This window comes from Cupressus sempervirens, chromosome 3, assembly GCF_028749045.1.
Source record: "Cupressus sempervirens isolate cs-2001-9-10 chromosome 3, ASM2874904v1, whole genome shotgun sequence".
NCBI classification, from domain to species: domain Eukaryota; kingdom Viridiplantae; phylum Streptophyta; class Pinopsida; order Cupressales; family Cupressaceae; genus Cupressus; species Cupressus sempervirens.
In genome coordinates this window covers 177,134,726-177,206,814 of record NC_143120.1, presented here as the reverse complement: position 1 = coordinate 177,206,814, position 72,089 = coordinate 177,134,726, and the positions used below count along the sequence as shown (strand labels likewise).

General features: G+C 35.4%; 2 protein-coding genes across 2 annotated transcripts; both read right to left on the bottom strand.

Moving 5' to 3' along the window:
- Window positions 1-17,556: 17,556 nt before the first annotated feature.
- On the bottom strand, window positions 17,557-43,883 carry HEB2 (condensin-2 complex subunit H2-like protein). Its single transcript, XM_089818875.1, has 11 exons — window positions 43,357-43,883; window positions 41,458-41,557; window positions 25,188-25,291; window positions 24,959-25,101; window positions 24,352-24,847; window positions 24,065-24,240; window positions 23,782-23,979; window positions 23,601-23,696; window positions 18,706-18,801; window positions 18,363-18,521; window positions 17,557-18,173 (listed from the first exon to the last, which is right to left on the bottom strand). Exons 1-11 carry the CDS (start codon window positions 43,583-43,585, stop codon window positions 17,706-17,708), a joined length of 2,265 nt encoding a protein of 754 aa, XP_089675001.1. The 5' UTR covers window positions 43,586-43,883; the 3' UTR covers window positions 17,557-17,705.
- A 22,622-nt stretch (window positions 43,884-66,505) lies between these two features.
- On the bottom strand, window positions 66,506-68,197 carry LOC149565353 (uncharacterized). The gene is made up of 4 exons (XM_089816304.1): window positions 67,922-68,197; window positions 67,568-67,813; window positions 66,788-67,335; window positions 66,506-66,611 (listed from the first exon to the last, which is right to left on the bottom strand). Exons 1-4 carry the CDS (start codon window positions 68,195-68,197, stop codon window positions 66,506-66,508), a joined length of 1,176 nt encoding a protein of 391 aa, XP_089672430.1.
- Window positions 68,198-72,089: the final 3,892 nt, after the last annotated feature.

Sequence of the window (72,089 nt, the reverse complement as noted above, 5' to 3'; positions counted from 1 at the left end):
TTTGCTTATGTTCTCATCTAGTCCTTATGTTATGATCTTTGTGATGGTGGTGCGCCACACATGAGTACGTGTGCATAAATTTTTGGGTGACTTACGAGGCCCAATCTCCCATTTGTAATTCGATGGAGTTATGATCATCAAGGGTTGGGTTGGGAATATGAATGCCTACAGGCACTCATCATTGGATGAGCATGGGTAGGGTAGGGTAGCACCATGGAGGGGACTTCTATATCGTAGCTTGGTGACCATTGCCCAATAGGTTGGCAGAGGAAGTTTTAAATAAGTGATAATTATATAAAATAGTAGGTGATAATACAACTTAAGATAATAAATGTGTGAACACCTGAATAAGTTTGAGGACATAGTGTGAGACCCTTCCTTTGGAGAGTTGAGTTGCACGATTTGAGCTTGGGCTTTCTGATGCCAAGCGACTCTCCATGATGTCATTCCCTACATAGTTACCCATTGAGTGTCTGACCAGGACCTATAGTACTTGCATTATCTCATGGTCTTTGTTTCAATCATCATTATTGTCTGGCGTGAGTGTTTGTCATGGATGTTTGCTTTATGTTTGTTTGTGGTTGGATCTTTATCTTCATCAGCATAGAGGGAGCGGACCTATAGGTTTCATGTGGTTGGGTGGCGTAGCTACCTTCGCCAATGTTGGGGACTAGTGTATAGAGATGGTCTATTATCCTAGTGTGACCGTTGTTGGATGTTTTCACTTGGTACTTTAAGTTTCGGAGTATGCTTTCTTCTGATTTATGCTTTCATTGGAATGCTTGTATATCATGTTTAAATGATGTTAGTTTATTGACACATTCCATTATTATGGTGTTTAGCATATGATTAGATGATGTTATCTTCTTAGTTGGAGTATCTATTGCTTTTGGTTTAGCATGTTTTTGATTAAGGATAATAAGTTTTGAAGGGTTCCTGAAACCCTTTACAGATCTTCTAATTTTAAATGAAGCTCAAACTTAGAAACAAAAACCCTTAGATGAAACAGGTTGCCTGACTAAACTAGGTGACCAAGGTGGCCTCACAGATAAGACAGTGCACTACTACCACCTAAATAGGTTTTAAATGGGATCCTGAAACCCCATGGTTACAAAAGAAGACATTTAAACCCTAACCATGTCAAGCTACAAAACAATAGAACAAAGAGACCAAGATAACCAAAATAAAAAGGGACAGCCACAAAAAAGACCAGGCGAGCAACTGGATAAGAAATTTGAGCCTCAAGATTTACTTTTAGATCCCATCTTTTAAGAACGTAGAGACATATCAAATGATGGAAAAGAGGCCTTGACCTGTTTCCCTTTTACTTTTGTCCATCCATCCTCCACCATCCCAACAGCCTTGTGCCAAGAAAAGTCATCCAAACCGCAAGAATTCCCAAAATTCCTTCTAGCCAAGGCAGAAGAACCACCACCAAATGAAAGAGGGGCTACAGCTCCCCTCGGAACCAAGGCCACATGAGGAGCATCAGCCAAATTAGAAATAGTAGCATTCAAAGGAGGGACAATAGAATTGACCACCACTGTAGGGGAAACACCACAAGAATCCCCCAAATCCCTACCAGCGAGGGTAGAAGAACCACCACCACATGAAAGAGGGGCAACAACTCCCCCCAAAGCCAGGGCTACATGAGGAGCATCAGCCAAATTAGAAATAGTAGCATTCGAAGGAGGGACAACAGTATTGGCCACCACCATAGGGAAAACATTTAAATCATGCAGATCAGCAATAGAATCCACCTCCAAAGATTCTTGAGAAGATTCCCTATTCTTATGATGTTATTATGCCTTAGTAGTGACATCCTTATAAGAAAACTCTAACTATCTAGTTGGTAGTTTGGGATGTTACGTATGGGGGATGGCTAGGACCTTCGAGGTTTCATGATACTATTATGATTGGGAGGAACCATGCACTTAGCTTGTTATATCAGTACATTGTGATGTTGCTTTTAGTTCTTTTCCTTCATTGCTATGTTAGATGGTTAAATGTAGTTTCTTTCTTACAGTTGAGTGTTTGAGTGTCTTTACCTCGATATGTGAATCTAGTACTCCCCGATGTGGAGGTTCTATCTCTTCTTGTACCTTTCTAAATGCTCGTTGGAGCATTCTTACTTGTTCTTGGTGACCGTGCTCTAGCACTCGAAAACACTTATAAAGTGTTGCATGCCCAAGGAATAAATATCTTGTGATAATGGAAAGTATCACATGTCTTAAGGAGAAATGTCATGCGATACTGGAAAGTATCACACGCCCATTGAAGAAAGGTTGTAAGATACTTATGAAGTATCACACGGCTTCAAGAGAAGTTTCACCTAGACCTTGAAAGTATCGCACGCCATCTTTAGAAAGGTCATACAATATTGGAAAGCATCGCACAGTGCTAAACTAAAGTATTGCCTAGGTCTTGGAAAAACTTGTCTGGGTGGACAGTGAGCACTTTTTGATTTGACAAAAAAAATTTGGGGAGTGTTTTGGCTACCCTCTATGGTGTTCTTGAATACCTTGGAACTGCATTTTGATTTTGGGATGTTTCGGATTTGAAATTATTTGCGTCCTTCCATGGTTAGTTGTTTATGTTCAGTAGTGGCATTTGGAGATCCGTTGGTGTTTGGATGTTTGTACAGTCTTCTATTGCAATCTTTGTGATCCTCATATGTTGAGTGTCGTGTACATCCATACTTGTTATTAAAAAAAAACTTGGCTTATATTTATTCTTGTTGCAAGGATCTTCAGATGGGGCATTACAAACTTCTGAAGAACATTTTAATGTTTGATGACCAAGAGTTCTTGAAGGGCATCCAGCAGATGTTTGGAATGGAGTATTTGGAATCCTACTAGAGGAGACGCTCCAACTTGGATGTGGTTTCACTCTTTGTGGCGTTGGCGCTGCTAGTTGGTGAGACCAAGGAGGAAGTTTGTAGGATCGTGTCAGCATGTGTTGACTCACAATGGTTGCAGGGGATGGAGGAGATTAAGGACAGAGTTGTTCTATATGTCAAATTGGAGATGGGACAGGAGCCATGGAGGTTGATTGGGGGAGGCGGTTCTTCGATTCAACCCCTGATTGTATATTCATCAGCAAATCCACAAGGCGTACACATTTCATGAGCTGAGAAAGGGTGGAGGACGATTGTGGAATTCCTGCAGAAGAAGATATGGATGTCGAGTGAGGATAGGCGAGGGTTGATGATGGCGATGCCACGCCCCTGCGACACCAACTTGAAAGGAAAGCGCAAAAGGATGTTGGAGATTCCACGGTGCATGAAATGTGGCTTGATATCTCATTAACCGAAGCGGTGGGAACAAGTGAGGGAAATAAGCATCACCAAGGAACCAATCTCCTTGGCATGCCAAGGTCAGTTCAAGACGACCAGACCACTCCAAATTTCATGAGGGAGGAGGCAGTGTAGTGGTTTAAGGACTAAGCACAGGTGGTTGGCATAGGTGGATAGTGTCTTTGCCTTGGGCATATAAAATGTCTCTTTTTTGTGGATGGGGATGTTGTTGTGTTTTGGATAGGGTGTTAATGCCCTTTTTTTGTTGTTTATCATATATATATGTATGTGGGGTGGGAAAGATATATGGTTGTAATGCTTTTGGCCAACTTATGCATATGGCATATCCGATGTAATTCCTCCTTTTAATATGTTACCTATCAAAAATATATATCATCATGTCAATAAAGTTTCACTACAAGATCAAGTTTGGTTTTGAAGATATTGAAAATTTTCAATTTTGGCAAAGCTACAAAAAAATTGAATTCAGTTTTGAAGGCTTTGGAGACCCTAAAAAGGGATCAAACATTGGCAAGAGTAGCACTTTGCAGCTTCAGCCTGTAGAGCACTTTGTGTCATCTCTGAAATGGGATAATAATAACCAATCAAGTCAATGAGTGAAGAGTTATAGTCTGCAAAAGTTGCACTAGTCCTCAAAAACTCATTTGAGGAAAGTTATTAGGGTTGTATCCCAATGTAAGAAAAGATAACTAATAGAATTTTAGGGATGTAGAATTTCTAGAAAATTCTAGGGTAATTAGAATCCCCTTATATAAAGAAGGTTCATAGGGTTATCTAGGGTAGTTCTAATGGTGCATATAGTAGCTCTAGCTTGCACATCATTGTAATGACAATGATATGCCCATGTGGTTGTAGCATGTTATATTTTTTAATGTTCTAATGTCATTTCATTCTAGATAGTAGAAATAAAATTTGATGTTCTTGTAATTGTTCAGTTCTTGCAATTAGATGTGTATATCCATATTTTGTTGTCTGTGTTGTGTTGTTCCTTCATCAAATAAAGAAATTGTCAGCTATGTTGGGTCATCTCTCCAAGATACTTTGTAATGGAGAAAATTATGAACAACACTACCCATCTCTAGATAAAATTTATGTTTCATATTCATTTGATTTGTTGGTTTTACATGAGCATGTGTGCTAGAATGAGTTTTGGGTGCAAGCATTGAAGAAGATTCTTCCAATTGTGAAAGAAAGGTACAAGAAAAGTTTTCTTATGAAAAGTGTAATTTTAACATGATTTACTCATAATGTACTTATTTTCCCTTTGCCTTTGATGGAAAAAAGGGAAGAAAATAAAGAGAAGAAGGAATTGCTTGACAAAAGGGGGAGTTTTTGGAATTTTTGGAAAGTTGGAGTTATAGAGTTTTTATTGCCCTGTCATCAATTTTAAAGAGGCATATTATTGACAAGATATGGCATTATTGTCATTGATGTCAATTTCCTACAATTCAAAATGGTGTGCTTTGAATGGTGTATGACATTGATCTATCCTATACAATGTGCTTTCATTATGAGTAGTGAGGATTCTACCATTATTTCAAATATGGCAGAACTTTTTAGGACAATATTGGAAGATAGTTAGTGCAAGATTATGAAGATTAATCTTTGATATTGGTGTTTGTGTTCAAATCTTATTTCGGGTATCTTTTCTTTTTGAAAATTCATGCAATATGTTATAAGTTTTTTATATGTCACTTCCTTGTAGATATAATTAATTGTGTTCCTTCAATTGGAACTAAATTTATTAAATACCATGACTTGATCTTAGTTGTGGCATTCCTATTATCTTCGAAATATATCTTACATACTTCAAGTTTTTTTATCTATTGGTAACTATGCTATGTAATGAACTCATCTTATGTATGACCTATTTATGGGACTCATGGTGACGTATAAAGATCTTTATGTGTAACATATCCTAAGTCTAGTAATAGTGTGATGAGCCTTTATGAATATTTTAATATTATTCTTCAAGTCAATATATGTGTTAGGCCAACCTATTATGGATTTCCATTATTCTACAAGTATATAAATAGAACATCATATATGAAGGATGATAGAGCAATGTGATAAGAAATAAATAAATAAATAGAGAGCAAACAAAATGAGATGAAACTATGAAGTCAACGTGGACCCACTATAAGTTAAGAAATTTATAGAAAAGAAAAAACTAAGTTAGTCGTTGAGGGAAACAAAGTTGTCATCGATTTTGGGTTTTGCTGGAGGATGTGGAGAAGCGTTGGCTGCCAGCTGGGCTAGGGTTTTTCCCCTAGCCTGTTCTTGGTGTTTGATCTTTACTATTTTTCTGTTCTGTTTGGATTGCTAGCTACTGGACATAATTTGCATCGGTGTTTTTGGAGATCTTCTGCAGTCAATTTTGGATTGGGGTTTTATTGTTTCCATGGCAGGGCCTAGGATTTCTTCTTCGTTGGTGAGAACAGATGGTTCTTCTCCAACTATGCATTCAATGCGATCTGAATCATTTTATTCAGGGGAGAGCTCCAAGCTGAAAAAAGTTAATGGTTGTTTTTCGCGTAGCCATGATCGCCCTGTTCTGGTTATTCCTCCAACGGCTATAATGGAGGACATTGATTATTGGACCAAGCATGCTTTGATATGCAAATTTCTTGGAATCCGAATTTCCCTATCCACTCTTGAGGCATGGATCCGCCGCTCTTGGCAGGTGGAAGGCGATATGGAGATTATGTTGGCAGGGAATAGTTATTTTTTGTTGTATTCTCTTGCATGTCTGATCATGATCGTGTTTTTGAAGGAGGCCCTTATTTCTACAACCATGTGGGGTTATTTGTCAAACCTTGGCATTCAGGTTTTAATTCTGCTGAGGATCTCCCTTCAACAGTGCCAGTTTGGGTTCGCTTGCCTCGTCTTCCCTTGGAATTTTAGCGTGAAGACATCCTTCGACAAATTGCTGCTTTTTTGGGGAAGCCAGCTGCGATCGCACATCAATCCCTCGATAAAAAGGTTATTTCTTATGCTAGAATTTGTGTTGAAATTAATTTGAATAACCCATTACCAGATTCTTTGGAAATTTGTCTGGGGGATTCTTCTTGGGTACAACAGTTAGATTATGAATCCCTCCCTTTCTGTTGCCAGATTTTTCATGAGTATGGTCATTTACTGCGGCAGTGCCCCCGTAACTCGAGTTTCAAAGGAGTGGATCGTTCTACAGCTGGCAATGCTGGTGGTTTGGCAGATACTACAGGGAAAGGACAATCTCAAATGGTTAATACTACCAAGGGGATGAATCCACAAGATGCTACAGGTAAGGGTAAGGCTCAAATGTAGGATAAGGATAGATTTACCCCTGTTCACCCTCGAGCTAAGGGACGTGGTCAAAAGAGGCCTTTGAAAGAAAGATTATCTGATTCAGGTTTTAACCGCTTTGAGGTGCTGGATAGTATGGTTCTAGAGGAGGGTATTCCTCCTCCTATCTCTTTTGATCCAGTTTGCCCAGATGAGAGATCTGTTCCTAATGATGCTTGTGGGGTATCTCAAGTTGTAGTATATCAGAACTGTGAGGTTCCTGTAGCTCCTATGACAACGGCTCTGGTGACTCCTGCAGTGTTGGAAGATGATGATGTTGTTTTGGCTGACTTGGTTAAGGATGTGCTACCATCAGGTAAGGGCAAGGGATCTCCTCTCCCCTTGGGGTTGCTGCCTCGACCCTTTAAGCAGGCTTCTTCTACTCCCCCTCTAAGGAGTGGGCGCAAAACAGACCAAGAGAAGATTAAACTCACAGGAGATATATTGATTGAGTCTGGTTCAGTGAAACCTTTGGATTCTCATTTTCCCAATTCTACCCAATGATGATTATTCTCTCATGGAATGTAAGGGGGTTGAATAGCATCCCTAGACAAAAGGCTATTCATAACTTGGTGGTTGATCATAGTCCTGATGTTTTTTGTATCCAAGAGACTAAGCTCTCTGTGGAGTCTATGTTCCAACATGCCTCTAGTATTTGGTCTCGTGGCCAATGCCAATGTGTTGGGGCAACAGGCAGTGCTGGTGGTTTAGCTATATTTTGGAATCCTCAAAAAATTTCTCCTCTTGGCTGGATGTCTTCTCGCTCAGCTCTCTCTATGGTAGCTTCTGCTCTAGACTCAGGAGAGGTAATCATGGTTACTAATGTGTATGCACCTGTTGATCTTGTGGGAAAGGAGGAACTTTGGGAACATATTCAATATGTTAGAAATTGTCATCCTTGGGTGTTAGCAGGGGACTTCAATTCAGTTTTAAGTCTGGAAGAGAAGCATGGTGGTTTGGCTAGATTGGGGCCTTCTTCTGCTCTTCTTCGGCAACACATATCTCTTTTGCATCTCTCTGATGTTAAGCCTTCTAATGGCCTCTATACCTAGAATAATCGCACGACTGGTGTTGCTGCTATCTCAGAACGCCTGGATAGATTTCTTGTTTCTTGCTTCTAGTTTAGTGGCACCCTTACTATCTCTTCAGAAATCCTTGATTGGAGGGGTTCAGATCATTGGCCAATCAAATTTTCTGCTATAGGGGCTTATGTTCTGAAGCATCCTCCTTTTAAGTTCCAGTTGATGTGGCTTCGTGACTCCTCTCTTCATGATTTTGTTTTTTGTTGGTGGAAAGATGGTGCTCCTGCATATGGTACTGCAATGTTCTCATTTTCTAAAAGGCTTCAATATGTTAAAAGGCAGCTCAAGATATGGAATAGGGAATGCTTTGGGAATCTTCACTTTATGAAGAGGCTTGCTCAACAAAATCTTGATGTCATCACAAGGGAGATTAGAGATCGAGGTTTCTCAGAGGATCTTGGCCAGGCTGAATCCCTTGCTTCTAGAGCTCTAGAAGAATGAGAACTTCGAGAGGAAATTTTTTGGAAGCAAAAGACTCGAGTTGATTGGCTCCAGGAAGGTGATCGAAACACTTCCTTTTTCCATAAAACAGTGCAATCTCACCGGAATCAGAGCACTATCTCTTCTTTGGTTAATTCTCAAGGTATCCAACTGAATTCCTTGCCAGCTTTGTTCCAGGAGGCTATTTCGTACTTCTCTACCCTCTTCTCTGAGGACTCTCCTCCTGCTAATAATGAAGAAAATATTATTTTGTCCTGTATTCCTTCCCTTATCACTCAGGAAATGAATGATTATCTCATGCGTCCTATCTCTTTGGAAGAGCTAGAGGAGGTGGTCTTTGGCATGCCTAAGGGGAAGGCTCCTGGTCCTAATGGCTTTCCAGTTGAATTCTTTCAGGAATTTTGGGACATCATTAATCATGATTTGTTGGAGGTGGTTAAAGAATCCTATGCTAGCAAGCAAATGCTTCGAGCTTTGAACTCTACATTCTTGACTCTTATTCCTAAGAGAGAGGGTGCTAATCAATTGGAGTTTTTTAGACCAATTGCCTTATGTAATGTGGTTTACAAAGTTATTACTAAGCTAATTGCTGAGAGACTGAAAAGGTGGCTTCCCATTATTATCTCAGAAGAACAAGGTGGTTTTGTTGCTAGCAGACAAATTTTGGATGGGGTGGTTATTGCTACTAAGGCTATTCACTCTATGGCTACTTCAAGGGAGAGAGCCATGTTTGTTAAGCTGGATATGGCTAAGGCCTACGATAGAGTTAAATGGAGCTTCCTAAGGAGTATTCTTCTTTCTTTTGGATTTAGCTCTGACTGGGTGAGTTGGATTATGAGTTGTGTTACTTCTGCCTCTTTTTCTGTTCTTATTAATGGTCAACCTTCACAACTATTTGGTGCTTCTAGAGGCCTCCACCAGGGTGACCCTCTCTCCCCATATCTATTCATCATCATGGCTGAAGGCTTGGGCAGATTCATTAAGCATCAGGTGTCCCAGAATTCTATTCAAGGCTGGCAGTGGGGTAATGGCTTACCTTCTCTTTCCCATCTTCAATTTGTTGATGATTTTGCTCTTGCCGGTCTTGCTAGGATCAAGGAAGCTGAAGCCTTTCGACATGCTTTGGACGTTTATTTGGCAACTTCAGGCCAGAAAGTTAATGAGCACAAATCTTTCATTTACTTTTTTAACACTCCTGATTCTATTCAGCATAGGATTGTTGGTATCCTACAGTTTCAGATAGGTTCACTTCCTTTGACTTATCTTGGCATTCCTATTGCTGTTTCCAGGCAGCCACGTCTCTTCTGGCTAAATTTGACTACCAAGCTTCAGGATAAGGTAAATCATTGGACTCATAGATGGCTTTCTACTGTTGCCCGGGTTACTCTTCTTCAAGCTATTATCCAAGCTCTTCCTACTTATAGAAGCATGGTTCATGTTGCACCTATTTACTTTCTCAAGGAGTTTGATGCTCTTTCTCGACAATTCCTTTGGAGTGGTAATTTGTGTAGTACTAAATGGAGCTTGGTTAATTGGGCAACTGTTTGTAGGCCTAAAAAGGAGGGTGGTCTTGGTCTTCGATCTGCTCTATTGAGTAGTCAAGCTTTGGCTGCTAAACTTTATTGGCGATGGTGCTCTGGACAACATCAACTTTGGGCTCATATTATCACTCATAAATATTTTCATGGTGTTGATCCTTGCTCTGTTTTTGCACTTCCTCTCTAAGGTCGTGGCTTAATGGTTTGGCATACTTTGAAGATAGGTGCGATGTTGGTGAAGAGGGGTTTGTTCTGGATATGTAAAGGAGGTTCTCAGGCTTTGTTTTGGTCTGATGCTTGGGATGGATTCCCTTCCATTTTATCCATATACCCTCATCTTCAGCCTCTTTGTGACTCTTTTCTTGCTGCTGGATGGGATAAAGTGGCTCATTACAAGACTCCTTATCAATTGGGACCTGTTGTTGGTTACAGATGGAAGCATTCCTCTTATTGGCCTCCTAGAGGTACAGACGTGGATAGTCAGGAGCTTTCTCAAATTCTGGCCTCTAGAGAGTGTTCTTCTTTGCTTGGTCCAGATGTTTTAGCTTGGGGCGGTACCTTGTCTGATAAATATCATGTCTTTGCTGGGTATCAGGAGATAACTGGACAATTATTTGGGGATGCTGAGGTCCCTTGGTGGAAGCAAGTTTGGAATAAAGTTTCTTGGTCCAAGTGCAATTTTTTCATGTGGCTAGTGGCTCACAACCGTTGTTTTACCTGGGATAATCTTTGTAAACGTGGATTTCAGGGCCCCTCTTATTGTGTTTTGTGTGGTAATGGAGAGGAGTTTGTCTCCCATCTGTTCTTCCATTGCTCCTATTCTACTCAGATATGGCACCTTTGGTGGAGCGCTTGGGGTTGCTCTTGTCGGCATGCTTCCTCTTTGCCTGAGTTTTGGGCCCGCTTGGGTAGTGCTCCCTCCAAGTCTTTTTCTCTCCATGCTGCTTGGATTGTTGGCCCATCTTTCATGCTTTGGCATATCTGGTTGGAGAGGAATCATCGCATATTCCAAGATGTTCGGCTTGGTGTTTTGCATCTTTGGTGGAAAATATCACATTCTCTTCAGGAAACTATTCTTGTGAAGTGTGAGTTTGATGGGGGTATGGATCTGGTTGATCTTGCTATCTGTAATCGCCTCAATTTTCATCTGCAGGATGGGTTGCAGCTCATAGGCTTCCTTCTATGTCTAGGCAGCTTCACCATCAGAGGAAGGGTCGGGTTAACTGGGATGGGCACTGAACTCCTCCTCCCTGTGGAGTTCTGAAAATTAACACTGATGGTTCTTCCCGTAGGAATCCTAGTCCGGCTGGTATTGGCGGAGTGGCTCGTTGTAGTTCTGGGGATGTTAAATTTTTCTTCTCAGTTCATAAGGGTGATTATACTAACAATCTCATGGAAGCTCAGGCTATTTTATATGTTGTGGAACAGTGTTGCTTGCGGGGATGTAGTAAGATTATTTGTGAGTCTGATTCCCAGGTGGTGGTGAACATGCTTTCTTCGCAAGAGCTTGAGGATGTTAGTTGGCAGATGGCCACTGTTGTTAAGCAAATTCTTTTCTTCTCTTCCTCTTTTTAGTTCATTAGGTTCATGTATATTCCTCGTGAATGGAATAGAACTGCTGATTGTTTAGCCAAATGGGCTTCTAGTCATGATCCGAGTTGGAATATTAGGGATAGGGGGCAACTGTCCTTTGAGATGGTGCAAGAATTTGATAATCTTGTTGCTCAGGATCGAGCTCCTTGTTGAGCTCTCCTTGTTGTATTCCTTTCTGTCTTAATAAATTTTTACCCCTCTTTTTGCAAAAATGAGATGAAACTATGATCCAATAAACAATATTTTAGAGTTCATTTGAAGAGGTTGTTAGAGGTTTGCTCTATCAGTTCATGTTTTAATAGGGGGACGATTTTATCATCAATTGTTTTTTGTATTGGCTATGATAGTCAAGCAGTTTGCCTATTTGTAATGAGAAACTTGGCAGAGAACCTATTTGTAGTGAACCGCTTATGAGGGAGCCACCATTTGTTCACCTTAACCAATGTCATCTTAACTAGTGTCTCACACTCAAGAATTAACGTTCTTTGTAGTTTTCCCCACTTGATTTTTTGACATAAAATCTGGTGTTCATATTGTATAGTGTCCTTATGTGCTTTCATGTTCATATATATTTTATTTATCATATTGATTTATCATGTTGTGATGGTTAAGTTGTTGTGTTGATGTCCTTGCCATCAAGGTTCAAATCTCATGGGGATGAGGTCCCCTATTTGTGGCCTCACTGGTTCATAGCTCCAGGTCAAAGCGTTTACCCCTCTTTAAAAAAAAATTTAAAATTGCTCTAGATCATTCAAGATTAGCAAAATTGTTTTACAACAACTGATTCTCCTTAATTGATGTCTTACAATTCAAAAGGAACATTCTTGTGTGAAGTGTTCTTATGTACTTTAAAGTTCATATATGTTTTATTTATAAAATTGATTTAAAATTTGCTCACTTGCAGTTACATCAAAAATTGTTCCGTGAATGCAACCAATAAATTTATCAATAAAGAGAACTCCAAAAAAAAATACATCAAAAATATTATTATTGTAATCATTATACATTTTTAAACTCTAAATTTTCATTATACCAATTCTTAACAATACAATAAAATAAATTAATTGGTTAAATCAATTTACAATAGCATTTTGACTCATCTAATTTTGTATTGCTTAACACATTCACTATCATGGCATAATTTAAATGTCACTTCACTTCATTGGATTTAAACTCCAATATTTACCATGGATCTTTATCAAATAGCAAGCAATAGAAAGTACATTTCATCTAAGACTTTTATGATATTTCATATTTGCAACATAACAGCCGAACAATATATCTTCCTTAAGCAGCACATTAATGCTACCAATGGTAGGTCATATTTGTTGCAAGAGAATTATGGCCGAATGTGGACAAATTTAAAGTATCAACTAATTGCATGGAACTGTTATGGATGCTGTGAGGCATTGGATGATGATATGCCAAAAATAATTTCATCTGTTAAATGAGCTCAGAACATAATAACAATGACAACATTTTGAGGGTCAAAAATTTAGAGCATTAAATTTTGAGGAATGTGTACTTTTTTTTAATTTGGAACTTAAAGAATATTTTGGTTACTAAATGGCGAACCACTGGAGACGCACATGCTAGACAGCATAGTTTTGCACTTCAAAGCATATTAATGTTTAGAATGTTAAATTCAGAAGATATATAACAATCACAACAAAATCAAATCCCATATCATAATTAAACTAAGCGGTGGTTGCTATAAAGAGCTCTAAATATTCATTTATAGAAAACGATAGATATCCATACTATTTGGGAAATCCTGGAGTCCATAATTTAGTCTAAATAAACTGGTTTCATTGTATCATTAATTAGCATGTGTTTACTCAAACAACACTTAAGGATGATCAATGAATGACACCATCATTTTAAGCTTAAGCTAGCGAACATTTACTCTGTAAGAAATATCACCAGTATCTTCAAATATATATGTGGTTGCTGTAATTTGTGGACTGTGTTCTCAAATAATATAGTGAAAATGAGTTAACCCAAAATATAGATTATTATTGTTCTGTTGTGTTTACCATTCCATTTGCATAGCTCGCGGACTGTGTTCTCAAATAATATAGTGAAAAAGAGTTAACCCAAAATATTAATTACTAGCATTTAAAAAACCCTTTTCAGCATTCTTTCTTAAATAATTTAGTCGGTTCCCCATTATAGCTCTCCAGTTCCGATCCATCTTCAACATTATATTACTTCGTTTTATCATTTTTTTGTACATATATACTATTTTCAAGTGTTGTTGTTCGGAAACAAGAATCACCATATGTAAGAATTATTATTGTTTTATAATCGATTACGAAATAGATCATAGTTGTTACAAACATCTGTAAACACCAAACACTACATGAAACCAAAGCTTTTAGATATAAACTATGTAGAAAAAAATCAATCCCTTGTTAAACCAAGCATTTACAAGAAAAATAAAACCTATTCGATCATATTTTTAAATGGAAAACAACTGATGCAAAAGCCACATAAAGGGAGATGTCAAACGGAGTACTGAGTGCAACAACGTAGACATGTGTACAATAGAACAAGAGACGCAATGCGTCAAAGTTCCTACCAATAATTGGAGAAGAAGGAAAATGAAGATTTATAGGTAGAAAAGAATGATATGAAAAGAGAGCTAAAAAAGAGAATGATATGTTATTATATGGACAGTTAAAGATAGAATGATAGAGAGAGTTGAAGGAAATTTTAAAAATATTAATAATTATATTATTTTTAAAAATATATAAATAACACTAGAAATTATATTATATGAATGATCTAGTCATTTCTACCAAATCAGTTATATGTTGAAATAATTCAAACTACCAAAATATCTAATTAGTTTGAGGTGCAGTATTAGTTTTACAATTTATAAAATGGTATTTGAAAAATAGAATAAGATTGTAAAATAGTAGCCAATAAAATATACTGTAAACTTAAAGGAATAACATTTTAAATGACAAAAATAAACATCAATGTAAAACTAATTAATATATTTAAAATAAAAAATATAAAATATTTAATTCTATATTTAAAAAAATAGATAGTGATAGAAAAAGAAGGAAAATATAGATTTATAGATAGAAAGGAAATATACGAAGAGAAAGTTAAAAGAGAGAATGATATGTTATTATAAGAATAAGTAAAAGTAAGGCAAGAGCCTACAACACAACGGTAACTTCTGAGCCTCTCATGTGGAAGGTCTTGGGTTCAAATTTGCTTAACACATAAAAATAATTAATTAAAATAAATAATAATAATTGGTCTAAGCTTTGGCCTTTTTTTTCTTTTTTTTTATTTAAAAGAATAAGTAAAGGTAAAATAATAGAGAGAGTTGAAAGGAATTTTAAAAATATTAATAATTTTATTATTTTAAAAAATATATAAATAACAATAAAATATATATTATATGAATGAACTACTTATTTCTACCAATTCAATTATATGTTGAAATATTTAATTTTTTTTTTAAAATATTGATTACTTAATTTGAAGTATCAAAATATTTAGTAAGTTTGAGAGGTGGTATTAATGGTAAAAAAAAAATTAGAACAAATTTGTAAAATAGCAAATAGTAAAACAGTGTAAACTTTAAAAAAATAACATTTTACAATTGTCAAAAATAAACATCAATGTAAAATTCATAAGAAATATATATATATATATAATAAGAAATGAAAAACATTTGAATCTATATTTGAATTTGGTTAAAAAAAATAGATTGTGATAATTAATATTGATTACACATTCATTTTTCATAAAGTTGTGTGAGATGGAAGATAAAATGATTTTTTTTTTTTAAATCTAATGTTTGTTTGTTTTTGGTCTTTATTTTATTTTGCTTCATTTGTCTTGCATTGGGGCATGTGCAATCCCTCTCTTTCTGGTCACCTGACCCTGTGCCAAATCTCCATCTTACATTGTTTGACACCTCTTGCTCTCTCAACCTGATGATGATCACGTAGTGAGATTCGAAACGTTGATGAAAAATCTCTACACAATCTAATCCAAAATTTTAGCATTATAAATCATGGATTGTGGAAATCTGATTGCATTAAAATCTAATCAACTTGTCACAAATGTGTGGAAAAGATAAAGTTGTAATTAATTCATTAATGCATGATAAAGTAGTTAGAAAATATTTGTATTTTTGTTGAAGAAAATTGAATTTTCTCTCTACCAAAAATAGTATAGTCTATTAAAACAATGAAAAATGTGATTTATAAAATAATAATAAATTAGAAAAAGATATAAACATTTGAAATTCATTTTAATCTTTAAATGCTACTATGAGTTGATTGGTCAGTTGAATTGAATGAATATCCTGCCTTCGGAAGAACTAACAAGTGCAACAAAAACAACAAACGGAAACCTATTGCAAAAGACTGCATTTTTGCTTTGAGAAAACATTGCACGGTACAGAAGTATGAAGAACGTAGGCATGTCTAAGATAGTAGCAAGTGCAACAAAAACAATAAACGAAAACCTAATGGAAAAGACTGCATTTTTGGTTTGAAAAAACATTCCAGGGTAAAGAAATTATCTATCACTACCAAACAGGGAGATATGTTTTAATAAGGAGAAATTCTGCATCATGTGGAGCTGTATTCACTGCACTCGGTGGAAAATTCCCTGAAGCCACCAGCACAAGAACTCGACTTATTCTGGCTCAACATGGAGAAGCCTTTGTACAGAATTAAGCACCAAATCAAATCTGTTTGGTAGTGATATATGATTTCTTTACTGTATTTTTTTTTAATGCAACATTGCAGTCTCTTCCATCAGGTTTCCATTTATTGTTTTTGAATTTCCATCCATCATGGCACCTAGCAGCCTGTTATGTACAATTTTAGATAATGTTGTCACAACGCAATCCTTAAAATGATAGCAAAGGCTACAAAGGTTTTCGTCATAGCACCTGCTGAATAAATAGATGATGAAATAATTCATCAGACTTCTAGCTTCTTACTTATTATCCAAGTTACCAGTTCAAGTATCACATGAACCCGGAACGTGGGTGCATAAAAATCGTTTTTTTTTTACTGCTGTTGCAGTATGTATCCAAGATAAATTCTCTGTTCAGCATATGTAACTGAATAAAAATGTTCTGTATCTTTCAGTCTTCATGTCACCCACAATTTTCTAAGAAAATAATAGCACATATCAATCTAGTAATAATTTCACTCATAACACAGGTACAGATTATTCTCTCTTTTTCAAGTTTTTCAGTCCTTTTATTGAAGTTTCTCCTATCACATGGTTATAAAGAAGTTAAAAATAGATTTGTGACTTCCAAACTGATAGTGCCAGTTATTTACATCGGACATTTATTATCATTAAATTACTGAAAGATCTAACAAATGTGTAACTCAAAAGAACCGGACAAAGCAATTTTATTAAGACTGCTTGTTTATCATATATTTCTTAAGACTGCTTATTTATCGTGCCTAAGAAAATAACATCTTTTAAATGTTTTCTTTCTGACTCTGCTCTATCTGGTAACCAAAAAAAGATTATTTTGGGCCCACTTTTATATAGTAGACCTGCAGGTGCACCCAAGTTAATGTTGGGTGTGAACACAGTGTTGGGCAGGCACCTTGTGAACACACAGCACGTACTCACAGATGCACCCAAACCGGATGCACACCTGCACCTGTTACAAGGTACAAGATCTGTGGGTACGAATCCTGCAACATAATTTATTATGAACAACTTATTAAATCCATGAAGGCTTGTGTAATTACAGGCTCGGGAAATGAGTTAATCAGTCTCATTAGTCTAACTGCATGTAAGTTCAGACATCAGTGTGGAGTTTGCTGCATAGCTGAATACCATCTGGTACTCAATAAAGGAAAAATAAGAATGCAAGTGACAGAAAAAATTGAATTAAGAAGAAACCTGTGAACAGTGTCGGTCTTGAAGTTAAATTTTGGTAAACCTTCTGGCATATATGTCAATGAAATTTAGCTTGATGTGTACCTTTTCTATAAAACCCAGGGCACCACAGATAATTTAATAAATTAATAGCTACCATTACTGCAGCATCTATTAGTAAGGTTGACAGCTTATCTATTCATCTAAGATTAGAAATCATCTGGGAATTTAATACTATTTCTTCAAACCCTACTGGGCCCGCTGTACTTGCTACCTCCCTATTCATTTTAGGACTGTAGCACCATAACAAAAGTATATCAAAGAAAACAATTACATGAAAAAAGAAAATTGTTAAAATATGGATTACAGCCAATAGACATTGCACATAAATACATTTCATGATATTTATTCACGGTAATGATTCTAGCAAATTGTATTTATAACTTAAGACAAGAAATGTGAAAGAGGGTTGTCACATGTCTAAAATACAAGAACCTAAATAAATTTGTTTGACATTGGATATAAATATTATCTTCCTACATGAACTTCGAGAGGCCTAATGGACAGTAGTCTTCGCCTCCTTTTCCTTTCTGGAGTGAATCCGGATCCAGATCCAAGAACTTTTCTGCTTGTGCCAACAGAATAATTTCCATTGTTTGTTCCTAACCTTTTAGAGCTCTCTAACCTTTGTTTACCGGCATCTTTTCGCTTAGAGGACAATAGTTTATTAGACCTTCCAGATTCTGTAGATCCATTACTACTATCCCTATTTTCTATTATTTTAACAACTGCTTGATGATCCAAAGAAGATTTATTTTTGCTCTTTTTAGACACTTTTACTGATGGAGATGCCATAGATGGTGCTCTGTATTTAAGCATTTCCTTGTGCCTCCTACTACTACTCAAAAGCCTTAGATAGAATGGCTTTTCTGCAGTGAAACAAAAGGATTGACCCATCAAAGTACCCTTGTCAAGATCCACATTGCCATTATTTACCTGCAATTTACAAAGCAATACATATTTCAGGAATGTCAATGTTTGTAGAATTTGTACACCATCTAAAAATGTAGTTCTAAGTTTTCAATACATACTCTTAAACACAGCTTCTATATGTTCAATGATAAGTACAAGCATTACACCAACCAAATTATATCAATATAGAGGCACAGAGAAAACAAAGGTTACCAGCTGTAGAAGTGCTGCAAACGTCCTTGCCACTTCATGCTTTTCCTTGCCACTAACTATCTCTGTGAAAGATTTATGATCTCCAATTCCCTGCTCTGATGAGAATTGATCCAGAACCCTTTCGCCATATACATGAATGTCAAAAGGAGGATGGCAATCCTACAACAATTGTGATATTTTACAGTTAAAATAGCAAATTTGTGAAGCGATACTTAGAGATATGTAACCATAACTTGGCACTAACCATAACTAGTGCCAAGTTATTGAAAATAAAATATGTCTTCTCAATGGAAAGTTCCAAAAGTGGAAGAAAGTACAGTTGAAATACTGAGAATAATCTTACTTGCTCTTCAAGATTCTTTTCTATTTTTTGCTTCCAAGATGAAACTCTATTTGCTAGGTCTGTCTGCTTTTCAGAAAAATTGCGCAAAACAGCGTCCTGAAAAAAGATTGCTTTGTTAAAAGGCCACAACTGTAGAATTCAAGGAAAAAGGAAACACGAGTTACTTTGTTCACAATAACATAGAACTGCAACCAAGCAGATTTTACTTGTGTAAACAGAAAATCAATTCCTTGAAAAAAATTTGGTCAGCATTTTATGTTTGATTTGGGTAACATAATTTGAATCTTGAGATGTAAACAAAAACACTTCAGCCGAAAAAAACAAACATTTATAATTACCAACCATGAAGTCACAAAAGAGAATTTAGCTCTGGCAATCAAATAGATTATAGAACCCAAGAGCATCTATATACCATGAGAGCAAGGACATCCAAATAGGTATCTCTAAGGGACTGTACAGTAAATGGTGTCTTAAAACTGTATATACCTTTCCTCACCCAAAGCACCTGCAACCACGCAACATTTGCCCTGTCTATAATGACTTGAACAACATTTTCAGGATCCGCCATCTCCAGGGACTCAACAAAGATTTTAGAAATAAATTTTGCATCCTTGATTTGCACCACTCAACTAACTGCAAAAACATTGTCCATTTGGGGGACACTGCTTTCATATTTAATGAAGGTCGGTCGGTTCTTGCAATCTTTCCATCCATTAGAAAGAATAAACAATCTCGTTTCAATACAAGAATCCTGAATTGGTTTGAGTGATGCCTCTACACTTATTTCTCTCTTGCCAATAAGGTGGTGTGCATCTTTTAATACCCTAGAGTTGTGAAACTAGAAGGTGCACTATTTTAATATCACCAAGTTAAAGGAATATCATTGGCATAAACACAACCTGCAAGTTTTTTCTCTACGATGTCTATTGCTTCATTTTGCAATGTCTTATCCAATGGACCTCTTTTATGGTAAGAAATGGCATCTTATGCTTGGATAGAGGGTGTCTCCATGAAAGCCTGTTGGTAGACCATTAGTGAATTTGTAGGTTAAATCATTGTTCATTTTGCTAAAGGATGAGATCTTAATCTTGCTCTTTCACTCACAACATCAGCTTCTTGTTTTCTAATGAATGCCACAATTTTGTCATGTGGCAACTCCTTATTTTGGCCATCACATATTTTTCCCACTTTGTGCACATTATGAGATATCGCTCTACCATAAAAGCTTTTAAATTGGACTTTGTACTCACCACAATTCCAAATGAATGCCACACCTCCTGGATTCAAGCATCATAACAGAATTCCATAAAGGAGACGCTTCATCAATTGAAATTTTTTTTTTTTCATATCAATACATACTGAACTTAAACTAGTAGCCATTTCAAATAAATTGCAATCTGATTATTTTTATAAGAAATTACAAAAAAAATTTAAAAATCAAATAAATAAATGCTTTTATGAATATATATTATATATATACTAATGAAAGTTCAAAAAGAGCACCAAAAATCATTATCATAAAATATATAATACTTGTTTTCTTTTTTATTTCAAAAAAATTGAAAAAGTTTATCAAAAAATTGAAAATTTGGCTTACATGATTAGATCTTCTTTGTGTTAAATCTTTAACAATCTCCAAAAAAACTAGCTAGCCTTCAAAACACAAAAAAGAGGAAAAATGGCCAAGCAATATATTTTAAGAGAGAAATGAAGTCTTGTAAGAGCAAAAATTAGCTTTGGGGTGTATTAGGCAATTACCGGATTCACACATTCAGGCCCCAAACTGGATCTGGGTTCGTATCAGGTCCGAATTCGTGAACTGGTACCATATCAGATTCGCACAGGGTCCGGATTTGATTCTGTGGATTCATCTGGTTTCACAGTCGAATGAACCCACATGGTCAAATCCAGACCTTGTATGAATCTGTCATGAATCCATGCGGACCCAAGAGAATCCGGCATGAATCCGCACAAATCCCCAAGGACAACACGTTTAGGCCAAACTTGGATGCTTAACCCTGCACATGTATGTCCCAAGCTAGAAAGGATGAGCCCCCAAACTCGTCCAAACTAATAATGAGGGTGGACCAATGACACATGATAATGTGTTGAAGAAGAATCTGGACTATCTCCACCAAAGCCCAATTAAAATCAAGGAGGGAGGGTCCCCACACAATAGAGCAAGGAAAATCTTACAGTTGAAGGCTTATCTGTTTTTGAGGGAAAACATAAATCAACATTGCAAACAAATATGGGTAGATAGGAAGGAAGTTGCAGCAAATCAATTCATTTTTATATGTACACAAATAAAACAAAATCATTTCAAAGTATCACTTCCACCACATGCCATAGTATCGTATACACCATTTATCATAAAAAGAAGCTGAAATGCAGATACAAGCACTCACATGAACATGGAAAAAGGGTGTTTATGTGTAGACCATCATGAGTTATTAATTTTGTTCATCTGTCCCTCTGGACTACACAATCGGCTTGGGTTCTATTTGATTGCTAGAGTTAAATTCTCTTTTGTGACTTCATGGTTAGTAATTATAAAGATTTAATTTTGTTGACTCAAGTTTCTGTCTACATGAGGATGACCAGACCCTAATGTACATGCAAAAAGCGAAGCATATTTCCTTTATTATCTTGTACATCTCTACAAAAGGCCCAAGTGAGTTGAGCCATATCAAAGGGAAAGAGATTTTGAAGACACATTCTAGAAGAGAATGCTACTCATCATTCTCTTCGTATATTAAGAGGAAGTTGTGCGCAACTCCTGCATTATAAGAGTAAACAGTTCCACAAAACCAGTGTCCTAGAACCATTTGGCATGTGTCGATAGAGAACCTTTGTAGTCAACCAAATATTCTCTATTTTTGCAAACATCAAGTACCCTCAAGCCTCGGCCAACAAATGTTGTAAGTCAAGTGTTAGATATGAGATATGTCATAGCTTGAGCTGGCACACTTTGACAACATTATAAATGCAAAGCTCAAAATGGAAGATCTACAAAAAAATATATTGGGTACAATGCTTGAAGATTTTGCATGTCATGTCCCACCTTAGCTGACCTCAACATAACATTCAAACTAAAGAAGTGTTTTTCAACACTCATTCACCACTGTACATTTAAATAAATATTTAAAATAGAAAATATTTGATAAAAAAAAGACAAATTTAAATTTAATCTGCACACCACATTTTGTGCCTGTAATACCCATTTGTCCAGGCAATCAACAACTATGTCCTGGGCACCATTTTGAGATACTTTTTCGAGAGGATTATTTTGGTTGTTGTAAGTTGTAACACTTATGCTCATGCAGGGACAAAGCCTCTGTTGCTGAGCACTGTGAAGTGATGAAACCCCTCCACTCACATTTTACCATATTTCCAATTCATAGCAGTATGAATTAATTTGCAGCTATTTATAGTGCAGAAATTAGTAAACTGAATGTTGCCAGCTTTGATACACAACCATTATTAGGGTTTACTTCCAGGTGGCGCCCACCATTAGCAGACTTAAGGGCACTTACCTGGGAATCGTCACCTCCAGTTTCACTACTCTTCCAGGAGTTTCAAATTGCAGATCAAAACAAGTCAGGATTTATCCAAGGAAGGCAAGGAAAGCAAAATTGATGTAGCTGATCAGTTTTCAGATCTGCTGGCCTCTGGACATCCAAAACTGTCACCCCAGTGCACCAAACACCAGCTCCCAGTCACTCCCTAGCAAACCAGTAGACAGTCAGTCACATGCTTACAACAGGGCTTGCCATCAGATCAGATAAGAGGCAAATTTAACTGTTGGGCAACAAGCATCACGATCATGAACATGGCAGAACTGAGAAGGTAGACTCCAAGACGGAAACAACACTGTAATCAAGTCACCCACCCCTACCAGCATCAGATCCATCACCATTTGCTAATTAAGGAGACAAATATTGCAGTGCAACAGACCCAGACACTCAATTTTTCCATAACAGCAGAATTTGTAAGACAAATCCAAATTATTTTATATCAGCAGATTGGAATTAGTTATTCATTAAGCTGGGCTACTGTATAAATTTTAATTGATGCTGAGCAGAAAAAAAGGTCTCTCTGCCATTCAGTATAGCTTGTGTTGCTAAGATTTAACTTTAAATCTATTATATGAATTAGTTTGGCTAGGCCATAAAAGAAAGAAGAATAAAACCCTGGGATCATAACATTGTAGGGGTCATATTTGAGGTACTCCACATGGTAATATTTACACAAAAACTCTACTTACTAAAGTGAAGTCAGCCACAATCACCAACATCAAAAGAATGCGGTACTCAATTACTATCATGAAATTCCTAATTCTTGATGTATCTTAGAAAATTGCTTTGAATTTTGAAGTGATGCCAAAATTTGTAAAACTTGTATCCAAATTATTTTATTAGTTGTTCATTAAGCTGTGTTACTTACTGTATAGATTTCAATTGATGCTGAGCATTTGCAAGGGGTCTCTCTCACTCTGCCATTGAGCATTTGCTTCTCTTGCTAAGATTTAACTTTAAATCTATGATCTGAATTAGTCTGGCAAGACCATAAAAGGAAAAATAAAACCCTGGGATCATAGGTAGAAGCACCTATGTTTGTTAGAAATTTGTTTTGAATTCTAAAGTGAAGCTTGGCCAAATTCTGCACAAACGAAGAAGCTTTGACATCCTCCTATTTGTGGGACATAGTAGAAGAGCAAGAGCAACCAGAATCACAGAAGGTGTGAAAACCTAGAAGCCCTAACAAAATTTGAAAGGTGAATGCATTGTACAGATATGGAGTGTGGAATCCAATTTTAGCCATGATGAATGATGTCAACACAATTTTACTATCCCCATAAATTAGCTTTGGCAAAAATCAGTGCATATCATTACCATATGTGCAAAACAGAGATCTTCAAAATTTCCCCCACCATCCAAATCCTTCTCAGTGGCACCGTCAGGCCCAGCAAGATTTGCACCATTTGAACACTGTTGCAAAATGTGTAAATTAAGAATTTGTTCAATCTCAATATTATATAGTCACAGCTTTTTTGCAAATGCCGAATCAGCTTACCTCCCTAAGATTCACAGGGATGTCCATGTCCACAAAGTCATTATGAGAAGCCCCAAAATGGTCTTCAAATGCAGCATCATCTTGAATGCCATCATCTCTGAACGCAAAGCTTTCATCATCATCATCACCATCACCATCACCACCAACTCCAAAAGCATTAAATGGAGTCTTCTCATTCAAACCAAATGAGCTTCTTAGCTGAGACAATGCAGTAAAATAATATTAGAGAGATGAAGATCCCATGTGAAAGACAACCATAAAATTCCACTTGTATAGTAGAAACCTTTTCATAGATTGGAGGTGACTGTGGGTCTTGCTTTCCATGACAGCTGTGTTTGGACACCTCACAGATGTTCTGAAACTCTGGACAAACTGTGCCAAACCTTCTTGCTAAGGGAAACTCAAGTGCCGGTCTGACCTGAGTAGTTTCCTTCGCTTTTTGTCTTTTATTTAATAAGCCTACAAGGCAATAAAGCCACAAGAACAATCAATATTTAATCAGCTCAATAACACATTACTGTTACTTCTGTAACAGAAATTTTCTAGCAAATGCTACCTCTGGAGCTTCACCTCGTCTATATGGTTTTACAGGTAAATCCCCAGATTCATGGGGATTCAAGGGTTTCCAAGGATCATCTTCTTCCTCAGAAAAATCATCTTCTGGATCAGCTGGCCCTCCGAAAGTATTCCCATTAATGTCCACCTGTGGTGAATTATAGTTACTGGTTCTATCATTCCCCAGATCTTGTCCATAAGACACTTCCTGTGTATCAAAATTAAGCTGGTCAAAACTATGACTGGTTCCCTGCCCATAAGCCACATCATTGAAATTGGGTGCCTTTACTGTACTGTTTTCTTTTAAAAGTCCAGATTTCTGGGCAGATGCAACCCTTTTGCCTGGCGTAGAAAATTCATTTCTGGGAGTCCTTGGAGTCCTACGGCGTACAGAGCCAGAAGGTTGAGTTGGAGTTCCCTTGGTAGATGCATTATTTAAAATTTTATCAACGGCATCAGCATCACAGGGATCCAATAATAGAAAATCCCTATGAAGGCTGCTAGTGGCAATCTACAATCAAAGAAAGAGGTACAGACATAAGTTAGTGCAGAAATTTAGCAGATTCACGGACGAAACCTGTTCTACATGAAGTAAAAGTAAATTGTCACAAAAATAGAGAACCTGGTAAGCAGCAAGCTCGCCTGCATCACCAGCAACATCTACACCTTCCCCTTCTAAAACAAGTAAACTTGCAGGTGGCTTGGTTACAGGAGTCAATGCACTAGCTTCAAATCCCTCATCATCAATGTCAATGTTTGCTTCCTCTGAGTATCCATGAAACACACACATATCATAAATAATATTAAAAAAATATAAACCGTATTACAGTATAGAATTCAAGATCACATACCTTCTATATCATCCAAATTCAAAAATTCCTCCTCTACCTCCTCCTCTACAACATCAGCATCCTTACCATCTGCTTGCACAGAAGCCTTCTCCTGCTGCACTTGTCTGTCAAACCAAGACATGGGATAATTAATATTACTTTTAAGACAATATACAACCAAAAGGTTTAAAACCTATTTTTTCAGCAAAAAGGTGTTTTTGCAATCACATTTAACCATGTAGAAGACAACCATGCCAAAACAAAAATACTGGCATATAAAGTCGTTTATCAAAGAATGCACGTAATATTTTCAAAGAACTGCACATCTCTAAAAAGTACTCTCACCAAAAGAGGTTAGCATGCACAACAAAAATTATTTACAGGCAATGGGTACTAATAGTTAACAAACAATTCTCCCATGGCAAAAGTCAAAATTTCTAATAATAACTGACATCAACAAAACAGGGCAGATGTCAACTTAATTGTGCCAAAACTGAGCCAGCAATTGAAACTCCTAACAGAAACATAAATGAAGGCAGTCAATTTATTGGACAGAAGTTGAGTAGTTAGTAAATGAAGATCAATCGGATGAGGAAATACATTAACCCTGCTATTATTTTAGCTAGTCAAACCAACCATGAATATGATTAGCTAGGTTAGCTCAAGATGACAGTTTTTACTTGAGGATACAGGAATTGCATCTAAAATATCTCAGATGTGTGCAAGCAACAAACAACTTCAGCCAGAGTTACCGGAAACTCCTATGTCCCTCCTTGGGCATGCATATCCCCATATCTAATTTGAAGACATATCCAATACTGCCCAGATACATGTCAAATATTGTACCCATGTCTGCCTAAAAAAACTTGATTTTCCAACCATGCCAAATACTATAGGATTTGATTTTTTTTAAGATTTGACGTAAATCTTCCCAGATTTATTTATTTTTATTATTAAAGCAATTTTTTTTTAAATTAGTATAAACAAAACCTGCAGCAAATGAGAAAGACAAATAAAATGTTTTTCTATCTCAGCAACTTGTTTTTTGGGTTATCTTCTAATGCAACTCTGCCATGTTTACATATTGTAAAGTGTTAAATTAACATATAAATATTTATGTAGCATTTTTATGTCAAAATTGCTTTTGAAGCAAGGAAAATCTTTTGAAAAACTGTGTTAAATATATTTATATCTGTTATTTATTAATGTCATGTCCAGCCATATCCATATTGAGGATCTTTAAAAATGGTCATATCTGTACCCAATACCGTATCTGAATTTGTATCTGTACCCGTATCCGTACAACTTTGACTTCAGCCCATAAGCATTAGAAAATATATTATATGAAAAATAATGAAATTAATTATTTATCAGATATCCACAATGAGCAAATTTAAAAATAACTATATTTTCAAAGTAAACCCTTGGGGATAGGCTAGCCCACCTTATTTTTGTTAATTTGCTCACAGTAAAGTTATTGAGATGCTACTTGTACAATTAAAAGTAAGATACCAGCCTTTAGAAACAATCAATTCAGATGCCAAATTGATGCAAATCATGTGTTTAATTTCAATGTGACCTCCATGGATGTTAGAAGTAATTTAGTTATCTTAAAAGTATTAAATGTCTTATTTTTTAAGAAGATATGCTTACAGAAACAAGAAGCTCAAATGATTTATCAAATTATCTGAATTATTTAATCTGTCCAAGATTGATGGTGTCATGTACACTCACAATTAACTTGCAAACTAAGCGGATCAAATCTAACGTGGTAAAATGCACAGCATTTTGAACAATGTTTGCACAGAAAACAGGGCTCCCCAACAATACCAGTGTATGAGCTACAATCCTCACATTAGCAATTGGTTATAATCCGTGTTACCTGGGCAGGCCTGAAAACCCGTCCCCGTACCAGCAAGATTTCTGTGACGAGGAGACGGCCAGGGTACATCCCCACTCCATTCCTGATTACTAAAAATGGCAGGGGAAGCCAAAGCCCATCATAGCCATCCCTTAACCGTCCCTGGGACAACCAGCCATCGGCAACAAAAAAGGCAACAAAAGTCAAAAAAAAATAAAATTAAATCACAAAAAGGTTTCTTTCTGCTTGAATTGTGAGCCCCTCCTCCCTATTTGCCCTAAAAGGCCAAAAACGTGGCTTACATTGCATTTTGCTTCTTGCTCATAACATTTATCATTCTCTTGTTCACAGCAGCAGCAAGTGTTGAGTTTTCATTTGAAGGAGCAGCAGCAAGGATTTTAAGAATGGACAGATGCAAGTAATTTTTATATTTTAGGAAGCAACAGCTTGAAAGAGACAAGTAACTAAGTTTAAACATTCTGCCATGATTTTTTTTTCATTTTTTTCTTCAATCTCGAAAAAAAATTGAAATGAGCAGCGGTAAGGACAGTAGTAGTGAGAATGAATTGGGATTGGGTAGTCAAAATGAATGTCAAAGTGTTGAGGCTACTAGTGAGCAGCAACCTGACTTTTTAAGTGCCCTTCAAAAGTCATGAGTACATATGCAAAGGGCCCTTTGAACAATAAAAAAAAACCCTTATCTAATATGTTACTAGGGCTCAAAAGAAAAAAAGAAAAAAAATCAGGAGGGACTAATGTGTGGAATTTTCATGCTTGTAATGATGGCTGTGGGGCAGTTACAAAAGGGTGAAGTCTCACTTTTTGGGTATTGCACATCGAGGCTGAAATGGGGAAACAAGGTTTGACAATAACATTGCCTTATTTATCAAGTGCACAATCATCTAGGCCTGTGTCATCCATTATTGGTACTAGTCCTATTGAGACAAGGATAAAAGAAGGTGAATGGTGATGAGAAGGGAGGAACAGTTGAAAGTAAGTTTAGTGCACAAGTATGGGAAGTTACAAAGTCGTCCATTGTAAACTCTTTTTCACTAATGCTATCCACATTTCATGTGGCACATTCCTTTTATTTCAAACAAATGATGAAAATATAGCCACTATGGGTCTCTCATTCACACCCCTAATGATCATAAGCTACAAATTGGACGGAAGAGCACCTTGGGTTTGGATCAATCTTCCATCGACAAAAAATATTACGTTTTCAGTTTGCCAGTTAATTCCAGTCTGTTGATCGTTTCAGCAATCCTTGGTTTTGTTCAAGTGCGCACTTGCGATGTTCAGAGTGTAATCTAGACCTAGTCTTGTTCCTATACCTAGGTTTTGCAACTCATTTTGATCTATGTTTCTCGAGTTGTGATTTGTTCTCTCTCGAGTAGCGTGATCTTGTTAGTTTTCATGATCGTTGGTGGATTTCCATCTTGCAAAGGAAATCTACGATCATGGATCTTCAATGGCGCATCTAGCTATGTTCTTGGATTATGTGAGGACCTAAATTTGGAACCAGAAGCTTTCATCATTTCATGTAACTTTTTCCTTATGATTTAGGGTCGTACCTATTTGTTGTAATACATTTCCTGTTCTTGGGGAATGTTTTGGATCTCGAGGCCAAACTACATGTCGCAATGCCTATATATTGTTATGTAATGTATCTCATGAGGTATCAATTCTTCAATATAGAATGCCTTGTGTTTATGCATTGAACAATGCATTGGAAGACATAAGGAAGATAGATTTGGGGAAGCATGTCATGTCAAAAGCAAGAGACATTCAAATGTTCATTTGCAACCCCAATAGCTCGCTTTTTTAGGTCCTTCTCAAAAGAGTTCCTCAAAACAGCTAAGACAAGGTATGCCAATTTGAATTACTTCGTGTTATTAAATCAATAAATGATTCAAATTGTTGTTAAATGTGTTTTCCAATTATATTGAGCCTTATATATATATATATATATATATATATATATATATATATATATATATATATATATATATATATATATATATATATATATATATATATATATATATATATATATATATATATATATTATAGTTGTGCCACTTACTACATCTTGATGGAGTGGATGCTTGCGGTGCAAGAGCCTCTACAAATGATGGTGATGAATTCAAAGGGGACTTGATGGTTTCTAATTCTAGCTCTCCTGAAGGAAAGCAAAAGATCCTTCATAATAGAATGATGGACCACAACGAGGTAAGTTGCTAATTTTATTTAAACTTTACAATTAAATGTTAGCTTTTCAAGTGTTGATTTTCATATTAAATTAAAAAAATTAATTTTGATTAGACTTTTTTAATTTTCTATGTTTTCAAAGATTCTGTTTGCAATTTACAAATATCTTTGTTGTCATCTAACCCATTGTAGATGTAATTAGATATGCTGATGCAAACTCTCCCCGTCTTAAAGGGATATGTGAAACATTTGACAGCATGCTGGGGAAGATAAAGAAAACGATTTTGGCTACAAAACCTATTTTGGAGTTGTATGAGCAGCAAATTAGGCCTAATGTGCTGCAGAGGTGGAACATAACGAATACCCCGCTTCATATGGCAACCTATGCTCTCATTCACAAATGGTATGGAGAAATGATGAAAGGGTCCCTCCATGTGATGATCAAGAGTTATTAGATGGGTTCTCACATGCCATTGATAAGATGTTTTCAAATGAGGAGGCTTCCATGCTTCGCACACAATTCCTTGACTTCACAAAACTTTGTTTTCCAACATTGAGTAAACCACAAGCACGTGATTGGATAGAGACAAACTAGCATAAAAAGATCATATTCCATGGTGGACATGGCATGTTTGGAATACACCACATTTGAAGGCGCTTGACTGTCACCTCCTTGCACAAGTTGCTAATTCCTTTGTTGCCAAGAAGGATTTGTTCTACATAGACCTTTATCCACTCCCTCAAGAAGAATAGACCCGCCTCTAAACAAGAGGAAAAGCTAGGTGTCATGCATAGTGCTCTTCGTCTTCAAGATCTTCAAACTTCAGAGTGGGCAAACTCTAGCTTTGCAATGGGATGTTGACCCTAAAAGTGTGGGCCAAGCTGATGAGGAGACACCACTAGGATTAGTTGGGGTTTTGTTGAATGAGGATGCACTTGAAGTGGAAATGACTCGTATGACTCTGATTTTCATACAATGTCAGCAAAAGTAGAATACGAAAAAATGCTTTGTTTTTGTGCATTTTGATTTGCACATTGAGCATGAAAATATATGGTAATACTTTAGCCTTTACATATGTTAGACTTTTTTTGTTATCACATAAATATCGACAATGAATTATGAATTATGAATGCATATTGACTATTGAATAGGTTGAAATTGTTGGACTAACCGCCAACACTTCCCTCCAGGATTTGTGACATGACTTAATTGCCTTCTAAGTTCTATAAGTCTAGTGTTTGTATTAGGCATTCACAGGTCAATCTTTTGGTGCAACTACAACCCTAGCTTGTAACAAGTGATATTAGAGCTTGGAGTCGCAAGTTCGAATCTCCTCAATTAATGCTGAGGGGGGGAATGTTGGACTAACCACCAACATTCCCCCTTGGAATTCATGACATGGACTAACCGCCTCCTGTGTTCTTTAAGTCAAGTTGTATCCGGCATTGACAGGTCAATCTTTTGGTGCAACGAAAACCCTGGCTTGTAACAAAAACTTGACTATTTACTTTTAATACTTGTATTGACACAATGAAACTTTGTATGTTAAGGTTCTATGATGGTTAAATGGCATGCTTTATCCATATTTTCATATGAATATAATGTATATCTGCAAATTTCACTATATTTTATATAGTTGTCCCCTTTGTCGTCTTGGAAACCCATCCCGTCATCCCCTGTTGTTCCCATCCCAAAAACTCAAGGTAACACTAGTTATAATAGCACATTGCACTAACACTCTTAATGATCAAACAATAAAATTTGGCTCAAGCATACATGTTTGTGCTAAAAATGTTGGAAAGTTACTTTAAGAGGATTAAGTTCCACTAAAATATCTAACAACCTACTTGTTAAAAGCATGCAATTTTTAAAAAATTATTGCTTAGTCTCTATAGTGCATTAAAATGGGCCTGAGACAAGGCTTATAAGCCTCTCAAGCACAATAAAAATAGTACCCTAGCTCATTATGTGTCATTTCTCCAATGGAAAATGTCTTTGCGAAATTTCCACAGCATATACAGCCCCAAAACAACCATTTCAAGCTAATTTGAAATTACTATACCCCACAACGATAAGAGAACAAAAAGAGGAATTAAAAAATTAAGAATCTCAAAATGAAAATTCAAAAAATTTGATTGTGATTTTTATTTCTTTGAAGCTTCTAAAAACTTTAATTATGCTTCATACAAGCTACCCACTATTTATTTTAATTCACTTTCATTTCCATTTGTATGGAATTGAGCTTTGCAACGGGTTTCTGCAGCTAGATCTTTCAGCTGTTTATGCAAGGCCAAGAGAAGTTTTAAACCCCCCAAGAAAATATAGTATAAAACATTAAGCAAATATAATATCTATATAGCCCAATATGATAGCAACCAAAAGAATTGTTGAACACATGAAAGGAGGATTAGGATGATAAAGATTGTTATCATGAAAGTGTAAAAAATGCTTTGTTATATAATTGCATGTGAAACAAAATGTATTACAATCCCCAAAGTAGTAGACAATGTGAATCCAAATCTCAAAAAAAAATTAAGGTTAAAAACCTTTGCATATGTTCAGCTTTTGATACCTGGTTTCCATGGATAAATATGGCTAATAAGCAAGCCAAAGCACCCTACAAGTTTAGAAGCTTCCCTCTAGCCAATGTTTCAAACTAGTATAAATAATTACATCCATCTAAAGAAATGCCTAGAAATATCAATTGGAACTATTTCATTTACCTTAAAATAGGTGTATATTAATTGAAAATATAATTGCAACATAAACAGACATTTAAATTTATTTGTATCTACTTTTTTTAATTTTCTTTCCTAATACAAGTTTTTAATTCTAATTTCTGAAATTCCATGATTTACATTTAACTTTCATGTTTAAATTTTAAACTTCTTATCATTATTTGAGAAGAGCATTAAAAATCTTTTTAAAATATTAATATAGATTTTTTCATATAGTTAATTGATTAATAATCCTACAAAATATCTGCTATACATTCTACTTACAAAATGGTTGATCATTTTTTGAAATATTTTTATTTAGTCTTTATCTATCAAGAAACTATTATTTTGACGTGGACATTTTTTTTAAGTGGGGTTTAATTTGAAAATATTTTTTTTATAATTAATATCAGTATTTTGGCATGTAAATAATTGCCAAATTTAAGCTAAAAGGCAACAGTTGTTTATTTTTTATTGATCATACTCACACCAGTACACTCCATCCCTTACATCCATGTAAAATGCCTCTTGCCATTAATTATTTACTTTGGTTTAATATCTAATATAAGTGCAGGAACACATTCTGAACATGATTTACAAATTGATTGCTATATTGCAAAATATGCATGGCTTTAGACGTAGCAAATTCTTGGCATGAAAGTACATTTCAGTCTGAATCATCAATGGGAACCCATGATTTCATTACTTATGTAACTTTACTTGTACTTGCCATTTATGCAATATTAAAGCATTTACATTCCAGTTTTGCACTTACATTGCATGTACTGGTCATCTGGAGTGTGGACGCTATCAAAGCATTGGAGATTCAACTAAATTGTTTGGATTACCCTCTTAAACCACAATATATACATTTCCACACTTGGACTATAAAAATGTTCAAGTTAAATCTTAATTGAAATTTTAGCCCCATGTTAGCATCACGTCTTGACACATAAAGTGTCCACCTCACCTATATCTTGGGATTTCATCTTATAAAATATACCCTACAATAAATAGTGTGTACTTGACATAGATTTCTCAATGATCAAAATGATTGTTACAAGGAGACTCATAACCCAACGCTTGGTACTCCTAAACTGGAAACAAGTCCCATCTTTGAGATACATATGAGAATGTCTCCAAACACTAGGAGATGTCAGATGAGTTTTCTTTGAGACTCTAAGCATATTCTATTATGCATGCCTATAGTTTAGAACAAGTCCTAGAGAGATTACTCAAATATGTGATACAACTTAGACTGAATTTTCCTTAAGTGCTGATATGCGGCTGACAAAAGCTAAAAGAAATGCAATAATAGAATTATAGTTTCCTACCTTTTAATGAGAATTTACAAGTTCTTATCTAGCAGAAATTTTCTATATCAAATTCCAAAGAGGTATAATACAAAGGGAAAAGATAATAAGGCTTAAGATGTGCACATGCATTCATATTTTATCAATCAAGTAATCTCCCAAGCCCCTATACAGTGGTTAAAAAAAAAAGTCTTCCATGTCCAGGTGATTACAGTTCCCAATATTTATTACAATAATAGATAAGTCGTCTATTATTAGTTAATGGTTATCTATTGTAAATATCTAATTAGCTTCTGTTTGCTTTCGTTTTTTGCTTTCTCTAGAATAGAATGTTTCTATTCTTTACGATCGTTTCCTAAGGAAACATCGTCTCATTCTTTTGTATAAATTGACCCTCTGGTCTCTATTAATATATGCAAGTATTTTACCAATTACTTCCATAATATGGTATCAGAGCTAATACTTAAAAATTTTCAGAAAAAATTATACTTTCTTCTTGAAATTTTTTGTTTAAATTTTTTCAAAATTATTTTCAAATAATTTCTCTAAAACCTACCTAGGGTTTTCTGCCTAGAGAAATTTGAAAATCACAAACTAGGGTTTTACGAATCACAACTGTGTTTGTGCAAATCACGGATTCGTGACTGGTATATGCAAATCGCGATTTTTCCTTGGCCGAACTCCTCTACAAATCATGTTTGGAATCTTAGTGTCTAGAATTTGGAATTCTGCTACGGCTCACGTCTAGTCAAACTCGTGCCTTCACTCTACAACCCGTGTGTAATATTTGTTGCAGCTTGCGTCTGGCATAAATTTGCAAAACATGTTTGCAAATTGGGTCTGCTTTCGCAGCCATTTTGCCCCAGATTCGTGCATCCGTTTTTGACAGATTTTGAAGGATTTTGGAGGCCAAACTCATCTCTACCAACAAATCCCAATCTGTGCAAAAATCTGAAACAAAAATTGACCATTTCTTTCCAAGAAATTGCCATTTTTTTGCAAATTCGACCTTCCAAGCTGCTGGCTAGGGTTGACCTTCCAAACCGTCAGCTAGGGTTTTGCTCGAAACCCTAAATTTTGAGCTTGAAAAAAAAAATTGCTTGCAAATTCTTGGTGGGTTTTTCGAGAGCTCAACTAAGTTGTCGTCCATTTTTTCTAGGTACCTCATTTTTTGTGCCTCAATTTTTGAGCCAACGGATCTAGAAAATGACAACATATTCCTTCTAGGTTTTTCGAGCTCTCTTCTGGGTCCCTCTTTGATTTTTCCAAGTCTTCTATCTTTTTGCCTTGAAGAATGTGTCTTCATAGATTTTCACAAATTTTCATTGAAAAACGTGCTATGGCATCTCTAACAAATATTCTACTCGAGCATAACTCCAAATTCAATGGCTGAAATTATGGCACCTAGAAGCGGCGGATCATCCCAATTTTTGAATATCGGAACACTGATCAACTTGTTCTGGGTGTTACGAAGCCTCTGACTTCTCCTGGTCCTAATCAAGATACATGGGATCTGAATAATCAAGAGATAGTGATGCTTCTCAAATTATCAGTGGTTGATGATCAACTTTCTCAAATTCCATTCAACAAGACAGCTACCAAGATCTAGTCACATCTCAAAGGTCTTCATGAGACTTCTAACAAAAGCAAAGCCTTCTTTCTGAAAAACACTCTATTTTCTATTGTCATGGATGAGCGTACCTCACTCCAGGCACACCTGAATCGAATTCTGGAAATCCGTGATTAATTACTTGCCATCAATCGCAAGATGGAGGAAGAGGATATTGTGGTTATCACTCTTCGGAGTTTACCAAAATCCTATGAGCATTTTATTGAGACTCTCAACATCACATCTTCTAGTGTTGATTTGAAGTTCGTTGATCTCTGCACACTGCTGCTTCAGCAAGATCGGTGGAAACAACAGTTCGGTAGCAACTCCAATTCCACCTCCACAGAGAAAGCCCTTGCTGCGAAATCCTTTCAAAAGGATAAAGGCAAGTTTCAGCAGCCATCTGAGCAGAAGTCTTCTGCTCCAAATTCAGATGGTTCCAGAAAGAAGATTATTCAATGCAACTATTGCCACAAGTTTGGACATATGAAGGTTGAATGTCGGAAACGCTTAGCTACACAGTCTAAGCAATCGAGTTCGCAGACCAAAGCGAATAGTGCAAAGCACACTGAGCAAGCGAAATCTACCTTTTACACTTTCATGGCTAAAAGACATGCAAATCATGTGAAGTCATTTGCCTAGTACATTGATTCAAGTGCCTCTCGTCACTTCACTCACCACAGACACTGGTTTACTGACTACCAGCCTTATTCAAACTCTATTATTTTTGGTGGCGGAGAAGAGTACACAATTGTCGGTAAAGGCAATATTCAAATTCAGTCTATTGGGAGGAATATCATATTACTTGATGTGTACTACGTTCCAGGGATAGAACTAAATATACTCTTAGTCAATCAGTTGTTGCGACATTCTCCACACTTGGCACTCACCTTTAGTTCACATTAGTGCATCATCACTGATCAAGCAACTAACTCTACTATTGCAATGGGTCTTGAGGATCGTGGTCTTTTCAAACTTACTGATTATGGTGATTCTTAGGACTTAGCTATGGCTGCTCAACGATCTTCTGTCAACATACTTTGGCATCAGCGATATGGGCACTTAAATGTGCATTATCTCTCACAGCTTGCTCGGGATGAGCTTGTTCTTGGACTGCTCGAGATTCAGACTCAACGGCTTGGAATTTGTGACGCATGCCAGGCTAGGAAGCAACATTGCACACCTTTCACCAGTGGCGATTCATGGCAAGCTTCTCAGGTACTTTAGCTTGTTCATGCCGATATCTGCAGCCCTATGGCCACTCCTGTTTTTGAATCCAGGTATTTTTTGTTGTTTGTTGATGATTTCAATAGAAAAATCTGGGTGTATTTCCTTAAAATGAAATCAGATGCATTTCCTGTATTTCAGAAGTTTAAACCTTTAGTTGAAAAAAAAATCAGATGCATTTCCTGTATTTCAGAAGTTTAAACCTTTAGTTGAAAAAAAGTCTAGGAAATCTATTATTACTCTTAGATCAGACAATGGGGGGGGGGGGAATTTTGTTCTAATGCTTTCTCCAGCTTCTTGAATATACATGACATCAAACGCCAGTTACCACACCCCACACGCCACAACAAAACAATGTAGTTGAGCGTCAGAACAGGACAATCATTGGGATGGCTTGTTCCATGCTCGAACACAGACATGCTCCGAAGCAATTTTGGGCAGAAGCAGTTAACATTGCAATTTATCTGTTGAACCAATCACCCACAGTGGCGGTCAAAGGTAAAACTCCGAAAGAGGCCTAGTCAGGTCGCAAGCCCAACATAAGTCACCTGAAGGTTTTTGACTCCCTTGCTTTTGTTTTGATCCCTGATGTGACACGCACCAAGTTGGATGCCAAGAGTCAAAAACTCATGCTTGTTGGATATAGCAGTCTTGACAAAGCCTACTTCCTGATCGATGTTCCTGATCGATGTTGAAACATCTCGTCTCATCTATAGTCGTGATGTAGTCTTTGATGAGCAGCAAGGACCTTTCATGCATGTTTCTCTTGTTCCTGATCCAGTAGACCAGCCTATGCAAGCTCATTATTTGGGAGTTCGGCTTGCATTAGGTCCACCTGATGGGAGGGCTCCAGAAGCTCCTGCAGCTCCAGTTATACCAATGATACTTGTACAGACACCTTCGGCTTCTCCTGCAGGATCACCTCACTTTGTAGATGCTTCACCTGAGTTTGATCTAGATTCTTCTGATGAGGATCCTGTTGATCAAGCATCTCCTAGTACTAACGTTGGTCATTCTCTTATCCGGCCTAAGTGGTGGGCTAAGACACTTGCTGATCTTCGTGATGATGAGCTCATTGATGGGAGAACTGCTCGGAAAAAGAGCTGAACTATAGATTATGTTAACTTTGCTCTCATGGCCAACATTGACAGTGTGTTTGAACCTCAAACATATTCCGAGGCTAAAGGAATTCTAGAGTGGGAACAACTCATGACATCTGAACACCAGAGCCTGCTAAAGAACAACACTTTGGTCCTCTCTAATCTTCCACCAGGGAAGAAACCCATTGGCTGCAAATGGGTCTACAAAATCAAATGCAAATCGGATGGTACTTTGGATAAGTAAAAAGCTCGTTTAGTGGCAAAGGGCTTTTCTCAACGTCAGGGCATTGATTATGAGGAGACGCAAAGATGAGCACCATCAGATTAGTCCTAGCCATGGCAGCACAGTTTGGCTGGAAGGTTCATCAGATGGACATCAAGAGTGTTTTCCTGAGTGATGATCTCTACGAAGAGGTCTACATGACGCAACCTCCTGGTTTCAAGGTTGCTGGTAAAGACCATCAAATTCTCAGATTGGTAAAAGCTCTCTATGGCTTGAAACAAGCCCCTTGAGCATGGTACATAAAGAGTGATAAGTACCTCAGTGATCAAGGCTTCAAAAGGAGTTCTTCAGACTCAAATCTATGCATCAAGACTACTGACAGTGACATCATTCTTCTAGTTATTTATGTGGATGATCTGATCATCACTGGCAGTTCGGCATCTTTGATTCAGGGAATCAAACAAAATTTATGCCAATTTTTTGATATGACTGACCTTGGGCTCATGCATTATTGCCTAGGTGTTGAAGTTTGGCAACAGTCTTTTGGTATATTCATCTCTCAGTCCAAATATACCAGGGCCCTATTCGAAAAATTTCATATGCAGGATTGCAAACCTGCATCTACACCTATGGAGAAAGGTCTCAAGTTATCAGTGAAGTCTAACTCTCCTTATATTAATGATTCTACATACATGCAACTAGTAGGCAGCCTCATCTACCTCTCTGCTACTAGGCCTAATATCAACTTCGCAATCAACTATATTTCACACTATATGACAGCTCCTAAGGCTGATCATTGGATGGCAGCAAAGCGTGTGCTTCGTTATGTGAAGGGCACTTCAAATTATGGATTTTTGTACTCTCAAAGTTCTAATCCTAAACTCAGTGGATTCACAGATTCAAATTGGGCAAGACTATGTTGGTAATAAAAAGTCAACATCTGGATATGTGTTCAATTTGGGATCTAGTGCAGTCACATAGACCAATAAGAAGCAGCAAGCAGTTTCTCTCTCTTCTATAGAGGCCGAATACAAAGGGACTGTTAAAGCGGGATGTGAAGTTGTTTGGCTTCGTCGAATGCTTGGGGATATGCAGATGTCACCAGCAAGACCGACTACTCTATTTGTTGATAACGAAAGCATTATCAAGTTAGCACGAAATCCAATCTTCCATGAACGAACCAAGCATGTGGTTGTTTACTATCATTACATATGACAGTTGGTTGAAAACGGGACTATAGATTTGCAGTATGTTCCTACCACTGATCAGACTGCAGACATTCTCACCAAGTCTCTTGGTCTTGATAAGTTTGTCAAATTCAAAGGACAACTTGGTGTTCTAGATAGATTAACCATTATGGGAGGGTATTACAATAATAGATAAGTTGTCTATTATTAGTTAATGGTTATCTACTGTAAATATCTAATTAGCTTCTGTTTGCTTTCATTTTTTGCTTTCTCTAGAATAGAATGTTTCTATTCTTTACAATTGTTTCCTAAGGAAACGTCGTCTCATTCTTTTGTATAAATTGGCCGTTTGATCTCTGTTAATATATGCAAGTATTTTACCAATTACTTCCGTAATAATATTTGTCTTCTATGTCCAGGTGATTAAAGTCTAAAATATTTTTATCATCACTATAGCCAATGATTATCAAATATCAATCTAATTAACCTTTTCTTTCATTGGCATTCATTTTAATGCTTTAAAATTTGAACTTATTTCTTCCTTTTCGAGCATTTAATATCTTACATGATTTAAAGTTGCATATCCATTGTACATTGGGAAAACAATTGGAAGTTAAAACATGCAAAAAAATTCAAAACAAGAAGAGTGAAGTAATTGAAGTCAACCTAATTCACATAGGCAGGTTAGTCATTAACTTGAAATTTCTCATTAATTTTGAAACAGTTGTTTATAGTGCAGACTGCTTGTGTTATTACATGATCAATAATTCCAGTTCAAAGTTTTAACCCTCAACAAACAATCACAAACTACAAAATACAAATGTCAAGCTACAAAACAAAAGTCTACTAAGAACACGAGGCAGACTTCAGATTGAATGAGGGTAAATACTATGAAATAAAATCCACTAGGAGACCATAGCTCTTGATGATGAAGCGCCAACATTATGCTTCACCTCATTTTCTAAAGCAATTCCATAGCCTACTTTGCCTAATAGGTATCATATGTAGAATATTTGAGGCAACCCTTTACCTTATGACTTAACTGCTTTGCTATATGCCATTTGAAAAGACAAATCTATGCTTTGAACACATCATTACAAATATTGCACTTCATTTTGTTCATAACTCAATAGATGTGCAATATGCCATGCAAATTTTTGTCACACAACATGATGACTAAATCTGGAAATGTAAAATAAACATTCTTTGAAACAAATTAGAATTATTTTTTATGCCTAAATAAAAAATTTAATAAATAACCGTATCAAAAAAAATAATAATAATAACACTACTGTTCCTTTAGATGTCTAATTAAAATAAAATAAAGTACAAGTTAAGTATTTAAAATAAAACCAGATAAATATTTAACTGGAATTATTAAAAAATTAACTATAATAAACTAGGCCAATAACAGGTAGGTGAGGCCAAGTGCACTAGTATGATGGGAAGGACAGGGTGCTGATAGAAAAATATCATGAAAAATGAATAACATTGAGATATTGCTCAAAACACTTTGAAAGATATATCAGTGGTTGTGGTCTGTAGATAAATGGCACCCTTGGTCTGCTCAAGACTTGGGAAGACAAAAAGAATGACCCATCTAAAGGGCAAGGAGCCTACTTCGACAAGAAGAGTACACAGTAAAATTAAGAAACAAAGGGTGTTAGGCAAGGGGATGATTGTGAATTTCAAGGCATTTTTGGAGAAGGAAATAAAAAATATAGTTGCAAAATTAGATAGTCAAGATATGAGAGCTCACAAAAGACATGAAAAAGGTGATATTGCTAGGGTGAATATGCTATTCCCAGATCATGCTAGGGGTTGAGGTGAAGTATTCAATGTACATTAACATTGAGTTACACCTAAATGATTGAATCATGTTGGCTACATGATGACATCAAAAAAAAAGTGCATCGGGCAGAGGTCTATTTCAATGATTACAAAATTCAATTTGAGTGATAGTAAGGGGAATGGAAGTGAGGCTTCCTACAGATGCCCTTCTGGTCTTTTTGGATTGCTGTAATTATGAAGGTTCTGATGAGGTTGCCAAATGCTGTGATGATGAAGATTATGAGGAGGTTGTTGGTACTGCTTTATCTTGTGTAAAATGTATGAATTCAAAAGCAGTGACCCAGGGGCCTATGTAATTTACCTCAGCCCCAAATTGTGTTTTAAGGTGAACTGTGTAAGGTTTTTGGGTTATGGGTTTCAAGTTGTAGTACTAAAATGGCCAGGGAAGTTACCTGGGAGGGTCAAGTGGTAGTTTTCAGTGTAGACTTATTTTATTATAGTGCTTTGCCCGGTTGGGTTTGTCAGCTTCTCATTGGCACCTTGCTGTTATCTGGTGGTCGTTGGGATTTTCTGGAGCATATCCGAATTTGAATGCCTTGACCAAAAATGGTAAAATGCCACAGATAAAATCCTAAACATGATCGTTCACAAAATTTGCAATCAAATGGATAAATGAAATTGCAGGTATTTGGCATTTCATTTAAATAATAAAAAAAAGGCATTACAAAAACTTTGAAAAAAAAAATAGCAGTTGAAATTTCTGGATAATGTTAGTACGAAGGGGAAAAATCAAGTATGACAGGTTTTTGCCCCAACATCATGTGATTTGGACCAAAAACAGACAAGAGTCTGAGAATCTCACAATTCATCACAACATTTTGCAGCAATAAGCTTCTAGCGGAGAAAGATGGGAATCCAAGAACCATACATGTACTGAATGAAAACAGTTTCACATTTCTAGTAGGAAGAAACAACGAAGAACAAACCCAAGAACAATTTGTCTAGGAAGCTAACATATAATCCAAAGATTTCAAGTTCAGTATACACTCACTTCTTTTGCGCAATGAATTCCAAAGCTTGCACAACAAGAGAATACAGATATTCAACCTTCCTACTGTATATCTGAATTGATCCTTGTATCAACAGAGCAGCTGCACAGCACAACGATTGTATAAAAACAGAATATTTTTGTTAGCCAAGTTTTACATGAAAAGACAATTTTTAAAATTTAAGTTAAAGAAACATAATATTATAATAAACAAAATCAAGAAATTGCTTAAATTTAGTCTTTAGACGATGTCTTGCATCAATGCACAGAAGGCAACAAATGTATTAACAGAATTCCTGAAATTAACACCATCAAAGAAGGCAACAAAGGGTGTGGGTGTGAGCTTACTCTTCCTACTGCACAATACACCAATCATTGTTGCAATGGAGTTTGTAAGAACTCTTTCAAGTGTTATTATTTTTGTAATATATGAATATTTGTCAAAAAAATTAGCATCAGATTACTGGATAATGAATATTTTCTTACATACGATGCAAACTATAAGGTCATATACATTAGTCTTACATGCACATAGTGAGGTCTTTCATTGGGTTAGGTCTTGGTAGTGGATAATGGAATTCAATTGGTTGCCATGTCAGACAAATACGGCATTTGTGATAAGATCCACAATTCTTTCTCTCCTTAAGACATGTTCATAAAGCTTTAAGTTATATTAGTCTTGACAGGAATAAGTTAGAGAAAGGCAATTAATTTTACAAGTTTAGACTCTAGAACTGGTTGGCAACTTTTTCCAATTCAAAAATAAGTAGCATATGCATAAATGACAATAAGTTGTCAAAAAACATAAAATTTACTTATGATACTTGCAAATCCGCAAATCTTCGTGAAACTAGAAAACTCACACAAATATTATAATAAATTGGTGAATGATTTATAAAACACTATATGATTTATAAATGTAGTCTTTTGAAACTTTAGTGAACAAAGATCCATGTACTGAAAAAGATGCCTCATTTTTTTGTTGTGATAGATTGGTGCAGGGAGAAAGATCTTGTGTTGCACAGGAAAAATTGGTTTAAGGGTTACACTGTTAAATAGCTTGCCTGCAGGATAGATCCTACAACAAAACCCAGAAAATGGGACCTCGAGTGCAAAGAAAAAGTGTATGTGAGACACAGTTCCATCTCGAAGGTTATATAATGCATCAATAAGATTGGTATATGCGGTTACTTTTTTATTTAAAGAATAAAGGGGAAAAGAAGGGTCATATATATATTTATAGTGTATCAGTTAGGATTGGTATGCATGGTTATTTTTTATTTAAAGAATAAACGGTAAATCAAAGAAGAATTCAAGAGTTTCTCTGTGGCTATACCACCAACAGACCCTAATGATATGCCGTTGGATTGAAGTTGGCTGGACAGGACAATGGGGCATGGGACAAAACAGTTCATCTGCTAGCTCCGAAGAGCAACCGCAGCAATAAGTGCTGACGAATCAGTCAATGTCCATAGCCCAACACTGAATGTGCACATTGCTCTTATGTGAAAATTTTATATCACTTTTCCCTTAAATTTGAACATGAGTAGAGAGAGACACACATTGTGGATCTAAGTCAATGAACTCCAGAACTAGGTTATATTCATTACAACCACAGCCAAATGGAGACGTGGAGGCATGGCATGGCTACAGTGGTTGTCCTATCAAATGAGAGTACAAAGACCTTGACAATATGTTGTTGGAGACTATGGGAAAGTGGGATAAAACAGTGCCCAGATCACAGAGTGTTGACCATTTGGGGAAGGCCCGTAGCCAACACAATATTAATGGTGCAGGTTACGCTGAATTCATAATCACGTAAAGGGTTTGCAAATATTGCCATGGCTAATCAAGATTACAATTAACCATGCAGAATAAAAGAATGCCGAGTGATGAGCACACCTTGAGCAAAATTCAGAGAAGAGGAACCTGAACCGTCTTGAAAAAGCGAAGTGACGGCCAGATGGTTCAAGTAACTCTCGAGCTCAGCGCTGACGTCCACCGCCCAATTTGCTGCAAGATCTCGGTTGTTGGGCTGCAGCAGCTGCACCAATCTCCTCAACAAGCTCTCTCTTTCCCCTTCTCCTTCTTCGTCTCCTTCTCCCTCCAAGCATTCTTTACCGTTTCTCATCTTAGGAAACCCTCCATATTCATACCTCTAGCCCATTCATCATTTTTCTTTCTTGTTCTGCCAGGAAAAAACATAAAGAAGCTGTATGCCTAATGCAGGTCCACCACTTCTGTTTTCACAGCCGATTGTACACCAATCTCACCACAACCAGGAAATCACGCTCAGCAAGGGGAAATGGGAATGAATGAGGGTCTTTCAGTTAATGAGAAGAAGACACTGACTTCTCTGAAAGATTTTTAATGTGGACCTTTCCCGCTCTCGCTCTTATGATCCAAAGCTTTTTAACCATTAAAATGAAATGTTAGTTTGAATTGCCTATCCAATTTATCATGCCTATGTGGCATGCTGGCTCGGAAAAACATACTCGTTGTGGCCCAACGACTAATTTTTCAACGCTTTTTTAATTTTTTTTACGATGAAGTTCGATTAAAAAAAAGGGATGAAATGGAAATGGAAATCTATCTCATAATATCGAGTGATCTATCTAGTTAGATATGCTTTATATGGGACTACCTTATATTTCACGAATTCATGGAGGCTCCTAATTTCTTGAGGGGTAAAAATTTGGATCAAACTCATCAGTTTTTTCAAAAAGAATGAATGCTTTTTAATGACGTTCATCAGATCAGAGCAGTCACCCTACTAGGTATAGTTATTATTAATTTAGATCAAACTTTTTAATTTTTTTTAAAAGAATGAATGTTTTTTAATGACGTTTATCAAATCAATTGCCTACTAAGTATAGTTATCATTAGTTAGAGATGAGATAAGTGAACGCTGTCTTTTTTATTCTTCTTTTATGTTATTGTTAATATTAATTAGATTTAGTAGTTTTCTTTAATAATATGGTATTTATTATTAATTAGATTTATTGGTCTTTATCTTATATTGGCATGGAAGTAACATTTTCAGTTCTCTAATTTTAATTAATTCTTCCATTAAAAATAATTGAAATACTAAAGTTTAAAATTATTTTATTTTATTAAAATATTTTATAGTTATTATTTCTTTTTTCTATTGATTATTCTCAATTTCTTCAAGGGTTTTATTATTTTTACAAGTAAAAAATAGCATTTTTTTTTCAATTCTGCTCTAGAATCTTCATGTGATCTAGGAGCTTCTTAAGACTTCTACAAGTTTCATAAAGACCTTGAGAACCAAAAGTCCTTGACATACAACCTCCTCTTTTATATGCACATGGGTCGCCCGTTGGATATACAGATCTCAGTGAAGTCATGCCAAAACGTGGAAGAGAATGACAAACTTGAGGATGAGACAAGATGGGTTTTTTAGCATTTGAAGTTGTTTTTTTGTATTACCAATGCATAAATAATAGTGTAAGCACAACTATTATATGGGTATACAACTAAACAAACTTCAAAACCCTAAAAAAAAGTACCTTCAGCATTCGAAACATGAATGTGTCTTACCCATAAATCTGCTCAGCAGCCCTCGTAAGTCTATTATAATTTGACTCCTTGATTTAAATTTTCTCAGACATGGTTCTGAAATCCACTTAAACTTGTTCATAGATCTGTCGAAACAAGCATATAGGTTTGCATTACATTGCCTTGTAATTATGTCTTGTACTTTCTTATAAATCTACATAAAAAAAACCTCTAATACGCATTTGGAATGCTCTTCATATTTTATGTTATTGATCTAAAACAATTAACCTCCAATTTTTCTCTAAATTTTTTATGAATGGGAAGATATTCATGTAATTACTTCATCAAAGAGGCTCGAAATGATGTCTTATTTATACCCAAAAATGCATTTCTTCACCCAAGAAATACACATCTCCAAAGATGTTGGCCCAAAAGGCATTGAATACATTTTACGTTACTCACCTAATGTTCTTCTCAAAAGGTAAGCACCATAACTAGTAGAGAACAAACCTAACAAACAACAGTCATTTTCTAATTAATTTGTTTACTTGTCCAATTCAAGCACTCACGTCAAGGATGTTGTTCTTCTTGTGAGGCCACAGATGAATATTACACTTCTGTATCTTGACATTTAAAGCTACTAGGGTTGATCAACGAGAAGAAGCATAGGTCAACCCTTCTCAAAAAACATGTTTTATTTGAAATTTCAATTGCAAGGAGGGGTGCACAAATATCAAAGGTCAACCCTTACAAGTGTTAGTTTATTTCTCCTATGTGATCCCTTAGTCTATTTTCCTTTCCTACGTGCAGAGAAGTCAATGCACGTATTATGGTATAAATATTTTCACTTTCTTTGATTGTTTTTCGTGTCTCTTTGTACTTTGGACCACAAGTTTACACTCTCAATCTTTTGATATATGTGTCAAACATTATGTATTGTATAGCCTACCCTTTTAAGTTTTGTACTTATTACATGAATCTTTAATTATGATAGACCCTACCTTAATCATGATTGTAGATGATAGTCTATGTATCATTGTGATTCTTTAAAATACCTTGGCAATCTTGGAAATGATGAGTGGGAGATTTTTTTTTGCAACAAGTCAAATTATGATATTGCTATCAAAATTCATCAATTCAACTATTTAGTTGAATCCAAATAGTAATATCACAACTCTTGAAAATAGCCATTACAATAGGTTATCACTAGATTTAGGATTTGTCTCGTCGTATCTAAAATGAAAATACACACCTTTTACAATAATTGCATGTCACTTTTGATATTAATGATAATATTTATAACAATGTCAGATCAATAATTGGCAATCACATAATTCAAAATCATTCAAGATAACCATTACACTCAATAAAATGTCTTGTTTACATGGATTTTGATACAAGCATCAAATACAAATCCGATTGAGAGAAAGGAAGTATTAAATTTGATAAGTAGGAGATATTTTCCACAACAAATTAATTTGTGATATTGCTATTAGGATTTAACTATGTAATTTTTCAATCAGACTCATTGACCCATATTTCATGCGTAATGGTTTGCATAAACCTATCTCTCACGAGAATGAATGGAACACTTTGCATGCAATGGATCTAGGTGATTCTCACTAGGACTTCTAGGGAGGTCACCCATCTTAGTACTACTCCAACTCAAGTGTCCTTAACTACGAAGTTTTCTCCATTTTTAAGCCCACATTGCTTGAAACCCTATTTGCAACCTTTATGCTTCATTCTCTTGAGAGATGGGTTCATGTGAACCACTGCTCATGCAATATGGGTTAATGAGTTTGGCTCAAAAACTACATAATTAAATCCTGATAATACTATCATAACTTAACTTGCTATGGAAAATATCTCCTACTTATCAATTAACAAGCTTAGGGGACTTTCTAGTGAATGGTTAGTAAGGCACAACACTTATTGAAGGTTTTACAAATGGCATTACAAGAGAGTGGGTTTAACCATGAAGAAAACTTTATAGAACACTCATTATCAGTTGACCAAAATCACCAATGTTTTTCTACTTAATCACAATCATTTGATCTTCATCTAGCTCAAGTCATTGAATCTAGACATTCAGGTTTCACACCTTCACCTTGAACTTTGTGCTTCATTACAACTCATTAAATCTCCTTCATTAGATCTTCAAATTTCTCCAATCATAGATCTTATAACTAACTTCATCCTTATATTTGAAACTTATCAAGCAATCCATATTTTCATCAAATTTTAGCCTTAAATCAATTCCTCTCCAAACTATTCTTCTTTTCCTTGATCGGTTAACATTACACTCACTCTGCCAATGCTAAGCTTAGTTAACATTGTTCTTGCTCAGTTAAAATTGCTCATCCTTCATTTACTTTACATACACTTGGTGACAGTTGTAATAGCTTAGTGACCATTAGTCCATTATTCACCAACCTCACTGACTAGCTTAGCAAAACTTATTATTTCTTTTTCTTCTTACTTTATGACTTAATCAAATCATAACTTTCTTATACATGATCTCATAACTTAATCAAATCATGTAAAAAATCAAACTGATATTATATTATCAAAGTCTAACTCATCAATTTGCCGCTGAGATCCATACACTTATCAACACTTTCTTCATCATTATACTATCTTCAAATCCTCTTCATCAATCAAAAGATATGTCACTCAATTGAATTAGCATAATGTCTTACCAATTAAGGCTTGACGTTAATGACAACATAACAAATGATATGAGTCTTTTACATACATTGCTACACTATCATTTGGGGATAAAAATCTCCCCCTTTGGCATTGATGGCAACACATTCTTACAAAGTGTTACATTATGAAACAAAACATCAATCCAACATCTTCAGCTCAGACTCCATCAAGTTCCCTACAACTTCAATTATATGCTCTTCACTAGGCACTTTTTATCAGGTTCTCTTGCTCATCCTACTACTTCATTTCTTATGCTCCCCTTGGGATATACTTCACTATTCAACAACTTCACATATTCTCCCTCTTTGACTGGTTATCTTCCTTTACTAATTGCATTCCCCTTTGAAAATAATGTCAAAGATAACTATAAGCATCAATTGGAAACTTATAAAACCTTTTAGTTATACTGTGTACCTTACATGTATTGATTACATCTTTTGTATTACAAACATTTTCACAATTGTATTATTGTCTCTGAAGAATGAACTGTTGCATCAACTCTAGAAAGATAGTTTGATCAATCGTAAATTGATGCAACATGCATCTTCCTCTAGTGAATATTGGATAGGGGCAGGACCCCTAATTTACCCCTTAGATACTCAAGAGCGTCCTTAGTAAATGGATTTGTGAATATATCTTATATCTCCTCTTTGGACTTTACATACTCCAATTTGACTTGTTTTTCTCGAACTTTCTCTCTCAAATAGTGATACATGATAGATATGTGCTTTATTTTTGCATGCATCACATGATTATTTGATATGTGAATAGCATTGGTATTGTCTTGATAAATAGTAACAAGTTTTGTGACTTACTTTTGTATACCTTCGAATAGTTTCTTGATCCATACAATATTTGAACAAATAATTGTACTAGTTGCATACTTAGCTTCAATAATAGGTTGTGAGATACAACTCTATTTCTTACTTATCCAAGTTATCAATATTTCTCCTAAAATAAAAGTTCCTCCAGTAGTGCTCATTTGTCATCAACGTTGTCTTCCCAATGACCATCAATATAAACTCTTAGCTCAAAATCACCTTCTTTGTTGTACCATAGACCATATTCTTTAGTTCCCTTCAAATATCTAGTTATTCTCTTCATTGCATTCATGTGTGTCTCCCTAGGATTGTATAAAAATCTTGCAACTATTCCAACTGCATGTGCAATATCAGGTATTCTATGAACTGAATATTGCAACTTTCCAATCATATATCTATATAAAGTTCCATTCACTTTTGTCGATCTATCTTCCATAAACAATTTACATCCAATTTCCATAGGGGTACCAGCTAGTCTTGACTCATCCATGCCAAAAAATTTCAGTACTCCTTGATGTATTTGGACTAAGTAACATCTATACCTCTTTTTTCTTAATGAACTTGCCAATAAATCTCACCAAACATTGACATTTCAAACTCTTCACTCATTTGATTAGAAAATGACTTACAAATAAAACTATTACCTCCAAATATTATATCAACAACAAATATTTATGCTATCAGGACCTTATCTTTAGCTTCACTCTTCAAGTATAGGTTATTGTTATCACTTGATCTAACAAAACAAATTATAATCGAGTACAAATACAATCTGTCATACCATGCCCTACGTGCTTGCTTCAATCTATGTTGGGTTTAGTTTAGTTTATAGACCATGTGCTTCTAATTTGGATCAACAAACCCTTTAGGTTGTTCAATGTAGACCTCTTCCTCTAGTGTTCCATTAAAAATGCATACTTTGTTGACAATTTGGCTAAGAGAAAAGTGCAGATATGCTTTAGTGTTGTCATTTATGGAAACATGTAACTTGTAGTAAGTCTACAAGATATGAAGACATGTTTTTGGTATGAAGATTTAGAAAATTGTTAAAGTGTTATGAAGATTAACTACTAGTAGAGACACCTTTTTGGTTAGTGCACTTCACCAACACCATTTTGGCATATGCACACTTTATAGAAGGTAGTATAGGGTATGAGGACTCTATATCTAAGAGCATAAGTCATTATGACTTGTGTGGATAGAGATATCAGTGATTTATCAGTTATAGGTTTGTATAAACAAAATAGGATAAAGTTGAGACAATGATTAACGGTGTTAAGGATTTGTTTTGGTTTACCAAAATAATTACTTAACTATAATGGGATGATATCCTAGATGTTAACCCTAACTTAGCATGAAATGATTTTATGTTTTGAAAAGCACGTAAGAAGATTGAAGGCTGACTAGATGATATGGTTGGGCATGTCATTATATTATGATCATTGTATGATGTGAACTTTACGTTACAAAAAAAAAAAAGTTAATATATGCAAACTTTTGTGAAGAGAGCTACTAAAGACAAATCAAATATTGACAATATCAACTTAGTACAAAAGGTTTTTGTATCTTAACCTTTTATGTACAAAATAGCATTGTATATGCATGTTTGAGAAGTGGGCTCATCTTTCTACATTTGTAACTGCAATAACTCGTACCAAGGTTGAGACTTCTGACAAGGCATATTCCTTTTAACAAGGACATAAACACTACACATATATAATAGACTCATAACAGGGTCAATATCTTTCACAAGATACTTTTGATTAGTGGATCATTTTGTGGGCATCATCCCCATTGAGGTTTTCCCTAGTTAATAAATAATGGTATTATGAGTTGTATTGTGTTGTTATTGTCAAAAATCTGATTGAAAAGATCATTATTGAAAAATAGAGATTGTTGCAAAGAGGGAGATTGATGATATAAAGAATGTTTTCAATCATTGTTTTGTCACTGATGTCAAACCTGTTATTTGTTGGAATAACAATTTCTTATAAGATCCAAGTACTATCACTCAGTTGATTGATGAAGAGAATTTAATCAATGAGATGTAACAAAAGCACCTAAGGGATAGGTTGAGTTATGGTTTTGTAATGAAGTACAAGGATCAGTTAAGACATTGATAAAATGATGTACTGATAATATACTTGAAGATACAGAGGTTGGCCACACTTAGAAACTCTGGAAGAATAAGTTGTAACAAGGTTGTCTGCAAAGCTTGATTAAGTTCATTAGTGGGTGCCGAGCAAGCTAGTTCATGCCAAGCAAATTTTCAGTTAGTACCGAGCAAATGTAAAATCTAGTGTGTGCCGAGTAAAACATAAGGTGTCGAGCAAGTAATAAGTGTCGAGCATCAGTAAAACATGGTGCTGAGTAACACAGAATGTGTCAAGCATCAGGAATTCAATAGTGTTGAGTTATTGCATTATTTAAAAAGTCAAAGATTTGCCAGATCTAAGTTGACAAGTTTGTTACCTTGAATTTTGTGGACTAGATGGAAGATAAGGATGATGAGTTGGTGGAACAAAAATTTAGATAAATCATTTTTGAACGAACTTAGGAGGATTCTTCATGATGTTTCTAGAAAGAACAAGATATGGGGTAGATTCATTGAATCCTACCTAATCCATTCAATTTGAAATTAAAAGCGGGAAGATTCAAGTAAGAAGAGCATTCCAGACTTCTATTTAAGGAGTCACAAGTCAAGAAGCAAGAGCTGCTAGTTGAAGTGGTTGAAGGGTGTCAAGGAGAAGGCATTGAGAAGGAAGAACAAAGCACAGAGACTCTGCTTCAATAAGTGGCCATATAGGAGATTGCACTAGTATATCGAGCATGGAGACTCAAGGAGATGAAGCTTGAAAGGAGGACAAGCTATTAGAGCTGCAGAGACTGAAAGCCAAGCAAATTTGAGAGCTGAACTAAGATCTGAAATATGCAAGTTAAGTTGTGAGTTGTATCAGGTCAAAAGCCTTTGTTGTTACTCTCTAACAATAGTATCAATTAGGGTAAAATCCTACGAACTTAGGTTGGTTTAATAGCCATTTGTAAATCCTTTAACAGGGTGGCATTCCAAATGAATGTTCTAAAGTCCTCTAACCAGGTCCACTTCTAACAGGGTGAATGAAATCCTTTAACCAGGTCACATTTAACAGTGTGTTGTAGCCTTTAACAGGGCAGGTCTTTCACAGGGCATCACTTTAGAAGAGTGAGAATTGAGTAGCGCGTTACTGGTGGTTTTTCCCAAATTGGGTTTCCACATAAATCACTGTGTTATGTGTTGATCTTTCATGTCTTATTCTTGCATGTTGATTTTACAGTAACTTGCTAAGTAGAAAGTTTAGCTTGGATGCATGAATAGTTTAATGGGCTCACTTTACTTGGTGAAAAAGTTTTATCAGGACATTTGGACCTTGAATAACTGATTCACCCCCCTCTTAGTTATTCTAAAGCATTTCTAATGGTTATTATATTTACTTTTCAGTTTAATCGTGCATGCATGTAAGAAGATTGTTAAAGATATCCATTGTTGGGCAAAAATTTATGCAATATTGATTCAACCCCCCAACCTTCCCTGTATTTCCTATTTCTAAGAATTAGTAGTAGAGCATAGTTACTTTGAGGAGGCCTAGTACCTTGAGTAAGATCTCTATGGATATGGATCAGTTTCAAAAGAACCCATAGGAAGATCTTGAGGAACTTGATGTAATCACAAAAAAAGAGACAACTTGAAGATTAAACTTAGAGAAGTGCAATATTTTGTTTAGAAGTTAAAAGAGAAGATTGAACCTATTAAATCCAAGAAGAAGGAATCAAATGATTAGATCTGTAACAATGATGCAATTTCTAAACTAAAGAAGGAGAATGATATTCTAAAGCACAAACTTGAGTTTACCAATCTTAAGATGAGCATGATGGTAGATGATAAGAAAAGTCAATCAGATTTGGGATCTAAGAATGTAGATTTGAAATCCAAACTTACCAAGGTGGCATTTGAATTTGAGACTGCAAAGCTACAATACATAGAACTTGAGAAGTACAACATTATTGTGAAAGGAGAACTTACACAAACAAGGCAACATCTTGAGAAGTTATATTCAAGTACTGAAAAGCTTGATAAGAATATCATAGCATAAATATATGTTTATGATAAGATGGGAATTGGATATACTGAAAGAGAATCATCTAAAGGATGTGAGGTTACTGAGTGGTGCAGAGGCACCAAAAAAAAATTTAAGTTCCTCTTACTATGGCTTAATGTTGTTCAAATTATTAAATTAAATGTCATATGGTCAAAATGTAAACACAAAATGTAACAAATTACAATTTTGAAATATGTCGCCACATGTACCAAGGAATTTGAATAGTTTGTGTAATCAAAAGGGAACGAGTGTTTTGTAATTGACCATCAAATTATTATAAAGGGTTGAAATCAATTGGACAAGAACATAGTTCAGAGGAGAGAAGAGGAAGAAATAATGTAAACATGATTCGTTCCTTTGGCTATCAACAATCAATTACAACTGAAAGTTTGGAATAGAATAGTTTTTTTTTTTTTTCTAGTATTAGCTCCATGATTTTCTAATTTTTGTTCAAATGGATTCATCTTAATAGAAATATTCTATGCCTTATACTTTCCAAGAATCAGTTACTAAGGAAATGTGGAATTTGTTTATATGTGTTGAAATTATTTTCCTTTGACAATTCCTATGTTACAAGTATGATACCGAGCTTTTCCCATTTGTTGAATTAGAATAAAAACAATTTAGTTTTCTATGCTATCAAGCTCGCATACGTTCAAAGAATATGGAAACCTTCAAAATGGTTTATTAACTATTATGTTTACATTTGAAAGTATTGGCAACAATTTGGTTTATCAAGTATGAACTAGTTTCATATGAATATGGAAAACTATGGCATTTGGTTGGCAAGGAGTTTGATCTAATGGAATGTGAATCGATTCCTACATGTTGATTAGAATGTGAAAATTTTGATTTATAATCTTGGCATTGGGTTTGATTTTAAACTTAATTTTTATTTTTAAATAACAGATAGCCTTGCCTACATGACATGCAAAGGAGCAGATTTTTTACTAATCAAAATTTTTGATTTGATGGGTTTGGACCGATTTCCTTAGTGCAGATTTAAATCTGCAAAATATGGTTTCTAAAGGAGCTTATAATTACCATGGAAACTACACTTTATTCCTTCCCCAATTTGGATATAATTTTTAGTTTGTACAAATTGTTTGAAGTTACAAAATTATGGTTTTTAAGAGCAAAATTTCCATGTTTTTAAATGATTTTCTTTAAAGATTCATCATGGGAGTTATGGATATAAGCTTGAAGGCAGGTTTGAAAAGATTCAATATTTATATGTTTAAGTAAGAAGCGTTGGAAGACAAGAATATATGGATTATGTGTAGATGTACCTTTGCTGATAGCACAATGACAAAAATAATTAATATTGAATATACAAATTTGAGAAGTTTAAGTATGCTTGCATCACTGAGGAACTAGATCTAGTGAACCAACAACAAGAAGATCTGGAAAATGAAGTAATTAAACAATTTGAACAACCTAAAGAAGTGAATAAATAATTTAGTTGAAGATTATTTGCATGCAATTAAATTGGTCAAAAGAAGGAATGTATAGGTAAGTATTCTAAACCCTTTTCTAGTTATTGTTATAATTGTTTTGCTTATAGACATAGAGCTAATGATCTTAGGAAACCTAGATTTTTTAATAGACTTGATAATAATGGAATGCATAGAAGTCTTAAACTTGCAACTAGTAGACTTATTTTAGGAAATAATATCATAAGAGGTGGAGTTATGTTTTAAAAGTACAACTTTAGACATATTGCTAGAGATTGCAAATTACAGATTAGTCAATCAAGACCTAGATATGGAAACAATGTTATAACATGTCAGATTTGAAACAATTTGGGACATACAACATAATTTTTTAGGATGAATAAAATGAGAATACCAAATATGAGATCACAAAAGATGGATTAGAGAAGAATGTAAACAACAATATGAGAAGGAATAAAATAAAAGATCAATGAGAAAAAGAAAATGTGAAAGATAAAATAGAGAACTTCAATAAAACATTTGTTAAAGCTAAGACACCTACAAGTACACAAATATGGATAGAAAAGAAGATGAACAACTCATGTGAAAAAAATTTACAGTCAATTACAGTAGCTGACAAACCCTTATGAATCAAAGTAATCAATTCATTAGAAAATAAAACAGAAATAACATTAGGAAATTGTTTAACCCCTGATAGGTCAAATTAAGACTTGTGAAGTTCATGGTCATATGATGTGGATGAAAGAAAGTTATAGTTAAGAGTGCATGTCATTTGGAGCTCATATGTGACTACACAAAAGAAAAATAGATCTTTGGTAAAGGAAACCAACTTTTTAAGACTTGGGTACTTGTGCAATCAATGTAAAATCAAATAGAATTAAATTTAATGGTTGAAATTGATTAAATAAACACCACTTGATCATGCAAACAGTTGAAAAGCCCTAAGAATCAATTTGAAATGTTTGAAGTAGATTGTAAGGAAATTCATAGAAGCCCTAATTTTATGATCTTAAAAGGTGTTTATTGCTTGCACTATCATATTTTAAAGGGAATCTAAGGGTTTAAGTTTGAAAGAATGGCAATTCCAATAGTCTGTGATGTTAATGAGAGACCTAATTATAAATTCAAGAAGCATCCTTATATTTCACTTGAAGAAAATTTGACTGGAGCCTTTTCACAAATTCCCAATAGGGTTTTACATGTTGAAGAAATCTATGCATATATTCACTACAAAATTGAGTCAATTAGAGACAACGACATACATAAGGACATGAATCTAGTATATAACAATGATTTGACCTTCAAACAAGGGTTTGAGCACTTGGAAAACCTTAATATCGCTATGCACATGTTCTTTGATTGACCAAAATGAATGGACCAGAATTATACTAAGAATAATTCATGAGGGTTTGATTTGGGAAGGAAAAATCCTTGTTATGTTTACCAATGACTTTATTCATAAACTTACTAGGTTAAGAAACATATGTATTAACCCTTTTAATGAGAAAAATGTCAAGAAGCTAGTTGAGATTAACATAGAATCCACATCATATGGTAGAAACATGAGATTGGATACAATGAAATAAATAGATGTTAGGTTGATCAACAAGATCATAGGGTATAAGGTGAACTACAACTCAAGGGTAACTCAGTACCTACTAGATTTATACATGCGGCCTACATGAAAACAATTGGAAAAGAGAAAGTCAACATGTGTGAGATTTTTAAGCAATAGTTGATTGATAATTTGGACATGATCAAGAAAAGCAAGACATCCACATCCAGGTTTGAGTCACTTTTGACACATCTATTCTTTAAAATGATAAGGAGATTCCCATGAACACATAATTATGAATGGGATTCTAATAAGTGTACAATGGAAATGATTACCCACTACTTTAGGAAACAACCCACTTACAAGATAACAAATGGTATAACAAGGATGATGAAATATTTTCAAGCATAAATGAAAAAAAGATTTAGAATATCCCCTAATATTATAGAAAAGTACAAATATGATTTGCCTTTTATGGTTGAAACAAATTTAACTTGCATGGAGGTAGTAAAGCCTAGGGTGAAGTTCATCGACCACATGGGCTATGAAGTGAGTGAATAGATGATAGAAGGGTGTGCTACATTGATTTTAGAATCTTAGAGAGATTAAGAATATCCTAGATGGAGAATTTATGAAGAGAAACGAAGTGAAGTAGAAGGACAATTGTATAGTAAGGAAATAAAGAAGAAAGTGGATAAGCAAATGGATGAATTGCTCAAGGAATCAGGTATAGGCAAAGAGTAGTTAAAAGAGGCAGTAGGCACAACTTTGGAAATGAAAGCTAGTGGATAACTAGAGATTTTAGTGGCCGAACCACTTGCAACTACAAGTGGACCTTAGATGTCAGTAACAATAGTAGTATCATCAACTCAAGCACCTATTGCACCTTATGCAATAGTAGCACCTACTACACCAGAAGAAGAAGTCAACATAACTAGAGTACAACCTACTACAACATTAACACATAGTAGATCTACAAGGAGTACCACTGCAATAGCACCTATTAAAGTAAAAAAAGAAAAGCCAAGCTTAACAAAACCAAAGAGATTAAAAGAGTCAGTCACTGGATTTGAAAAAAGATAGAAAACAATTGTAACATACATCAGCAAATAAAAGAGGTCACATAAAAAAGAAGTGGAAATGGTGAAGAACATGAGAGGACCAATTACATTCCCACAAGAGCATTCTGAATGTAAAATAGAGATGGGTAAACCTGAGGATACGTGTGAAGGCAAGAAGAAGTGGAAGCCTAAGATTGAGAACATGAACAACATGATCATAAATGATGAAAATATCACCAAGTTAAATAGATTCTATGATTTATATGGCAATTTATGCATGTTGCAATTAGAGAATGCAATAATCAGGTACATAGTATTATTTAATCATAATTTATCAACATTATAGACAAATACAAGATGACCTATATAAGAGGTTAAAGAATAAGAAGAAGACAAGGCAATAAGAGAAAGGATTATTAGAATACTTTGTCGAATTGAGAGTGAAGAACATTTGAGAATATCATGAAGAGTCTAGAACCTTTATTAAGAATTAAGACAAAGGGAAATTTCTTTTATGGGAGGAAAATATGAACAAATAAATAAAGAGACTAAAAAGTTGTAATAAAGGTGATGATACGCTACAAGGATACTTTGGCAACAACTAGTTCACGACAAATTCACATTGACATCCCTGCAACAAAAGAGAAAGAAGAAAAATATGAAATTGTTAGACCTCTAATGGATAACATTGATGACAAGACAACAAAAGAAGAGGATGGAAATGAATTGGTCACACATACACCAATAACAATTCCACCTAGTTTATCAGACATGGATACTTCTATGACAACAAAAGAGACTCCACTAATGACAAAAGACAATGTAATTAACAACAACTTAGATGTACCTAAACAAAAGGAAACCATTGATCATATGGATATGACACATCAAGAGGAAGGGATTTTGATGATGGGGGATCATTTATTACACTAGACAACATTAAGGACATCTTTGCAAATGTTTTGGCAAATCCATTTGAAACACAATCAGAATTGAGTCTTGGCAATTTGGTGGCTGAGAATATTGTACATTATTCTAGCTCTAGCTCAGAAGAAGGAAGAAATATTAAAGGATAAGAAGAAATGAAAATGGATTAAAAAAAGTGGAAGGAATAGAAGTGGAGAGAAAAGAGTTACTCACTAGATTTGGAAAAAGATAGAAAACAATTTTAACATACATTGGAAAATAAAAGAGGTCACATGAGAGAGAAGTGGAAACAATGAAGAAAATGAGAGGACTAATTACATTTCCACGAGAGAAATATAAATCTAAAATAGAGCTGGATAAACCTAGGGATACATGTGAAGGCAAGAAGAATTGGAAGCCTAATTGAGAACATGAACAACATGATCATAAACGATGGAAATCTCACCAAGTTAAACAGATTCTATGACTTATATGACAATTTATATATGTTGCAGTTAGAGAATGAAACAATCACATACATGATATTATTTAATCAAAATTTATCAACATTCATGGAAAAATACAAGATGACCTATATAAGAGGTTAAAGAATAGGAAGAAGAGAGTCAAAGAGGAAGACAGGGCAATAAGATAACAGATTGTTAGAATACTTCATGAAATTGAGAGTGAATAACATTTGAGAATATCATGAAGAGTCTATAACCTTTATTGAGAATTAAGAAAAAGGGAAATTCTTATTATGGGATGAAAATATGAGAAAATAAATAAATAGATTGAAGAGTTGTAATAAAGGTGATGACATGCTACAAGGATACTTTGGCAGTAGCTAGTTCACAACAAATTCTCATTAACACCCCTACAACAGAAGAGAACAAAGAAAAATATGAAATTGTTACAAATCTTATGGACAACATAGATGACAAGACAATAGAAGAAGAGGATGGAAATGAATTGCTCACACCTACACCAATAATAGTTCCACCTAGTTTACCAAACATGGATACTTCTATGACAACATAAGAGACTCCATTAATGATAAAAGATAGTATAATTAACAACAACTTGGATGCACCTAGACAAAGGAAACCATTGATCATATGGATATGGCACATCAAGAGGAACAAATTTTGATGATAGGGGATCATTTATTACACCAGACACCAGTAAGGACCTCTTTGCAAATGTTTTGGCAAATCTATTTGGAACACAATCAAAATTGAGTCTTGGCAATTTGGTAGCTGATAATATTGTAGATTATTCTAGCTCTAGCTCAGAAGAAGGAAGAAACATTAAAGGAGAAGAAGAAATGAAAATAGATTAAAAAAGTGGAAGGAATAGAAGTGGAGAGAAAAGATAAAATTACAAGGACTAAAGAGGTTTCAGAACCTTAATAGAACAAGCCTATTCAAGAGGCTAGACAACAAGTTGAAACCTTGGAAGAAGTTAGAAAAAAAAGACAGAAAGAGGTAGAGAAGACTATGATAGAGGTAGGAGGGTAGACCAAAGAGCAAGACAAGAGTCATAACCTATGACTACAACTAGTCACACCCACCAAGGATCCAAGTAAAAAGATACCCAACTCATCTAAGTTCCCATTGGACTCACTCTTGGAAGACATGATGGGCAACCCTGGAGGAACATAAGAGAATGAAATTGAAAAGTTGGGATTAATTTCAACTTATTCAATAGGATATATTATTGAGAAGAGTAAGGCAACCAAGAGTACCCAAGAGACTCTTGAAAAAATGACAAACAAGATGGAAAGCCTGATATCAATATAGATTAATGAGAGTGACCCACAGAAAAATGTAACCAAAGTATTGGAAGAATTTAACACTTAGTTCAATACATTGGTAGAAGTTGCTACTATGAAATCCCAAGTTGAACATGATGCAAATCTCTTTAACAAGGTATGTAATAATATCAAGGATGATTTGACAAACTTAGATAAATGTATCAAAGGATTGAAAAAGTGTGTACATGAAGGTAAATAAATATATGAGAAATGCATTTTGTCACATGAGTACATTCAAACCTTCACTTCAAAGATCAGAGACAAAGAAAATGAATTGAAAAATGTGGTTAGTGAGATAAGAAGTGCAAATGCTCAAGTCATTTACTTAGAGCAAAGAATTAGTAAATTTCATGATGAGCACAAAATGTTGGAGGTGAGCAAGGAGAAGACATTGCATAGATTCTCTTTTTTAAGAGAACATTTATCCTCAAAGATTGACCCCATTCAAAAGCACCTTGATGAATATTTTAATGTTAAGGTATCTTATGAATATTTTATTTATTTGGACTTTCAAGCCACTAAATTGCCATCTTATAGCTTATTCACACTTATTAGTGTATCTAGTTCAGTTATAAATGCATGGGATAAAGGTCTAATCAGCTTGAAGATCAACTTTTTTGATTGCATTGGAGTTTTTAACAAGACCATCAACATAGTAAATTAGAGGTAAACTCAAAATTTTGACATGTATATAGTTTTTGACTCACCTTTGTGATTGATGTCAAAGGGGACTTTATGTATGATGGAAAATTGTATGTATGTATGTATAAGGAGATATAAGGTAGAGAATAGACTAAGGGGGAGTATAGTGTAAAACATGGAATATAAATGTAAATGATCCACATTTTGAAATTTTATATGATCGTGTGAAGAACTTCATAAATTTTGCAATTTTGGAAATGGAAACTTTTGGGACAACCAAATTTCCCTATATGTTGTCATCAATTCCAAATGGAGCAATTATTGGTGATTTGGATAAGAGGATAGTACGTATATGTTTTACAATTTTCATTTATGGAAACATATAACCTTGATTAAGTCAACAAGATATGAAGACATATTTTTGGTGTGAAGACTTAGAAAATTATCTTAAGCGTTATGAAGATTAACTACCAACAAAGACACTTTTTTGGTTAATGTAGTTCATTGACAACATTTTGGCACATGTGCACTTGACATAACATAATAAAGGGTATGAGGACTCTATATCTAAGAGTGCAAGTCATTATAACTTGCACGGACAAATATATCAACGATTTATCAATTACATGTTTACACAAGCATGACAAGATAGAGTTGAGAGAATGATTAATTGTGTTAAGGAATTATTTTGGTTGACCAAAATAATTACTTAACTATTATGGCATGACATGCTAGATATTGACCATAACTTAGTATGAAGTGATTTTCATGTTTTGGGAAGCGTGCAAGAAGGTTGAATGCCAACTAGATGGTACAGTTGGGTATAAAGGAAAGAATTTTATATGTGAAGTTGTGTGATGATTGTGTCATTGTATTATGATTATTATATGATGCAAACTTTTGTTACAACAAACTAAAGGTAGTACATGTGAATTTTTATGAAGAGAGCCACCAAAGACAACCAGATATTAAAGATATTAGCTTACTAAGAAATGTTTTTGTGTCTTAACCATTTATGAACAAAATTTTATTATAATTGTATGTTTAAGCAGTAGGCTCATCTTGGTATATTTGTAATTGTAATAACAACTCCTATACAAATGTAATACACTCCTATTATATGCATGTAAGAAGATTGTTAAAGATATCCATACTTGGGAAAACATTTATGAATATTGATGTACACCCCCCCAGTATTTCCTATTTCTAACAAACTTTACATCTATTTGATAGACCTTGAATCTTTTGTAAGTTTCATTTTCCAATGCTATTCTTACTCCTTCCAATGTTGCAGTAGGGGAAAAGGTCTCTCCATAAACAGTTCCTTCTTCTTGTTCACAACCTTTACATACTATTATTGCCTTGTTTCTCACAACTTCTCCTTTTTTATTAACTTGATCTTGAAAATCCATTTAGTCCCAATCACATTTTTGTCTCTAGGTCTTGGTACCAATGTCCATGTATTGATCTTTTCAACATCTTCTATCTCTCAATTTATTGCTCAATCCAATCTTCATCATCAAGTGCACCATTTACAGTTCTAAGCTCAAACTCAAAATCAAGCATGTATTGTCTTTTAACTTACTTCTTGGCATGACTCCAACATTTTTATCTCCAATTATTTGATTTTGTGAATGGTGTCTTCTGACATATTTTTCCAATAAAATATTGATTATTTGTTCTCCAACATTTTCATTACTTGATTGGGGCTCAACATTGTGCTCGGGTTATGGCTTGGGTACTGCAATCTATTGCTCAGTTGCTCTCAGCTTTTGTTTGGTGTAACATAGTTGTGACTTGGTTAGGTGCTCGAGTAAAGTGTCAGGTGCTCCATCTTGTATATAGGCAAATCTATTGTAGTCTTCAAGTTCTTTCTTGCCTTCCTCATTGTTTTTATTTGCAAAATCATCATTTCTTACATTTTCACTTTCAATTATAGTGTCAGTCACTTTATTCAAACATTTTTACGCTTTGCTCCTATTAGAATATCCTAGGAATATTCATTCATGTCCTTTTTAATCAAACTTTCCATTCCTATCATCCTTATGAATATAACCCACTTCCAAATATTTTTAAAATAACTTACATTTGGTGTGTGTCCATACCAAAATTCATACGGTGTCATATTTGTGCCTTTCTTCAACTGAACTCAATTGAGGGTGAACAATAATATTTATAGTTTTTCTCCAAAATATTTATGCATCTTCCTTCTTCGATCAATAGTGTTCTAGCACAATCAAGAATCTATCCATTCATCGTTTCTGCAATACCATTTTGTTGTGGCATTCTAGGTGCAAATAAATGCCTTTTAATTCCATGCTCTATACAAAAGTTAGTAAACTCATCAAACACGAACTCACCTCCTTTATCAGACCTCAAACATTTCAACTGTTTAATAGTTTCCTTCTTAACTCTTGCCTTATACCATTTGAACATTTGGAATGCATCATATTTATTTTTTTGAAATAGTACAATCATCATTCTTGGATAATCATCAACAAATAGAATGAAATATCTATTTTAGACGCCTAAATCTGTTCACATAAATACATAATCAAATTTAATTATCTTTTAAGGCTTTTTTTTTTTTTTTTGGATCAGAAATAAGATATATTTTATTAATATTCAAAAAATTACAGGCTCCTTTACATCGTTACAAAAAATTGCTTCTTGACATGTTATCTCTTTACATTTGCCAACTATGCTACACCCATATTTACAAAACATAATTCCCAAGGTTAGCTTTTTATAATTTGATCTTTCAAAAACTTTCCCTTAATCTGAATTACAAAAACTCGACAAATTTTTTTTTTTATCCCCTATGAACATATTATCTATAGTTTATCAACTTTTAACCCATTCAGAGCTCCTTCAACTTCGCTGATCCCAGCCGCTGCATCCGCTGACTTCCATTGAACTACGACACCTTTTTCGAAAGCTAGAGAAAGGATTTCAAAAAATAGACTACCATTTCGCAGCTTTCATATTAGCACAAATTTTTGTGCAAGGGAGAGAGTTCATCCCGCTATCATAACTGCCCAAAACAAAAAACAGCTAACAACCTCCATTCCATTAGGCTCTATTGCCTCCTCTTGCCGAATGCTTCTTCTTTGGAACAATCCAGTTCACTAGCTCCCGGTGTCCTTGCGCACTGAAATCTATGATGGCACTCTTTAGGGTATTCCATGCTTCCTGGCATTCATTAACATAAGCCTCTTTTTCAGAAAACCCTTTTGGCCAATTTACAAATGGGATAACTCCTCTCTCTCGCCCTTCCGCCGTGTCTTCATAGCCTTCACTATAGTTGAAGGCCCAGCCCGGGTGTGCCCACTCCAACATGGAGTCCATGTTCGGGATGAGGATGTCTTCGAAGAGCTGATTCATTACCCATTTCACTATCTGTTCATGCTTGCCTACCTCCACGCCCCACGCCATCGTCATTGCCACAATGTCGACCTGGATTTTCCATCTATGATTCGCATTTTGAAAAAGAGGACCCAATGTTTGCTGCAAAGCCTCCACCACAGCTTGAGAGGAGCATTTTACCATCTTTTTTAGATGAAAATCTGCAACACGTTCGAAGAGAGCCTTCTGTTGATGCTTTGTTTTGAAGGTGAATGAGGGTTCCATTTCTCTCTTCACCAAACTAATCAAATCTTTGCCCTATCTGTCTGTCGCCCTTCTCACTTATTAAACTCCAATACGTGTAGCTCTTAAAGATTTCATAAATGTAGTTTATCTCCTTACAATAACTTTAAAAGGGAGTCTGCAACCTCTTTAAATTCAGATATTTCACATGCTTATATGGATTTAGTGCTTTGGTCATAATGCCTTCCATCTATCGCATTATTTTCTATTTCATTCACCTCCCAATTTTATTTGCTTAGCCATTTAAAAAGATCTCCTTGCGTTGAAGCTTTCTCTACCCTCAGTTGCTTGTCATTCATTGTTACAAACTATTTTTCTAAGATGTTCACCTCTTTATTACCTGCTCTTTTAATATGGGTTATTCTATAGTCTTCAAATTTTAGTAATTCCTATTCTATGAGATTTATAAAAAGTTGCAGATGCCAAGCATTTACACTTAGTTTGGAGATTGCTTGCACTGTAATTAAAGAGTCACCTTCTAAATGTATTCTTTTAAACCCCTCTTTATTGGATAATTGAACTGCTATCAAAGCTGCCTGACACTCTGCAATGTTATTTGTGCCAATTGGAATTTTTTTTGCTCCTACCAGTAAAAATTGCCCAGCATTGTCTCTGAAGACTACCCCAACCCCTGAAACTCCTGGGTTACCTTTTTTCGCTCCATCGAAATTAACTTTCACCCAACCTTCCTATGGTTTTGCCCATGCAATCTACTCCTATTTTTCTACTTTATTGCTTGTAACCAATGCTCCTGAGGGAGATTTAAATCTAATCCCTAGCCACAATCTTTGCATAAGTCTGTCTGCTTTTGTGAACGAGACCATCATTCGTTGTCTCCTTGTTGCCACCACACTTACTATTTCTTCTATTGCATTAATTATTCTATTTAAGCATCTTCTTATGCTCTCCTTTTCACCCCTGAAAATCCTCCTGTTTCTTTCTTTCCATAACTCCCATATTATCAGAGACAGAGCTACTAACCAAATACTCAACAGGGTTGATTTCCCATGTCCTCTTGGCCATCCATCAAAGACCTCCCTTACTGAATGTGCTCTTGGGCCTTGCCATTGTAATTTAAATTGAACTAGATCCCAGCACTTACTAGCATATTGGCATTGGATTAATAAGTGATCTAGTGATTCTTCTTGTTTTTCACATAAAGGACACCTCGATGGGCCTATAATCCCTATTCTCCTTAGTCTTTCTGCTGTTAAAATTCTTCCTTTGTAAGCAAGCCATGCAAAGGCCCCTGCTTTAGGTAGTGCATCCTTATTCTAGCAGAGATCTTTTGAAAGGAAACTTTCCTTTTCTATTTATGCTAAAAGGTTATATCCAAGTTTTACCGAGTACTTACCTGATAAGGATCTGGACCATATAATTTTGTCTTTTCTATTAGGTATCGACGCATTCCTTTCTTTGAAGATAAGTTTCATCTACTCCTTTTGTTCTACTGTTAAGTCCTCCCTTGACACATCCCGCCAACACCATTCCTTTCCTTTCAAGCTTTCTTTTTCAATCATGTAATCGCTAACTGAATTTCCCCATCTTTCTATAAAGTAGGATTTTAGTTCATTAACCTCAATTGAGTTTCCAAGAGTTGCCATTCCATTCCACGAGTCCTCCCAAAATTTTGCTGATTTCCCATCCCCTATCTGCCATGAAATATGCTTTGTGATCACTTCTCTACATGATAACATAAAGTTCCAAATAGCTGATCCTCTTGGGGGGTTTCTAATTGTGAAAATCCTTTGGTCTTCCATAGAATCTAGGTATTTGCCTTTCAAAACTTTAACCCAGTAAAATTGTGGATTCTCATATAGAGTCCATATTAGTTTTGCTCCCAGTGCTATATTCATTATATTCCAATCCCTCAATCCTGCTCCCCCTTCATCCTTGGGTCGACAAATTTTATCCCATGCTAACAGTGGAATCTTGTTTTCTTCATTGGCTCCATTCCAGAAAAAATTCCTCATCTTCCTTTCCATAATTCGAACCACTTTTTTAGGGATATTGAGGCACATCATAGCAAAGACTGGCATTTCTGATAGGACTATTTGAAGCATCAATATCCTGCCTGCAAGAGTTAGCCATCTGCCCTTCCAACCATCCATTTTCTGTTGACACTTTTCAATAAGCTTATCCCAAAATTTCAACTTATTTCTGCCTGCAAAAAAAGGGATTCCTAAGTACTTATTTGGCATTAGTCCCATTTTTATATTTAGGATACGACTGATTTTGCATTTGACATTTTGGGGGGTATTGAAGAAAAAAATCTTTGACTTTTTCCAGTTTATAAATTGCCCCGAAATTCTGCCATATAACTCTAAAGTTTCTTTCATCACCTTTGCTTCCTCTAGACTTGCTACACCTGCTAAAAAAGTGTCATCCACAAATTGCAAGTGCGTAAGAGGTTCCACTATTTCTGTGGTTTTTATCCCCTTCCATTGACCAAGTTCCCTTTGTCATTGAATCAGCCTACCCAACACTTCTGCCATGATGATGAAGAGAAAAGGAGATAGCGGATCTCCTTGTCTAATGCCCTTTTCTTGTTCGAAGAAGCCTTGTGGACTCCCATTTATCAAAACTGAGAAACAAGGAGTTTGAATACAACTCCTAACCCATTGGATCCATTTCTTGCTAAAACCAAAATGACTAAGTACTTCTAGCAAAAAACCCCTATCTACCTCATCATATGCTCTTTTAATATCTAGCTTAACCATCATATTTTGTGATTTCGAAGCTCATATGGAATGTACTACTTCATGTGCCACTACTACCCCTTCAAAAATCGATCTGCTTGGCAGAAAACCACTCTGCTCTATGGAGATAATCGAGTTCAGCAACTCCTTGAGTCTGTTGGCCATCACCTTTGAAATTATCTTGTAAACTGTGTTACATAGTGAGATGGGTCTGAAGTCCTCGAAAGTTTGCTGAGTTTCCTTCTTTGGCACAAGTGCTATAAAGGTGTTATTAAAATATTTCAGGATGAAACCCCCTTGTCTTGATTCCTCTACTACTTCCCATAGGTCTTTCAGGAAGATATGACTCAATTTTTGAAAGAACATTGTTGGAAAGCCATCTGTTCTTGGAGCTTTATCCCCTCCTAACCCTTTCAAGGCTTGAACTACTTCACATTCATTTATTGTCCCCATCAGAGCAATGTTCTGGGCTTCAGTGATCGTTGCTGGTATGATATTCAGAACCTCCTCAACCCCATGTTCATCCCTTTCCTCATGCTGCCTCCTATGTGAAAAAAATTTTACTGCTTCCTCATTTATTTCCTCACTATCTTTCTTCTGAATACCATTCATATCTTGAATTTTGTAGACGCTATTTGCTGCTATTCTGAATTTAACTGAGTTATGAAAGAAAGTAGTGTTTCTGTCCCCTTCCTTTAGCCACATTTCTCTGGATTTTTTCCTCGAAAAGGCCTCTTCTTTGTTTAGACAAACTTCCAGTTCCTTCCTTAAAATTTTCTCAACCTTGAAATCTTCTTCAAACATACCATTTTCTATAACTTTGAGGCTCAGAATTCTTAATTTCTCTTCAACATCCTTTTTTTTTATCAAAAATATTGCCAAAATGCTCACGGTTCCATATTTTAAGTTGTTCTTTCAAATATTGCAGCTTTTTAAAGAAAATAAAAGCTTTATTACCTTTTCTTGGTGGGGCTTGTTTCCACCATTCCTCAATCAATTTTGAGAAGCCATCTGATTTCATCAACATTGCCTCAAATTTGAAAGGGCATCTATCAGGCGTTTTTTCATCTTGAATCCTAATTATTATAGGAAAGTGATCTGAACCTTGGTAAGGGAGAATTTCTGCATCATAGGACCAATTTACCTCTGCCCAATCCCCTGCCACAAAGAACCTATCCAGCTTTTCAGCTATATGCACAAAACCTTCTCTTCCATTGGTCCATGTGAAATCACCTTTTTTGAAATTTATATTAATTAAACTATTGTTATTGACAAAGGCACTGAAATCTTTTTGACTTTCTGAGAGCCATCCTTTCCCCCCTTTTTTGTCTTTCGGATTTAAAATGGCATTGAAATCTCCACCTAGGATGACCACTTCATTGCTCGTTTCCTACACTTTCTCAGCTAGGGATTGCCATAATATTCTGTTCTGGGCATTGTTATTTGGCCCATAAACATTGATCACCCTAAAGAAGCAGTGAAGATGTTTGACATAAACCTTTGCCCATTGCCAATTTGCACTTGAAAAAGTCTCCGAGATGGATATTGTTTCTGATTTCCATAGAACCGCTAGACCACCAAAAGTACCCTCTGCTCCTGTCAGCATGCATTCCCATCGTCTGAATATGTTTTTAAAACTAGCAAAATCTTCTTCTTTGATCTTAGTTTCCTGAAGAAAAACTAGATCAGGTTTCGATTGATCAAGGCACCTCTTGATCAACCGGATCTTGTCAGGGGCATTGCAGCCCCTGACATTCCATGATAGTGTTTTCATGGCTCCCGAGAAAAGGCTAAGCCTTTTCCCGATCTCAAAATTTTTGTTTGGCTTGCATCTTTGCCTGCTATTTCCAGCTTGACCCAGTTAGGTTTTGGTCCTCTTTTCCCTTTCCTTCCAACATTAGGCTTCTTCTTTTGTGTACTAGTTTGTTCTAAAGACCTTTCCTCCATGATGCCTGGCACTTCTAAAAGACTGAGGTCATTTAAAGGATCCTCATCTGTGGGTGACTCCTCCTCGTCTTTACCACTGCAACTTTCCAAATTTTTCTCAAAGGATACACTTAAGTTTCTACTTGGGGAGACTTCAATATCTTTGAATACTAACTCCTCTTCTACTAAGAGCAACTGATCCCTCGGAGTTCTATTCAAAGCCGCCTTGTCTCCTGAAAGATTTAGCTGATCATGTATTTCTGTCACTACATTCTGTAAATCCAACCTTCCACATTCATCAAAAGATTTTTCCTGTCTTTGTGTTCCAACCTCTACTGACTGAGTGTCTTCTTGCTCCTTATTAGCCCTCGGAGCTACCACTTCTTCCCATGGAGTTTCCTCTACCACTTGAGTGGAGTTTTATTTTTTCCCCAGGAAGTCGGTTACAACTGCTCTACTCTCCATACCCCTTTCCTCTATAACCCTCTATGTAGGAAATTCTAGATTATCTTTTAAAATAGTTGTGGGGGTTTGGTGGTTTGCTTGTAGATCCTGTTGCATCTGACCATCCATCTTCTCCAAATCATCTAGGAGCTTGTTTACCTCTAGACTTTTGCCTTTCTAGTTTCTGTCATTTGGAACTGTTGCTGGTAGAGTGTTGTTGACCTCCCCTTCCCATATTTCAATCTGTTGCTTCCACACTCCATAATCTGTGCTAAGATTAATGTAATCTGGGTAAGAATTTCCCTCTTTTAAAAGGATTAAGATCCTCGAGTGGGAAGAAGAATCTTTTTTATTTAGGGCCATCTTAGAACTTACATAATCCCCTATTGTGTTGCCTATCTGTGCTAGCACCTTCTCTTCCCAGTATTTTGTTGGTAGATTATGAAGATTGAACCATATAGGGAGAGACTGTAATTTTTCTTTACTCGGGTCAAAATTTGGCTTCCATTCCTTGATTATGATACCCTTTCCCTCCAATAAATAAGGACCATTGTTCAGAATGGCATCTTTGTCTGCTTTACTCGATGCTATGCCCATATAGAAGCCATTCAAAAGGGTTTTTAAACGACATTCCACCCCCCATAAGGATTTGCAACCCATTCTAATAGTTTTAACCGATGGCCAGGGGCCCAATGATTTAAAAAAGAAAGCTTTCTCTCTCAAAACATTAACAGATTCATTTAGATTTTCACTATTAATGCAGATAATAGACATTACCTCATAAGTGACATTGTCTTCTGAGATGTTGTTTGCCTCCTTCTCTAACGATTTTGCCCCTTTGACTGCTTCCTCTGTTTGCTTTGGTCTGTAAAATTTATGGGCAATCTTTGAGTAGTCAAACTTGTCAAACCGTCTGTAGAAAGGGTCACTCCTGTTTCCCCCATTACCCCATTGCCCGCTACTCCTTCTGTTTTTTCTTCTCTGAGGTTGAGGGAAACGCTCACGTTCTTGGTAGGCAGGAAAAACTGAAAGTCCTCCATTCCTCCTGCAGCGATTCATGGGCCATTTTTGAGAAAGTTGGTTCCCATAGGACCAGCCATCATGGCACCCAAACCCCGAGAATCTTCCTTCACCATGTCCATAAAACCTTCTTCCTAAAGCAGAGGACCATTGCCCCCCACGTTCAAATCTTTGGTTCACCCGCTCCCACTCCATAGCAACGTTACTCCCTCATGATTAACTTTTTTAAGGCATATTTTAATTAAATGTTAAATTATATTATTATTATCCCCTAATTAATTAATTATAGCCCAATTAATAAATTAAATGACAACCAATAGTCTAGTTTAATAATTAAATATGCCTTCCTCTATTAAATTAAATAAATGCATAACCCATTTAATTTAATCCGTCAACTACAAACTGACCCTTCAACCTAACAATTAGCCTAACTAAACCCATGCACCAATGATTCTCCTTTTAATTAAATAATTTTTAAATTTAATTAAATCTCATACACCAATAATTCCCTTTTAATTAAAAATAATAATTTATTTAATTAAATCCCATGCACCAATAATTCCCCTTTTAACTAAAAAAAATATTTATTTAATTAAATCTCATGCACCAGTACTATCCTTTTAATTAAATTATTCAATTTATTCAATTAAACTCCTCCACTAACCTTCTTTCAAACAAATTCATCCACCAACCGCATCATCCATTGAATTGAGCCATGTCACCCATCTTAACTGAACCACATCACCCTCTCATCCATGTCTAAAATCCCTCTCCAGATCACTTGCACAATTCAAGACATGATTTCCTCATCTTGACTCAAGTCCAAGCCCACTCTTTATGCCACATCTCCCTCTTCCACCTCTAAACATATAAGTCCATCTCCTACATCTATCCCAATCAACATAAGCCTATCTCACATCTCACCCAGTTAATTATTCATCAAGAATTCTTAACTCGTCCTCACCTAATTTCCTATAAATTGAACCCTCAATCCTTCACAGGTCATCTACCTTTTGAATAAAATTACTATAGCATTTTGAGAGTCAAATACTACAAAAGATTTATTGATATTATTCAGATTCTCATACATTCATCCATGAACCATCCATTGTTGAACCATCGAGCACACCATATTCATGACCATATCAACACATCAAGGAGGCTACACAAAGCAACAAGGTTTGCATTCAATGTTTTGGGTTTTCTTTCCATTAATGTCATTTTTTGCTTTATATAAGTTTGTGGATATTTAATTTTTGTTTCATATCCTTAGTATACTGGGTTTTATGGCATATAGTCATCCATGATCCATCCATTGTTGAATCATCAAGCACACCATTTGATCACACATTCATAATCACAATCATATCCATACATCAAGGAGGCTACATTGAGATACAAGGTCAACAAAACTACCAGGAGATTGCAATTAAAAATTTAGATTTGAACAAAGATTTAGGAGTTAACATTTTTTAAACTTAAAATTTAACCCACTTTTCATTTTTGGGTACTCAAAAGAATATTGTTTGTTCTCACATCACAAAATCTTTAATGGTAAAGGAGTGAACAAAAAAATGACCTTTTTAATTTGGGCTTAAAAAGAGTCACCATTCTTGAAGCATAGAAGTTCAAAGAGCATTGTAAAGTCTACACTTAACTTTTTGGCTTAAAATGAAAGCACAATTCTTGAATGACTAAGGTTAAAATGTTCTTATTCCTTTTCGCTTCAAGCTTTCCACAATTTGATTTATTAAAATGACCATCGCATGATTTATTAAGTTGACCAATCAATTTTTTATGATGACCACACACATTTTAAATTGGAAAAATAAATATAATACCTTAATCACATATGTTTTCTATCATAGCTAATAAAACTAAAAACTTCAAATTGGAAAGAACAAACTATTTGGTGTTTTTAGAAGTGCTTCTACTACAACACTTACATGGGCTCATGTGATTTATTACATCCTAGAATCTAGTTAATTAAGTGATGTGTGTACTGAGAGTTGTTAGCAAGACCATTCACAACAACTCTATGAGCACTTCTAGAGAATTATATCCTTTGGAAAATGTGCATCCCCGTTAGAGAGAGAGAGAGAGAGAGAGAGAGAGAGAGAGAGAGAGAGAGAGAGAGAGAGAGAGAGAGAGAGAGAGAGAGAGAGAGAGAGAGAGAGAGAGAGAGAGAGAGAGATCAAATTGGTAAACCACTTTGATTAGTATAAAAAGTAGTAAGGTGATATTTTTATTATCCTCTGGTGTAAGAGCACCCTTTC

Coding starts and splice junctions, on each gene's coding strand:
- LOC149565353 (XM_089816304.1), bottom strand. CDS start 68,197: ATGAAAACACTATCATGGAATGTCAGGGGCTGCAATGCCCCTGACAAG. Junction 67,814..67,921: donor CAAATTGGCAATGGGCAAAG/GTTTATGTCAAA, acceptor GAGAAAGTGTAG/GAAACGAGCAATGAAGTGGT. Junction 66,612..66,787: donor ACAGATGGCTTTCCAACAAT/GTTCTTTCAAAA, acceptor TATGTAACACAG/TTTACAAGATAATTTCAAAG.
- HEB2 (XM_089818875.1), bottom strand. CDS start 43,585: ATGAGAAACGGTAAAGAATGCTTGGAGGGAGAAGGAGACGAAGAAGGA. Junction 41,558..43,356: donor TTCTCTGAATTTTGCTCAAG/GTGTGCTCATCA, acceptor TGTGCTGTGCAG/CTGCTCTGTTGATACAAGGA. Junction 18,802..23,600: donor ATCTCTGTTTTGCACATATG/GTAATGATATGC, acceptor ATCTTTTTTCAG/GACGCTGTTTTGCGCAATTT.